Consider the following 72,089-nt stretch of genomic DNA (forward strand, 5'->3'; position numbering starts at 1 on the left):
ATTCTATTAGGCAACTTTTTAATGGAAGATTTAGCACAGCCTGTCCTTGCAGGCTCAATATGCATTTCCACAAGCAGTTTTCGCGCCTGACTTTTCTGTCTTTGTCAACTGTACCTCCATAAGGGAAAGCACGGAGACCTCTTTGCTTTGACCATTTCCCCATTTCCCCGGTTAGTCCTTAAATCCAGTGCCCTTCAGAAGCTCTCACCTGCAGTAATCCCAGAGCTCTGCCTACCTCTAGTCTAGGTTATCATTTTAGGCAATCTCTTGCTCTTTTTTGACTTAATTGCAGACAATCACACTCTTCCATGCATGGCACACTGTAGTCATGGTTTGTCTTTTTTGCACAATGAAGGAAATACTATATACATTCTTTTCCCATTTCCCTTTTACACAAAAGCTTGCCTGTTTTCTCAGATCTTTTCCCATTAACTAAGGGACTGGCTTTTGTGTTAAGGAATCCATTGATTTCCATTTTATTACTATTATTTTAAAATCAGGAATGGGTGGTGAATTTGTCAAATGACTTTCAGCTTCTGTGGTAATTAATGGTCAGTATTTTTCTCCTTAGAAAAAATTAATATCATTAGCACTTTAAAAAATGTTTTCATTGATTTTTGTTCTGTTTTTTTAGAGAGAGAGGAAGGCTGAGGGAGAGAAAGAGATCAAAACACCCATGTGAGAGAGCAACATGGATCAGTTGCCTCCTGCATGCACCCTGACCAGGGGTCAGACCCACAACCTGGGTATGTGCCCTGATCGGGGAATCTAACTGGTGACCTTCTGGTGCACAGGACAATGCTCCAACCAACTGAGCCACACCAGCCAGGGCAATATCATTAGCACTTTAAATGATCAAACATGACAATTTATCTGGACTTTGGTTGATGTTCTATCCTGTTTGATATTTCTTATATAACATGTTTCAGAAATTCATGAATATACTGACTTTCAAAACCGACTTTTTCAAAAAATAGACTTTGCACCAATTTGTTTGCTTGAAATTCTAGCTTTCAAGATTATCTGCTTTCTTACCATTGCATTTCAGTAATTCAGGTACCAAGTAAAAATGCTTAAAGAAGTCCTTCCTTTTTATATATTCACCTCCGCACAGTGATGTTCCTATTTGGGATTCCAAAGTAAGGTGGAAAATGACAGACCATTTCTGGTGTTGTTTGGGGGACTACACGTGATTACCATGGTTAAATCAGGCTTCTCTGCAGGCCTCTAAGCATGTGAAGGTTGTTTGGGTCAAAGGTTGTTTGGGCATTTCCTTTCATTATTCTCAATGATTTAGAATTTGGAATTTAGTAACTATAAATTCAAAACTGAGCCACCAAAGCCAAGCCTGTGGGCAGGTTGTTTCTCTATCGAATGACATAAAGTCGTTTCCAAATCTTTCACCACCAGCCTCTCGCATTCATCAATCCTTTCTCACTCTGCTGCAGAGGAAAAGTCTTTAACGTTATTTGCAAATAAGACTTAATTTCAACATATTAATGCAAAGACTAGGGCATAATACAAAGTAACAATGAACTATGCTTCACACGAGTGTTTCCTTTCTCCTCCTTTCAGTTTATTTTTATTCACTGATTTCTATCTCTTTTGAAATCAAAGTTCTCCCTCTGGTTGTTAAAAAACTTCTCTAGCAGTCTCTTCCATCTCTATTTGTGCAGTTGCTGTGCTGATCTTCCGTATGGTTATGGCAATATTGCGGTGGTTGTATTTTGTGTGCTCCAAAAGGCTTAGGTGATGTGCTCCACATAAATTTTTGAGAGGTTTCCCTTATCGTCTTAAAAATATTTTCAGAGCAATTATTTCAAAGTGGGTACATATCCGCTTCTACTTTTACAGAAAATTCTGGAAGGGAATCTGGGAGAAATCGTGATTAGGTTAGTAGAGTTGGAAGGCAGTGAGAATTACCTAACCCAACTCTCTGACATGTGAGAAAATCCAGGCACAGAGTGGCTGAGTGGCTTGTCAAATAACAGAAAGGGAAAGGAAGCACGCGCAGGAAGGATAAATGAAAGGCTAAGGGCCTGCATGAAGTGTACTGACCTGGATTAGTGGCAAGGAGTAGACTCAGGTCTTATTTTCAGTTCATGGCTATTTTGACCACAAGAGAAAATCTGGTCAGCCTAAATTGGATGGTCAATGGAGAGTTTTGACAAAGAGAAAGTTTTGTCCACAAGACATAACTCACTGTCTAGCCCACTGGAAAAAAATACAGGACACCTATTTCTACTATTCTCACCCTTATTGCTTGACTTCTCACCTCAAGGCTTAACCACACCACTGTGTCTTGGCTTCTCTCTCACCCATCATTTGCCATTTCTGAGCATCAGTTGCCCAATGCTCTGCGGACCTTTTCTGCTCCCTGTAGGCCGAATTACTTCTTTTATTGTTACTCTTTTATTAATTCATTGGCAGAATGTTTTTTTCCACATTTTTATAAGAACTTTGCCTCTAAAAGAAGTATTTATTATACATGTACTTTAACCCCAAAGGAAACCAGAAAAAAGTAAACTGGAACAAGAAATTAATTTTCAATTTACAGGGACATTAAGAGATGAAGTATGGTTAGAAAAAATTTCCTGAAGTAAATAACCACACTGCCATTCAATCCTTGCCATTAATGTGGTTTGTCATAATACCAAATTAAATTCATTTTTTGAAAATATTCTGTGTTCTTTTAAATAAATATTTTTCCTAAATTTAAGCAAAACTAAAAAGTCCATTGGAGGTAATAAATATTAGAGTGCTTACTATTTGTGAGGCGCTGTGGGAGGCCCTGAATAGGATAATAAAATGAACAAGTCCCTGCCCTTTTGAAAAGTTTGCCCAGACAGAAGCCTGGGTCTGGGAGGGAATCTCACAAATTCCCACGCTCTTGCCCTCATCACACCATCGGGTCATGAGTCACTTGATACCCTTAAAATCACAAAATCCCTGACCTCAAGGAATTTTTATTCTAGGGTCATGGTAGGGGAAACAGATAATCAAATAAATAAAATATGTAAGTGTTATGGAGAATAACAAAGCAGAGAAGGGGGTTAGGGAGTTCTTGCTGCAATTTCAAATGCACTTGCTGGGGAAGGTCTCAGCAGAAAGGTGCCTGAAGTAATGAGCTGAGTGAAATAAAGGTGTTAGCCAGGGAGATACGTGGGGCAGAGCATCCCAAGCAGAGGGAACAGCAAGTACCAAGGCCCTCAGTTGGGACTGTCCCCGGGCTGTCCAAAGATGAACTAGGAACTAGGCCAGTGTGGCTGGAACTGGCCACCTCGGGACAATGCACTAGAACATTTAGAGAGCTAAGAAGTGGAGAGACTTTGGGTTTTACTCTGATGAGAAACCACTGGCGGATTTTGTTGAGCAGAGGAGGGACACCCGATTTACAGTTTAGGTGGATAATGGCTGAAGCTGGTCATGGCCAGAAGCGGAAACACAAGAAGCCACCACAATATGCAGCTAAAGAAACAGCTGTGGTGGAGGAAGTGCTGAGAAACGGTCGCATTCTGCATATGTTTTGCTGGTGGAGCCATCAGGATTTGCTGAAGGAGCAAAGGTGTGACGGGAAAGAACTAGGCCACGTGGCTCTCAGCATCGCCTTTGCAAAAGGTGGAGATTTGTAAATGTCCTGGTTCTTCTACCTTTTCATCTCAGACTAATCAGAATCTCCAGCATCGTGGCCCTGGAAACAATACTTTTAAAATGCTTCGTAACGATTTTTCTGTGGCTCGGTTTGACTTGAGCTAATGAAACTGGCTCAGGCCTCCCCTGAATTACATGGAAGAGGCCACACCGTCAGGAGACAAATTAGGAGCACAGCACTGTGCAAAGAATGAGGGTCGGTAGGCTCCTGGATGCAGAGATTAATCCCACTCTGATCCCTCTCGCAGAAGGCAGGAACACTGTGAGAAGCCTGAAGCGGGTCGAGCTAAGCATGGAAGGCTTCCTGGAGGAGACGCAGGATTTCTCAGGCCTTTATCAGGAGGGAAGGGAGGAAGATCAATGTAAAAGGATGATGGGGCGTGTGGCTGTGAGGTGGCAACCAGCCCACGCCAGTCCTCTGGTCAGCGCCCTCTCGGACCCGGACGCTGCCCTTCAGCAACCGCGCTGCGGACGCGACTCCACGACCTCCACGCCCCGCCCAGACAACCACCGGCCCGTTTCCGCACGCGCCGCGGCTCGGGCTTCCGGAGGGGCCTGATTTCTGAGCGGACCAACCCGGACGGAGGTCGCGCGCCCTCTTCCGCCCGGGTTCGGGTTCACCGACACCCGGCGCGGAGCCGGCGCGCCGTCCCGTGCGCAGGCGCGGTGTGCGGCCCCCGCGGCGCTATGCCGGGCGCGCACGTCGCCCGCGTGCGGGCCTTGTACCGGCGCATCCTGCTGCTGCACCGCTTTCTGCCCCCGGACCTCAAAGCCCTCGGCGACCAGTACGTGAAGGACGAATTTAGGAGACATAAGACGGTTGGTTCGGACGAGGCCCGACGTTTCTTGGAGGAATGGGAGGCAAGTGACTGTCCCCCTGTCTTCGCCCAACACCCTTGGGGTCCCTCAGAGGTGTCCCGGTTCGTCCCCGCGAGAGACCGCCTGTGCCGGCCGGTCCCACGCAGGGGCAGCCTGTTCCGTTTGAATTGAGCAGCGCAAAAGTTTTCCAAAGTTATTCCCAGAGTTACCTCCGGAGCCCGTCTCTCCCCCACGGTTCCTCCTGGGCCCGAACCCCTTCCAGCGGCGTCTCCCCTTCATTTCAACCGTTTTAGGTGCCAGGCGCCGGAGGGGTGAGGACGGGAGGTGACAGAATTGAATAAATCCCCGCCGGGTGCTCAGAGAGCTGAAGGGCACCCTCCTGTGCCTTGCCCGGAGCAAGCGCCTATTAATTAAGTAATGGTTTTCTCATTACCTCTGAGTTTTCAAACTTAGAGGCTTGTTTCCATAGTTACTACTTTTTAAACCTCAGGGCGCTTTGTGGAGTCTTAACGTTCTCGGTTGACTGATACAGAAATCAGGTGAGCCTGGGGGTCTACAAGCCTGGAAGGAGGAAAACGCTGGTCAGTTGAGTCAGGTGAAGGCGGTTTCTCCTGAGCCTCGAGTCACGTGACTTTGTTACGCAGCCCTGCGTCCTTGCGCTAAACTTAAGGCGGACACGTGCATCAGGGATGAGCCCTTTGACTCCTCCCCCCCACACGCCTTTTTTGAGTGAAGGAAGAAGATATTCAGAGTATTTTGTGGGGTTGGGGACCCTGCAGGATTGCCCCTGGTTCTGATTTGCAAATATTAAGAAGTGAATGGAATTGGAGGTTAGAGGGACATCTCAGCTATTGGAAAGCATGAAGCAGTGTTTGTATAAGAAGAGAGGTAAGTGATTCTTCAGCCTAAAAGGTTGATAGCTGAAGAGATGACTGAAGTCTGTTTTTAAAAAATGGTGAAGGTTAGGGTGAACACAGAACCTGGTCACTGAATCCCAGAATTCTTCATTGTAGAACCATTGAAGCTTGCAAGAGGGACATTTAGGACAGGGGTGAAATTTAGAACTTTCCTAAATATCATGTGTCTCGGGTGTAATTAGCCTGTTTGGAGCCAGGGAAGTTGAATATTTTTCAATGCAGACTGATATTTGTTAATACGGTAACTTGGTTTTGGAGTCAGAAGAACTGGATTCAGATTCAGGTTCTGACATTTATTAAATGTCAGACACTTAATTTTTCTTATTACCTGTGAAATAATAACTAGTTACAATACGCACCTACAAATTTTTGTATGTAAATGTGTTTAAAAGCACTTTGCAAATTGTTAATTGCAATGACACTCTAAGATATTAAGGTATATAAGGGACATCTTTTAAGCCAGGTCAGTTTGTGACAGGATAGGAAGGATAGTCTAGCCCTGTGGTGGTAAGAAGTAAGGGCACTTTGCCAGGCTGGGCATGGCTCAGCGGTTTAGCATCGACCTAGTATCCAGGAGATTGCAGTTAAATTCCCGGTCAAGGCACATGCCTGGCATGTGGGCTCTATCCCCAGTCGGAGGCCTGCAGGAAGCAGCTGATCAATGATGACTCTCATCATTGATGTTTCTATCTCTCTCCCTCTCCCTTCCTCTCTCTGAAATCAATAAAGATATATAGAAAGAAAGAAAGGGGGGGAGAGGGAGAGATACTTTGAGAGGTCTTAAAGTATAAGAACAAGTATAAGAACTTGGAAGCTCTTTAGGGAAAGAATAGGAACTCAGTATAAATTGATAGTAGGCTGGAGGAGAGAGTCATTAAAAAAACTGGGTAAATAAAAAATGTGTTGCTCAACCTAGGAGGCTTGGTATCAGGAATTCAGCTTTTTGGGTGTTTTTTTCTTAAATCTCTCGAAATAATTTTAGACTTACAGAAGTTACAAAGACAGTGCAGAGTTCCCATACATCCTACACTTAGCTTCCCCTTATGTTAATGTTTTATAGAACCAGTAATCAAAACTAAGAAATTAACATTGCTACAGTACAAATCAACTACAGCCTTTGTTCACATTTTGCCCATTTCCACTAATGTTCTTAATGTGTTCCAGGATCCTGTCCAGGATCCTATATTGTATTGAGTCAGCCGGTCTCCTTAATTTCCTCTAGTCTATGACAGTTCCTCAAACCTCTTATCTTTCATGCCCTTGACACTTTTTTGAAAGGTATTGGTCAGCTATTTTGTAGAATGCCTCTTAGTTTGGGTTTGTCTGATGTGTTCTCTTGATTAGATTGGTGTTATGCATTATTGGAAGGGATACCACAAGGGTGATGTGCCCTTCTCAATACATCATGTCGGAGGGCACACGGTATCAATGACTTATTATTACTGGTGAGGTTAACCGTGATCATTTGATTAAGGTGATATCTGCCAGGTTTCTCCACTATAAAGTTACTTTTTTCCTTTTTGAAATTAATACGTATTTTGGGGAAAATACTCTAAGGCTATGTAGATATCCTGTTTCTCCTTAAACTTTGCAAACAAACTAATTTTAGAATTCATTGATGGATCTTGCAATTTTGTCCCAACAGTGACTTTGTTTCCCTCATTCCTTCTGAATTTATTAAATGGAAATGTTTCTGTAGGGAAGCATTGTCTGTTCTTCCCTGTTACTACTGATCTAGCATTTTTACTTATTTTTTGGAATGTACAAAAGTGTGTTCCATGAGACTAGGATGTTGTAGTTAATGAGTTGGCAGTTGGGTAAAGAGAAATTTAAACCTAATGATCTATTTTGATAAAATAATAATTCTCACAGTTGCAAGGCAGGTCAGTCTAAGCTTGGCAGTTAGAAGAAGTACCGTGGATTCTACCAAGAGAGACGGTTTTTTTTTTTTTTCCAAGGATGAGGGCTAGAGAAGACTCCAAATGACTTGGAGGGGAGAAAAACCTGGCCAGGATAGTGATACTGGAGAGTGATACCCCTTGTTTGGCCTTCTACGTCGTTCTCCCCCATGTATTCTTCAAAACACTGAATTTATGGTTGGTATACTTGATGCTACTAGCTGTAGCATGGACTTCTATTGTTTTTGGTAAACGATGATTACAAGTTTGGTACACATTATCTCAGTTTTATTACAAGCTTGATACTTGTGTTTATATTAAGCTGATTGACAGTGACACAGTTAATGATTACAGAGTTGGTACAGGTTACCTGAGTTACATAAGCTTGGTGCTTATGTTTATATCATGCTAGTTGGGAGTGACACAGTTGTGGGCTTACTGTGCTACATGGAGTTTGATCTCTGGGATTCTCTCACACTTCTAACACTGCTTATTAATTGATTCGGAATTTGTTTTACTTAATGGGCAAAGTTGGGTACCACTGGAGAGAAGAAAGGGGGAAGGATTGGGAATGTTAGAGGCCTCAGTATTAGGAGGAGAGTTTTCTATTCCCTTTGTGACCACAGACAACTGTAGCCAATATTAGAGGGAATTGAGCTGGGAAAGTTTCTGTTCGAGGACCAATGGGCTAGGTAGGAGGAAAGTATTTCATTTTATCTTTAGGAAAAAAAAGTAAATGCATATTTACAGAGTAAACAGTGATTTTATATAATTCCTACCATAAGAGAAAGATTGTAAATTCAGATGAGATGTTGGGAGTCTGTTAGGGAGAATGTTTGATAACTGGTTGGTAAAATATCCATTGCAGTCTCACTCTCAGGTCTTTTAGGAGGCAACTATTAGAAGTGGAATTGGGGCTGGGTAGCTCAGGGGTTTTATTCATTATGACATTTTTAAAAGTTTATGCTCAGTTGTGAAGTATAGCTGATTTTGGTAATCCTTTCAATTTTTCATTCTGTGAAATTGTGGAGAGAAGAAACTTCTCACTGCTTACTTTCCGGGAGATCAGAGTAAGCATTGAAAATTAAATAGCAAGTAAAACATATTTGTGATAGAATGTGAGACAGAGTAGAAAATAGTGAGCTCCCAGGAGCTTCTCTGAAGAGACTCTGTGTGTTTAATTTTTTCCCCATTTGTTTATATCTATTGCTTTCTTCACTGGTTTCTGTTATTTTTAAGTAGCTGCTTTGTTCTCTGTTGGGAGATGTTTATAGTGGAAGTTCTGTTTCTGGAAAAAGCAAAAAGGCATAAATGGTCTGTAGGTAGTTGTTGATCACTTATTATTGCCAGGCAAAGTGCTCCATATGTGGGACACAAAAAGGAATAATATTTTATTTTCATTCAAAATTTAGTAGAATATAATCCACAATTATAAAATAGTATGAAAGGATATCTGTTAGTTGCTATGGGAGCAAGAAGGGAATGGATAAAGTTGAAGGCCACAAGTTGAGCCTGAGCAAGTGAAAGTTACTTGAAAGTGTCAAGAAAAAGACTTTCTAGAAAGAGGGAATAACATGCAGAGGTATTGAGGTAAGAAGACATATGATTTTTTTCCAGGATGTGCAGTGATGTGTTTGAAACTTAGTGTGTTATATGAGAGATTAGGAAGAGATAAAGCTAAAGAGGTAGCAAGAAGCAGAATATTCTGCTAAGGATTCCGTTTTTATTTTGGATTGTTGAAAGATTTTAAGCAGTGGTGAAAATGATTTAGATTATGTTCTAGAAAGATTACTTTAGCAGCAATAGAAAGGAATGATTGAAGAATTAGCCAGACTGAAGGTAGGGAGAACTTTTAGGAGAGATGTAATGTTCCAAAATATATTTGTGCCTGAACCAAGATAGAGGTGTTGAGAATGGAGAGTATGGATTTAGGGGTTGACCTTTTTAAGGTAGAATAGGACTTGGTGACTGATAAAGGATTAGTGGGGGAAGGGGGATAGAATAACTCCCAGGTTTCAGAACATGATACCAATAGCCAGAATAGGGCCTGGCCGGGCGTGGCTCAGCGGTTGAGTGGGGGTCTAGGATTCAGGTGATCGGGGTTCGATTCCTGTTCAGGGCACATGGAGAGATTGTGGGCTCCATTCCTGGTGCAGGAGGCAGCTGATCAATGACTCATCATTGATGTTTCTCTCTCTCTCTCTCCCCCCCCTCCCCCTCCCCCCTCCCCCTTTCCCCTCTCTGAAATCAATAAAGATATATTAAAAACAAAACAAAACACAAAAAACCCAGAATAGGTATGTAGGAGGAGCAGGTGGGGAATGAATTCAGGGTATTACATTTTATGTTAAAGATTCTGGTAGAGCATTCAAGTGGAGATGTTCTGAGATATACATTGGTCCGATACTCTGGAGACAGATTGTGGCTGGAGATAGAAATTTGGAATTTATTATCTGTAGTTGGTTCAGAGGTGAGGATGAAAGTGCCCAGGTTGGGTATATCATAGGGCAAGGTGGTCAGAGGTAGACCACTACCATTTAGGAGTTAAGGGAATGCAGGTAGTATAATGCTGGAACTGTTCTGTTCTCTTCTGTACATAGTTGTCCTAACTGCTTCTGCAAAGGAGCATACTTTTTTCCTTCTTGATTATGTTTAAAGAGATTCGTGTGATAGTTTAGATCTCATAACAGTTGCTTTTTTGTTTTATTTTGTGGTATTTGTTTTAGAGAGGAGGAAGTGCTTCAAATTTAATGTAACCATCCATTTGTAATTCACATGGGGCATCTTTTTCTTATTTATGACTTTGAAGTGGATCATCAGATAAAAAAATGTATGATTAAGTTGCATGTCACCTATATTTAGAGTTTTTTTAAACTTAGTATAATTAGGGTTGGATGGGTATTTAGCAGTTTTTATAATTGTACGCCTCTCTTAACTAATTTGGGAACCTCATTTTGTTGCTTTTGAACATCCTGATTTGTAGTTTGTGTTTAGCTTGGGGGAGAAAAGGAATGAATTACCTCTCTGTTCAGTCGATGGATCATGTGTGGGGGGACATATCTACCAAGCATGAGCCAGTCATTTGGGGACCTCTCAGTTGTACTGTTTATTCTGGATGTTATTCAGTGTAGTGCTTTTGTGATGGTTTATTGAATGGTGATGTGTCACACATGTATATTTTCTACACTAAGCTTTACCTTTTAAAAAAATTTAGCCATATTGGTGGTAACCAATGGTTGGAAAGGGATAGAAGAGAGGATGTGAAACAGTGTATTCTTGGAACATAAAATGTTTCTTTTTTTCCCCACTTCTGAAGCATTTGGATTTTTAGTGAAGCTTTTAAGATGTTCTTGTTTAGGAACATTTAACTTTTATTGGTGTCATGAGATGTGTAATAATAATGCTTATGTATAAAGTAACTAAAGGTGTTTTTAAAAAAATCATCAATATTTGATCAATGTTGCATATATTATCAACTTTATGTCATGTTATTGGAACATAGAGGTATGTTCCTTTTGTTTAAATGATTAAAAATTTGGTGGGGTTTACAGATTTAAAATAATGGTAATAACATGACAACATCAATATGCTAGTGATTAAGGTTCTAAAACAGATCTCTGTGTGTGTTGTGTGTGTGTGTGTGTACATAACATGTAGTCTTAAAATTTTGAAGTAAATTTTTGCACAGAATTTAAGGTAAAGGATTATATGTGTATAACATGAATTTTACTGGTTTTACTTAGTATTTTATGAAATAAATATATTTTATGGTTGCATAATAAGAATAAATGTCTGAAATTTTACATAGGGAGTATTAGAATTGACTGAAAGGCAGTTTCACATTGCTTTAGTAAACTCATACTTTTTTCAGTTAATTCACTTAAACTTTAAAAAAAATCAGTGTAATGTGTACATGTAGTTAAAAAATTAATTAGTATAGTGGGCTTATATTAAAGAGCAATATATTCTTTATTTCTTTATCTCTTCTTCTGGGGACATTTAAAATTGTATTTTGGTCTCTTTCATGTTTTCAGATATCTTGTGAATTTGGTTATCTGTCTGTGTTTGCAAGTCAAACAATAAGAACTGACTGAGAGCTCTGCATATAAGTGGTCTTTTTGATTGGAAAATTTCAGTGTTACAGAGTTTCAATTAATTTCCCTTGGATTTGATTTTCACATCTGATTTCCTTACCTACCTGGTATTTCTGTTCAGTTGGTCCTGGCAGTTTGGCCTTATATTCTCTGTTTTGTATTCTAAACTGTGGCTTCCTTTATCTGAGCTGTTTAGTTTCATTCCTCTTTACATCTTGAAAAATTTGTTGTACTTTCTTGGCTGCTAATGGCTCCATTTTGTTCCCCTAGTCATGGATTACTCATTTAACAAATATTTTTGGTATTGATTCAGTGAGGTTTTGGTAGGGAGAGGAAGTAAGTTTCTGTGATTTCTCCAGTTTGCCATCTTGGGCCGGAAGTATGCGTTTGTTTCATTTTAAGGAAGAAACTAAGGCCTATAAAAATAAAATGACTTGTTTAGTATCACACTGCTAGAGAAACAAAAATCTTGTGCTCTTACCTCATGAAAGTCTAGTTAAGGTTTTGGAAATTAAGTTTCCAAAAGCTATTAAGTTTTTTCAGTGTAAAATGAGTATATATATATATTAAATTATGCTTGTTTGCTTGCTACAGTTTATTTGTATATTTGATTTTTCTTCTTCATTTTTTGTCTTTTTCCTAAGGGAAAGGAAAGCTTCTTAATCAAGTTTTTATCTTTTATACCTTTAGCATTATAAATGTTTAAGTTATGATTTTTTTTAATGTTTTTTAGCCCACGATGCTAATTGCCACACATTTCTCTCTCAAAGATTTTTTTTTTTCAATAATGAAATAAGAATTAAAGTTGCTGTGATATTACTGTTAAACTCTTGTACTAGTCAGGCATATATGTTCTCTGTGTAATTTTGGGGAGGTTTATTTGAGCCTCAGTTGTTGCAGTAGGGGAAATAGTATTTTACCCTTGAAATCAGGGATAGACCAAAATGTTCTCTTTTACCTCCAAGATATAATTTTATTAGGAGATGAATTAAAACTACTATATCAAATAGCTTAACCAACTTTACACTTTTCGTTAGCACCACTGATTTTTCTCTTTAATCTTTTCTGTTAGTTTTAGGCTTATGTGCTACTACAGTAAAAGAATGGGTAATAAAAATACAGCACATTTTATTTGTCTTTATAATAGTTATAATTAACATAAAATTTATGCCTTCTGAATTAAAAAATAAAAAATAGTTAAAACAAAAAGGCAAAGAGTATATTTGGGATTAATGTAACATGTGATTGATAGCTTTAATATAAAAAGAGCTTATTTTGCTTGGGTAGGGAAAACACTAACAGCTTTAATAAAAGAATGGGCAAAATGACCTCTTATAAGAGGTCATTCTGTGATTCATATGCAAAGATGTTAATTTCTGTGCTTCATGTATATGGTAATAGTGAAAAATTTAAAGCAGTGTAGATAGATATCCAATGATGGAAGAAGAATGAAATTATAATATAGCCATCTGATGGGTGGGTTAGTATGCAGCTATTAGAAATGGTGTTTTAGAAGAATTCATAATGTGGAAAACTTCTGATGATACAATGAAATGTAAACAGTGTTTATCTTTGGGTAATACGATTAAGGATGCCATTTTTTTCCTTGTACTTCAAATTTTTCAGATTTTCTGCAAAGATCATGTGTTCCTTTAGTAATTATAAGAAAGCCAATAGATGTTATTTTAAAAAATATACCACTTAGTAGTTTTGCTACTAGTTTTGTGTCACAAAACACTTAAGGCAGATATATTCAGTGAGTCAAATACTATACTAGAACCTTATATTTCTTAATTTTGCCCTTTAACTTTTGTAGGTTAAACTTAGACTTCTTCATGTTAAATAAATGATACCAATTATATATTTTATATGATTTCTTGCTGAGTTTTATAAATGAAATGAAAAAAAGTCAAAATGTGTAGACTTCTATTCAACATTGTAAATGGCCACTGAAATAAGACAAGAAAAGCAATAAAAAACGTCCAGATTGGAAAGAGAGAAATAAAACTATCTTTATTCACAGCCAATATGATTATCTATGTAGAAAATCTGATGAAATCTATAAAAATAGATAATTAACAAGTCAGTTTAGCAAGGTTGTATGATATATGATTAATATACAAAAATTATCTATATTTGTATACTCAAAGTGAAAACTTGGAAATTAAAATTTAAAAATACCACTTACCATAAAAAACTATGAAATACTTAAGGGAGAATTCAGACAAAGGATGTATGAAACTGTACATTGAAAACTATAAAATATTGCTGAAAAAAAATGTGTAGACTCAAAATTAAACTTTAGTTACTCTTTTTTACCTAACCACTAGAAGATATATTTAAAATCTTCAGGGCTCTAAACTGAGATCAGAAAAGAACCATCTGATATAGTATTCTTTTTAAGTAACATGAAAAATCTTCTCATGTTTAATTTCTTAGAGGTCATACTTAAATGCTATTCATTGATTCTCCAGTAACTTAATACGAGCAAAATTAAGTTGCTATTTAATAACTTAAAAATCTCTTGTATTTTAACTTTTCACCTTTTTCTAAGTATTGTAGAAGATTGCATGAAGGCTAACAGGGAGGTTGGATTGGGATGGGAGGTTGGTTAACTGTTGGTTTGTCTTCTGACAGGTCACTCAGATAGAATGGAAGACTGGTAAACGGGTTTACTTGGTGGCTTAGAAACTGTAGGCTTAGGAAAGAAATTCTAGGTAGGTATGTGCCACTTGGGATAGTGATTGTAAGTCCTGGTAATTGATCTTGTAGGTCTGGAATTAGACTTTACCAATACCCAGAGAAAATCAGTTACTGGCATCAGATTCACACTAAATTTATTTATTATTAAAATATAAATTGGAATACCGATTTACTCATTTCTGTGGGTGGGGCTGGAGAATGGGGCTTTCATTTTCCAAGAGTCAGAATATATCCAGGGATCCTCATTCATATGTCTCAAAATTCGGAACTTTTAGATTTTAGAAAGGTAATAAAGCATATTACTGCAGTTTAAGAAACACCCAGTGGAATCTGGGGTGGTATACCCTGTAATAAAATACATTAATATTTCTGCAGCAAAACATTTGACTTCATATTAAGTATAGTAAATAAAGGCTTCATGTCTATTTTAGGTCAAGATTTGCTGTCAGATAAGTTCTAAAGGAGTTTTTGTTTTTTTGAAACTTCTTTGACTTCAAAATTGCAAGTAAGGAATTGTGGACTACTATTAAGCTTTTTGGGAAACTGAATTAGTGTTTAGAAGGTTGCCTGGTAAACATGAACTAAAATAACAGGAAATGGGTAGGCATGAGAGAGTTTTCATCAGGCCCCACTGTGTCTACATTGGAAAACATCATGGGTCCTCCTGCTTCACTGCTCTTTTTTCCTGGACAGTGCTGAACACATATTAGCAACTTTGCCTGTTTGTACTACTATATTTTTTATTTTAAGTACCTTCTTTCTGTCAAAGTATCATTATTATTATTATTATTATTATTATTATTAGTGTGTCAATTGATTAAGCTACCCAATTTGACTTCTGGGCCTGAGAGAACTCAGATACTTCCCATTGTGTATTGATTTAACTAGCTTAATTCCCAAGGGAGGATTATATTTATCTTATTTACAAGTTTTTGCTCTTTATCCTAAATCACTAGAACTGGAAGCATTTGTAAAACTTACATTTTGATTTCTAAGCTCTCAAACACTAAAATATTTATACTTTATTGAATAGATCTTAAATATATATAAATAAATGGTTCATTTTCTTTCAAAAAAGCATTTCCCATCACTATAAACATACAATATGCAACATTCTACTATTTCTTTGTATTTTTAGTAGCAAAGGTTTTTGGACTTCGATGTGGTGACTCTACTTTTCTGAAGATGAAGAGGTCTATAGTTTTTTAAAAACTATTCTATTGAATACAATCTATACACATCTCACAAGAACTTCCTCCCTTCTAAACCAAGAATGGCAGCAGATGGCATGGTAAATACGTATGTATACGAAACCACTGCAACAGCATCAGCATGCAGCATCAATGGGTCTGACTTCACAGCGCTTAGTCTAAACTACACCCTTCCAAAGGCATCTTGTTCACTGCCTCACACTTACCAGGTTGGGCCTTGATAGTTTGTCTATTACCTGTTAATTTTATAAGCTGTAGATATGTGCAATTGATAATTCAGGATTTCTAATTGATAATCATAGTTAACACCACTTTAAAAAATTGCCATGAACGTCTTTAAATGCCTTTACAAGGCCAAGAGCAAGATGCACAGAGTGAGAAACAAATGTTTGGAAATATGTGTAAGTTCTGTATGGTTTCAGGGTGCTTGCACCTTGGCTACTTCATGTAAATCACTTCAAATTTCTCAGGTGCTTTTGGAAACTGCAATATGATTTTATTCTAATTTTGTAATTAAATCTAATGAAGTCAGAGAGACCCCAAAGCGGTATGTTACGGTGCTTCCCCTCTGGAATCCCTGTGGAGGTGGTTTGTTTCCTTCCCTCCTTTCCCTCCTGCCTGTCAGCCTCTTCCCCTTCCTCCTGGTCCTGTTTTCAGGCAACACACTTGTCTCCTTTGCATCATGGGATTTTCCTGAGTTAGCGCAATCCTTTTCATCTGTCTCCTTCGTCCTCACCACCTCATATGGTGAGGCTGCATTTTTGCTATCAGATGACTCCACATCTATTTGGTCTTCAGTGGAGACACCAGGGTTTGTGAATTTGGTCTTTTGTGGAACTCTGAACAGAACAGGAAGATGTCCCCCGGTAATGGCCACCTGGGGCCATTAGGATCCTTCCTGCTTCCCTTAGTTGGTCCAAAATGCTCCAGTTCTGGATCTTCAAATTTGGATTTCTTTTTTCCAGACATTGCTTTCTACATCTTAGAGCACTTAGAAAACTGCAGAAGAAAAACAACTGCAACACTGATGGGGATCTCTGGAATTTTCTTGTTTTGTGCTGCTTGTCTCCACAAAGGAGGCAAAGCAGACTCTGTTCTTTGGTTCTTGAGTTTCATGACTATTAGGATAGTTATAAAAGTATTTATTTAAGAACAGTTATACATATTTTTAAAAATTGATTTCAGAGAGAGGCGGGGGGAGAGAGAGCGAGAAAAAACATCGATGCGAGAGAGAAACATCGATTGGTTGCCACCCACACTCACCCTGACTAGGGATGGAACCTGAAACCAGTGTATGTGCCCTGATGGGAATCGAACGTGGAACCTTTTGGTGCATGGGATGATACACTAATCAACACACTACACCAACCAGGACTATAATATACATTTATATGCCATTTTCAACTATTGTATTTAATCTGTGAGTTTCACCTTCTAGATTTGTCAAGCTATTGGGACAAAGATTGTAATAGTAGAAGCTTTTGAAGCTTGGTAGTTTTGTAACTACTTTTATACTGAGTATATTTCAGAAAAGTTGTTTATAAATTTTAAAAATTTAACAGTATTTTAAGTATACTAGCAAGCTTACTACTTAAAGAAATTTTTTAGTGAATTCTTTTGTAAAGGGAATATTCAGCCCATAATTTGTTTCTTTGTGTAAACCTGCATTTGCATACATCAAATTTGTTTTAAATAGGGTTTATTTACAAATGTCAGTGTGTCGTCTGGAAAAAAAAGAATATTTAATCCCTGTTTGATATGAAGAACAAATTCAGATTTGGCATTTTTGATAGACGAGATAAGCTAGATTATTTTAGTTCTATTCTTTTCAACTAAATGCAATCAAAATACGCTCTACACCCTAAATTAAGGGGTGGCAAGAGTTCGCATGTTAAGGCTGAACTACAGTCTCTTTTTAAACTATATTTTCTTAAATAGTAACAGGGCTAGTGTGAACTTATACAAAGTTTAAACAGTTACTTAGTAAGTTTTATCTTTTCTTTCCTGAAAGCATAACTGGAATCCCAAATCTTAATGCTTTGTGTGTTTTTTGGTTTTTGTTTTGTGTGTGTTTTTAAAAATTTTTACTTGATCTTAGTTTGTAGTTATAGAAGTAGATGTATATGTTACTTTTCATTATGTGTTTTGTTATTTTTCTACTTATTGTACTTTGATGATACCCACCAGTTTACTAATCTGTTTAATACTGGGAAAAGACTAATGATGATAATTCACCTTCCTTTCAGTTTGGATACTGAAATATTGTTACTAGAATTAACCATAAACAGGTATTTAGTTCATAATATAGCATAAATATGGTACACTTATAATGAAAAAATATTGTCGTATAATATTTTAATTGCACTGTGGTTAGATAGACTTTTTCCTGCAGGGCTGTCTGGAAGCTAATTACTATTTGTTATATTGTTTCTCTGGGAAAGTACAGTATATACAAATTAAAGCTGACAGCATTGGGAACTTGATCCTTTCTCTCAGATCCTCTGCACAGCCTCTTGGATAGTCAGTCAAAGGAGAACCCTCATGATTTAACATGGGTACTGTTAGGTTCCATGGAAACAAGCCTTTCCTTGCTGAGGAAGAAGTCACTGAGTAAGAGAACCCTTGGAAATGTACTAGGATCCAGGAGAAACACCTCTTTTAATATAGAGTGTCCCAAAAAATGTGTATACACACTTTGAATAATTGTAAAGGCAGTGTTTATTAGAATACATTTCATTTTCAAAATTGAGCTATCAGCTTTTACAGTGTGTATACATTTTGGGGGGACACCCTGTATATATTTAGCACCAGCCATTTTTTCATGGCCTTAACAAGTTGAGTGTCAGGAATAATCCAAAGGACATTACTAAAGTCAAAAATTAGAAAGGAAGCAAAGAATCAGGAGCAGAAGTTTCAGCAACAAGTTCAAGGTGGGACATGGAGGTATTGTTCCAAATGTAGGCCTTGACCTGTGTGAGGATATTGGTCACACTGTTCCAGGTAGGACTAGACAGAGGCAGCCCAACTGAGTTTATTCAGTCATTCATTTAGTGCCTACTGTTTTTCAGGGGATGCAGAAATGAATACATGGTCAGTTTATAAGTGAGTATACATGGTGAGTTTATAAGTGGGCTACAAGTCTGTATAAGATAGAATGAGACTCGTACCCTAAAGAGTAATAATTGAGAATGTTGGTCTTTTTTGGCAGTGGGGCAAATGATGAGTAGTATGAGTCCAGGAGGAATACTTCTCCTTCTGTTAGCCATTGAATTTATGATTAGGCAGTTCTCTACCTAATATGTCTATCCTGTCACTTGCCATTCCGTTTGAGGATCTTTTTGAGCTTCTTTTTAACATATAATTATCCCTGTGAAAGATTCCATTTTAAACTATTATCAGCTAACACGTTAATAATGATCTGACATTGGTTAATATCCAGCCACTTACTATGTGATGTTGAGTAATTTGATTAACCACTCCAAGCCTCAGTTCCCTCATCAGTAAAATGGGAATGAATACCAACAATACTTACTTCTAAGGTTAAGGATTAAATAAGATAATAGATGCATAATAGTTGCCTTGCACATAGTAAATTCTCAATAAATGTTAGCTGTTTTAGCTCTAGCGTGGGAGAGAAGGGAGATTGATAGGAAGGAGACAAGATTTCTTGGACAGAGCTTTGAGGGTGCTGAAAACAAATTTAGTAATTTCATTATTCTTAATTCTTCCTTCACTTAATTCCATATCCAAATAGTTGCTAAATCCTATTGTTTCCTTTAACCATATCAGACTTGTGACTTATTGTCTCCATTTTTCATTACCTTTGGATGTTTGTAGTAATTTCATAAATAATCTTGCCTTTAGTCTCTTAACTGTCAGCTTATAAAACACAGTTTTGATCATGTTCTTATTGTCCTGTCAAAACCCATGATTGGTTTCCCATTAGCTTGTCTTTACTCTGGAGTTCAAAATTGTGCAAAATATGACTAGAGTATATTTTGCCTACCCTACATCTCAACATTCTCTGCCATGTATTCTGTGTTCCAGTCATATTCAGCTGAGCCTTACTCTCTGAATGTGGCCTTGAATTGTTTTGACTCTCACTGTTTATTTGGCCTAAATGTTTTCCTGTCTTTTTCTGTATGGCCAAATCCTAAAATGTCTTTCAAAACAGCTCTAATCCTTTACTGTCAGTTCTTTCTTGATTACGTCTTACAGTAAAAAGCAGAACTCTATGTCTTCTAATTTCCTAAAACATTATTTTTGTGTGTTTGTACTTAATGCTTTCTACATTGTATTACGGTTATTTGTGTACTTCCTTTGTGGCACTAGTATATGGGAAGTTCCTTGAGGACAAAAACTATTTTACCTATCTTTGTGTACTTTGAAGCTCCTAGGACAGTAGTTTGCTTATTGTAAGTGCTCAGTAAATCGTGTGGGAGGGTTTCCTAAAAAAAAATAAATTGAGTGATTTTTCAGGTGAAAACCAAATAAAAAAATTAACCAATCAAATGTGTGAATTATAGTCTTTATAAAGATGAATAGGTTAGCAAAAGCTTTAGTTTGATTATGGGAATTCTTAAATTGTATTTCATAAATATATGAGAATTCAGTATATTTTATAGGGTACGAGGCTTATTTCAAGCACTTTAAATTCATCTTTTTATCTAGATATACTGTCAAGTTACTAGGCATATGAATGTGTGAATAGCTGTTTCAGTTTATTGTTGTTATGCTGTGTAGCTATTAATAAGCTTTTGGTTTTTATAAAATTTTTATCAGGCATTTTGTGGTCCTAATTATTCAGGACTAAAGTTGCTTAATATCATTGCTTCTTTTTCCATTTAATAGTGCCTAAGGTGGGGGAGAGATAAGGAAAGAGTGTTTAAGGAATTTAAGATCATGAATTGGTAGAGATCCAGAATAGTCATAATTGCTGTCTTGAAAACAAAAAAGTAAAAGAGTGTCATGCTGTTTCTGCTATAATGAACACTATTTTCCTCTTACGAAGGAGAGAGAAGCTAGGAGCAGGTGTTCATGGTCATTTTTCCACTAAATTCTTCTAAGAATATTTACCTTGTTTACAACTGGATTCATTCTTTCTAATGTTGGGAAACAATCACTAGTCAGGTAATTTTTTGTGTAAGTGTAATTTCAAAAATTTCCACATGATGGCAGAAGATCCTTGTATCTGGAAAGATGAAAAAACTATATTTCAGTTTTATCTGAAATAGAATTTGTCTTTTCATATTTCAACTAGTAATCTTCATGTTTGTATTGTCTGATATAGATATGTTATTGCCATTTTAAATATTTTAAATGCTTTCATTAATTTTAAAATGAAATATATTTTTCTATTTCTTGTGTATAATTTTAACCCATTTTTGATGGTTTTATGTATTTTCCCTGAATAGTGTTTTAAATAATTGTTTTGGTGAATGTATTTTTTCTTAATAAGTCAGTTTCAGGGAAATTGAATGCAGTTATTCATTATTTATAGGTAAATGTATGAAACCCAAAATGTGGACTTTTTTTTTACTTTATTTTAGAAATTAAGGTATTGATTCAACATACATTCTTTTGTATTAATTTGCCTAGAGTTTTGAATGGCCATCTCATGTTCTCTTGACTGTTTTGTTAGTTGCCTGCTTTATCACTGTCTGGTCTTCTCTGAAATTTTCCATCTTAATTTAAATTCATTCATTCTGTACATATTTATTAAATGCTTACCACATTTCATATATCATCCTAGACACTGAAAATTTATAGTGGTAAAAAAATTCACAAGATATAACCTTTGTTTTTCAGAGTTCACAATCTTGCAAGGCAGATTGCAAATACATTATTATGTTTGAGTTAATGTTTGTGGTTCTTATTAAAACAAATATACTTTTCATAAAATTTTCAAGAGTATGGAGCTTTTACATAGGTACAGTAGATTAATTGTGAAAATAGTTGAATTATATGAGTGATGACCTGAAAAAGATCAAAATAAAGATTTGGAAATTTTGTGAAAACTTAAATAGTTCAAGGGTTTCTTTTGTTTGTTTTTTGTTTTTGCTTTTAACACTACATGTTAGATTAGCTAGTGAAAAAAAGAGAGGGGGGGAGTAAGATGGCATTTTAAACTTTTAACTAGTGACATTTGGCCTTTTCCCATGTGCCCATGTTTTTTCTTATAAATTGTTAGTTTGTATAATTTATTGTCAAAACTGGGACACTTGGAAGTAAAGAAGCACTAAAAGAAAATCATATAGTGTGTACACATATGTACTTGAAATGTATATTTATTGACATAAATTTGGTTTATTGTTAGAAGTATAAAATAGTTTTTTATGAAAATGGTCTTCAAAAATAAGTTTAAAAAAATTAAAATTACGTATGTCTGTTACTTTAAGGCAACCCCCCCCCCCTTTATAGTGATTATGTGAACATTATGAAGAGAAAAGAAACAGAATAATTGCTCTTGGGATCTATTAATGTGTACTTTCTTTTTAGCTGTTTCTATCTATGATACTCTTTTTTTTCTGAAGAATGTAGTTTTTACAATACGGTTTGTTATTTAAAATTTTTTCTTAAAATTGCCTGTAAGCTTTTTTGAAGGTACATTTAATGGTTAATAGGGTTGAATTGCTGAGTTCTTTAACTGAGAAAACCTTCTTTTCTAGTTAGTGTTTTTGATTTCTTTGGATAAATACCAGAAGTGGAATTGCTGGGTCATAGGGTAGTTCTATATTTAAGTCATAGTTTTACATTTTACATTTAAGCTCTGGGTCTATTTTGTATTACTGTGAGGTTTAGTTTGTTTCATTTTTATTTATTTTTTGACCTATAGGTGTCACACCATTTGCTTCACCATTTGTTGAAAAGGCTGTTTCTCTTCCATTTTATTGCTTTTGCACCTTACTGGAAAATCAATTAGGCATGTTTGTGTGAGTCTGTTTTTGGGTTCTCTGTTCTGTCCCATTGGTCTGTGTGTCTGTCACTCCACCACACTGTCTCGTTTTCTGTAGCCATATGTCCTAACATCAGGAAGAGTGATTCTTCTGAAACTTGGGGAGATCAGCTTCCGGAAAAATGACATCTTAATTATGCTGAACTGCTTCAGTTTTTCAATTTCAAATTCAATTTAAATAAAATGGAAAATTCAGGTTCTGCAGTAATTATATTTCAAGTGCTCAAGTCACATTGACTTGTGACTACTCTATTGGATAATGTAGCTCTAGACTATCGTACATGCTGGTCGCCGTGTCTAGAACACCTCCCTCCTGTTTAGCTTAACCAACTTCTTACCCTTTAAGACGCCGCTCAGGTAGCACCTTGCCCTAGATAACGTCTCTGCCCCATGTCTCATTTCTCAGCCCAAGTGCTGCCATGGAACTCTGTGTTCATTTCTATTTATGGCAGTTATTTTGCACTCCCTCTCCTTCACTATTACATTGTGTGCTAATTACCCTTTTACTTGTCTGCTTCATCACTAAATTATAAGCTGCTTTGAATCAGAAATTGTGTTATGTGTGTGTCTCTAGCACTTGACATTTAGTGTGTGCTCAATAAGTAATTGGTGATGTATGAACAGTGTATCACCTCTAGTTAATTTACTTTTCATTTTCTAGAATTGCGGTATCTAGGCTTTTGGTGCATATTTCATATTTTTGGTGATATATATTTTATGAACTCTGAACATGTCTTATCATTAGCTAATATTTGAAGCATAATATATACACAGGGTGGAGTTTTCATCATCAACAATGGATGTAAGTTTGTATTTCAGGTAGTCAGTCTTGATACTTTAAAAAATTGGGGGCTAAATTTTTTTAAACCTGATTATATTGCCTTTTTTTTTTTTTTTTTTTTTTAAATATGGTACATTTGTCACAACTGATGAACCAATATTGCTAGACTATTACTAACTGAACTCCATTCTTTATTCATATTTGCTTGGTTTTTGCCTGATGACCTTTTTTCATCTAGGATCCCATCAAGGAGACCCCATTATATTTATTGTCTTGCTGTTTGAGTCTCCTCTAGAATTTGATAGTTTCTCAGACTGTCCCTGTTTTGATAATCTTAACAGTTTTGAGGAATACAGGTCAGATATTTTGTAGACTGTCCTCCAGTTGGGATTTATCTGATGTTTTCCTCATGAACAAACGGGGGTTATGGGTTTGGGGAAGAAAGTCCACAGAAGTAAATGCCATTGTCATCATATCATATCAAGGGCACATTATTGCCATTGTTTTGATCTCATGTGTCTGATGATGTTGAGCTTGTAGTAGTAGTTGAAAAATCATCTGTTCACTAGTATCTTCTTTGCTTGTGCTTGCATTATTTTCAACCAGGAGATTCTTTTGAAGCATCTTTTAAAGTCTGTCCAGTTTTGATAAGAGTTTAATTAGACTAGATAGCATAAATTGTAAATCCACTTAACTGGCTTATCCAACTACAGCATATCCAGATTGGGGTTGTAGGGAGAGGTCTCTCAGTTCGGTGGCTTGGGGAACTGGAGAACTAACTTTATATTACTTATTGCCTGAATCCTACATCACTTTCACTATGTTACACAGTTATGAGGATGGTGGTGACACCTGCGATTTAAATATCAGTAAAACAAAAGTTCCCTTATTTTTTAAATAAAAAAACCTAAACAGAAATTCTGATATTTTTCTGCCTTGCTCCAGTGGATTGCCTTGCTGTAATTCCTGTATCCCCAAGGTGCTCACATCTGACTTTGGGGACTAATGGTCTAGAGAACTAAAAGAACTTCAAAGATCATTTTCCTGCCTCCCTAAATTGATTCTTTTCTATAGTCTCCAGACTTCTTCAAGTGGTTATTCCTTTGTGCACGGTATCCTTATGATAGTTCCCCTTTATTTCTTGATAACAAGACTGGATGTATACTGGTTCCTACATCCAGTTAGTAAGAACCTGGGAATCCATATAGAAATCCAAGCCATTGCTAGATTACTTGTCTTAAAACTTTTCTTTTAGGGCTAATTAGGAGAGTACTTTTAGGAGGCTGACATTTATATTCTCTTGGAATATAGAATTTGAATGCTTTCACTCTTTGTCTTTAAAACTGTTCTTTTCATCTTATAAACACCTTTCTGGTTTCCTTATATTTGTAATTCTTTGAAATAGGAGGATACATGTGCTGTAATGCTACAAAGAAATAATCAGAAAATAATATAGACCAGGATTATTTTAAGGAAAACCAGTGTACAGAATATGAGCCTAAACTGTGATTAATTAGGACTGGTTATTCTATTTCCAAATGGAATTTTAAACATTAACAAAGTTTTTAGGAATAAACCCTTTCATTCTATTTATTATAATTCAATGTATAAATATTTGATTTGTGCAACTTTTTAAATGTTTGTTATAAAGTGAGTGTATATATTTCTTTGGGCATTTTTGATAGGTTCCTATTGTTAAGAGATTCTATTTAATAGATTCTGTATAAAGTAATACTTGAACAATCTATTCTACTATATGTTATTCAAATGTAATAGTAAATGTTACATGTTTTGTTGTGGGGGTTTGGGTAGGTATCTATAATCCTTTTAAAGAAAACATGTACCTTATGCATTTAGGCTATAATATATTCTATTTTACTTTATATAATATATATACACATATGTTACATTTATACATGTTATATATTTCTATGTTACTTTTACTTATTTCAGCATTTTTGGACTATAAATCAGAAAACTTGATGTATATTAAATAATGGTAAATGCTAAGTCTTTAAGAGTGGTAAATTGCAAAACTTAGTAGCAGGCATTTTGATGTTACTGTGAGGAGAAAAAATTCATAATACTTTTTAAAAAAAATATATATCTTTATTGATTTCAGGGAGAGGAAGGAAGAGGGAGAGAGAGAGAGAGAAACATCAATGATGAGAGAGTCGTCATTGATCGGTTGCCTCCTGCATGTCCCCAACTGGGGATCGAGCCTGCAACCTGGGCATGTGCCCTAACTGCAAATCGAACCGTGATCTCCTGGATCCTAGGTCTATGCTCAACCACTGAGCCACGCCTGGCCGAGCAATTCATAATGTTTTTAAGTATAGCATATGGCAACATGTTCAAGGAAGTTAATATTTTATGTCTGACATTTTTTGAGATGCTACCTCCTGAATTCTTCTTTGGCTGTATATGTTTTAGCTCATTCTGTGAAACTGTTGTTAATTTTTTTTGTTTAAAAATATGTATTGAAGATGAATTCAGGTTTAGGGCTTTGGTTATTCCAGGTAAACGTAACAATTGCATGTTTTTCCATTTGTTACTTTGCCTTCCCATTGTTTCAAATGATTCTGCTTTTATTATTCAGATCTATTCTCTTGTCATAGATTCCTCATCTGCAGCACTGTAATTCAGGAGAATAACTGCATGGTGTGTGAATACAATTTCAATAGATTGCTATTGATTATGTTACTCTTCATTTTTAGCTTAAAAATAGTCCATAGTTATTTTCAGTTACTGCTCCCAGATTTTGACTTGGGTGAAATTCTCCTTATAAAATAGATGTATTCTAGCAAAGTTAAATTTGAGTCTATGTAATTCCACTTACCTAATGATCTGTATGATGAAATTTAAGATTTAGTGGGGGCCAACATGCACTGCTCTAAATAACTTACTGAAATATATTTATATACACATACATATACAGGCTGTATTTGTGTTTTTCTTTTTAATGTTTTTGTTAGTGACTTAATAATATAAAGAAAATATATTTGCGGAGGGTCTAATTGAACAGAACTTGATATAAAGAGTCATTTTTTTCTTTAAATAAGTTCTTTATAGAAAAGGTATTTTAATGTCTTGTAGGTTCCTTAGATTCTAGGTCTATATTATTCATATAATTAATGCCAACTTCAGTAACAGTCCCAAAGCATCAGTGGCTTAATGTATGAATTTATGTCTTGCTCGTGAAATGTGTGTGTAGATGTTCCTGTTCAGGCAGTGACACCAGAATCAACATTGTAGATATGCGCCTGTGTGTGTGACCTTGTAAATTCCCAGAAATATGTAGTGCTTTTCAAAGCTCTTAACTCCCCAAAGTATCCATTCACCAGCCTTTCCTTCCAAGTTTTTTGGGATGTCTGTTGTTTGCCTCAACTGTTATCCATTGTCCTGTGTATCAGTGACTGGTATATTGGCCTTATGTGGTTTTGACAAGGATTTCAGGTGGCCCCTCCAGCACTGGGAGAGCTCCTGGTGGATGAGGTAAAGCCAAGCCCTTTGAGCTACTCCTCCAGAAGTCATCAAACAGGGCACACACAGAAATCTTAATTCTTTGAGAATAAGATCTGTTCTACTTCTGATACTGGGTACCTGTACTGGAAATGTGAGCTGTTGTCTTTAAAACCACTGCCCATCTTGCCGGGCCGGCATGGCTCAGTGGTTGAGCATCAACCCGTGGACCTGGAGGTCATGGTTCAATTCCTGGTCAGGACACATGCCTGGGTTTTGGGCTCGATCCCCAGTGGGAGGCTTGCAGAGGCAGCCGATCGATGACTCTGAGATCAATAAAAACGTATTTGAAACATAGGGAGGAGAGAGGGACGAAGGGACTAACACTGCCCATCTGGAGAGCATGGGACAGGACCAGAGAATTAAAATACCATAGAACTCTCTGAAATCAGCTATTTTTTAAAAATATATCTTTATTGATTTCAGAGAGATGAAAGGAGAGAGAGAGAGAGAAACATCAGTGATGGGAGAGTCATTGGCTGCCTCCTGCATGCCCCCGGCTGGGGACTGAGCCTGCAGCCCAGGCATGTGCCCTGACCAGGAATCAAACCCCCATCGCCAGGATCCCAGGTTGATGCTCAACCACTGAGCCACGCCCAGCCTGGCTCAGCTTTTTTTTCTTGACTAAATGTTTACCTGGTTGCTGCAAGCTTTCCGTTGGTTTCCAGAGTTCTGAAAAAGTTGGATTTGACAATTTTTGCCAGTGTATTTGTTGCTTTTATGAGGAGTTGAACCATTGGAGTTCCCTACTTCACTATTTTTGCTGACATCTGGTTCTAAGATTTTTAATGTTTGAGAATGATTTTTATCCCGAGGACACTGGGAAAAGAGAGATGATATGACAAGGACACATTACCCCCTGGATACTAATGGGAGAGTATCCAGATGGGGGTGCACTGTAGGCAGTTGAAAATATGGGAGTGTAGTGAACAGCAGAGGTGTCAGGGTTTGATCCAGGCTTTGGATTTGGTAATGTTGAATCTCTGGAATTTGGAAGTGAATTTCTAGAAAGAATAGCAAAGGGCTGCTGACACCTTAGGTTTGAAGAATAGTTTACAATCATTGTATAAAAGGAAGCTGTGAAACTAGTGCGGTAGAACTTCTCCTTTTTCAAATGGGAAAATTATTTTTGGAGTTTGGTGTAAAGTAACATCTACTTATGCCAATTTCTTTGTCAGCTCTTAAAAAAATACTGTATAGTCTGTGGGACTCTACTTCACAATTAACTGCTATTCGTTGGTATTGGAAGAAGGAATGATTACAATAGCAGTATTTCTCCATTTACTTTTTATCAGAGAATCACTAATTTGTACTGAAAAAAATTAAGACCTGAATACTCAGTGTTTTCTTTATTTTCTGTTACCTTTTTTTCACTTTGCCAATTTCTTTCTTCTCCCCAAACTCAGGTAGCTTATTTCTGGTTTCCATTAAACTAGAGCCAGTGATTTTCAACCTTGTCCATCTCATGGCACACATAAACTAATTACTAAAATCCTGCAGCACACCCAAAATTATATTTTTTACCAATCTGACAAAAAATAGGTATAATTTTGATTTATTCACACCAGATGACTATTGTTGTGTTGGCCATTGTCATTTTTTTTATTTAACAATCTAAGGGAAAAGAGTTTAGTGACCCTGACAAAGTAGTTATTGTGTTATAAAAATTCTTGCAAGCACACCAGTGTGCCACACTGGTTGAAGATGGCTGAGTAGAGCTTTAATCTCTGCTGAATCAGCCTGAACAACAATTTCTTCTCATTCTCCTTTCCCTTTCAGTCTTTACTTCTCTCATATTTACCACTGTTCATTACAGGCCCGCTGGCATTTATGAAAAGGCAACGAAATGAAATTTATCAAAAATTCCAAAGTACCTTGCCAATTTTCAGGATGGAATACTAGAGGCTTTAATTATTTGCGATTGCAAAAAAATCCCATTAAATTCAAAAAATGTAGCTTATAAATATAATATAGACTGAATCATAACCCTTGGGAATTTCAAAATAATTTCTCTCTGGTGACTTACAAGTTATTTGTCTTTTAAAAATCAATCGATAATTAGACTGGAAAAGAAAGGATATGATCATGAAAGTTTTAATTGCTCCCTAAGTGTATTTTACCAAAGTGATAACATTTTTTTTAGTTGGAAAAGGAGCGCACTGTACTATAGGCTGTGCTATTGAAAGTAGAAACACCAAAAGCATTTCCCCCAGCATATTGGTTTAGATCATGTTAACAATTTGTCTGTCTACCAATGAAGTATAGAGATTTTGAGGAAATTCTATTTAGAATTGAATATTCAATTTTGTAAATATGTATTCTTTAAAACATTCTTTTTCTATTATTGTATGAGGATATAGTATAAAACTTGTATCTATATGCTCTGGAGGTTATGTACACACCTTGAAAACTGGTCTCATTATAAGGCCAGGGCCTGACTCAGTGAAATTGAGAAACTTGTTAAGGGATATGAGAGCATGAATCCTATGGAGTGCAGCATCCACACTTCTCTGCATTTCCTTAATGTCTTAATATAACCTTATACAACTGGGAAGTGAGAAAAGTGAGAATTAAGGTGAGCATGCTGGTAGAGTTCCTCTTTACTCAGCAGGCAGCATTAGCGATAGGTCCAGCCTACATAGTCACTGTCTCATTCTTCGATCTGTAGTGACTTAAGATTTTTAGTAGGTACAATGGTTCTGATCTCAGCTTGCTTAAACCTGTAGTCTATTCAGTCAGGCTACCTTTGGAAAAAGATCCTGGGGCCCAGTTCAGCTGAGTGGAGTATACATCAAATTTAACCCTGTGTGGCCTGTATGTCTCTTCATTATTACGAGAATTGAGAGTTGTTTGTTATGGAAATTAATGATTTTTACATTTTGAGATTTTATAATTGTTATATTTATGATCCCTTTAAAGATAGGTTCCTAAATCTGTTTGAGAAGTTACTTTATTTAGAAAGAAAATAATACTGTATATGAAGTGGCAGATTTGTTTGTAAAAGGGAATTATTTTCAAGCTGATTTTGCTACAGTGTAATGTTTATGAGAAATAACTCAGAGCTTACAGTTGAGCTTAAGACCTGCTATATAGGCATCTACATTATAAATGATCAGAAATGAAATTTTCATAGTTTTTATTTTTAGTTGTTTTAGAGATTGGTCATCGTGGATATGTGTCCAGTTTTTATTTTCATTAAAGTCTAGAATTTTTACTTATAATAGTAAAATTATTTGCTATGTGTAACATACTATGCACCTTTTTGTTTCTAGTAAATCTAGGCTCACATGTTTATGTCCATAAATTTCCCAGAAACTTGACTGTACTAAATATGATATATATATATATATATAAAACTGTATAGTATAGAATAATTTCCATAACCAACAGTTCTCAATTATCATAATAATGAAGAGACATACAGGCCACACACATGGTTAAAGTTGATGTATATGCCACTCAGCTGAACTGGACATTGAATACATTAAATTTCCATTTTAACATAACTAGTAAAGGTTTTATTGAGGAAAGTATCCCTCCTCCAAGCTTTTATACCATCTGAATATGTTAATATTTTTAAAAGTTTTTTGAAATTTAAGATATACCAAAGTTGAATAAAATTACATAAAATCTTGCAAAGACACTAATCTTTATAGTCATTTTAATTTTATACTGATAATTTTTTAGAAAATGTAACTATAAATTATGATTACTCTATTGAAATTCACTTTGGTTCTAAGCTAAGCTCCATTTAACTATATTGCTTTCTTCTCCAACAGACATTCATTTGATTTCAGTAATATTCCAGGGTCCTTGTTAGCTTTTTATCTTTAGAATGGGATTTGATTTTTGCAAATATTTACTGGTGTAAAGTATTTAACACGCATTATATGTGACATTAAGAAATTATTTTTTATTTGAATCCTTTATTAAATATTAAGCTATCTTTCTGGGCTATTACAAAGTTATTTAATCTTAAATTAAAAATCTTTAGAAGGTTTGGTTTATTGGCATTTATGGCATTTATGGACATGTGCTACAGAAGACATTCTATGGGTTTTTTTGGTTTTTTTTTGGTTGTAAGAGTTGAGAGAGGATGAGACAAAGCAGTCAAAAGTAAGTGATGTTGTCAATACACCCAGTTCTTTATGTTGTAGTAGTTGCTCTTTGTCACTTACAGTAAAGAAAGATACTTTTATTTGGTGAAAAGGTCTCCAGGCATTCCTTCCATACTATTTCTTTTCATTAAACACAAAATATTTCAAATTTATTATTAAACACCTCTCAGTTCCTGGGTATTAGAGGGCAGAATAAAGAGCGGTATTCAGAATAATTGGCCCCTTCTCCCCAGGTAGTTATGTTAAGCAGAACTGATCTGCATGGGCTGTGTATTTACATATATGTTTGTCTGGAAATTGGCAGGACACACCCTTTGTGAAGAAGGAAGGAGTTGGGAAAAGAGAATGCTGAACCCGTATAGTAGTGGTTCTCAAACTTCAGGGTATGTAAGAATCATCTGGAGACTTCTTAAAACAGATTACTGGGTCCCACTTGAAGTTTCTGAGAATTTGCATAATAAGTTCCCAAGTATTGCTGCTATTTTCTGTTTTAGAGACTTAAAACAGAGTTAAGGCTGACAGGAAGATCAGAAGGAAGACTTCACTTTAGGAAGTAAAGGCAGATTAGAAATCTAAGAAGCAATTAGGGAATAAGGGCTAGTTCAGGAACACCTGCTCCGCCTGCCAGAGACAATCATTAAACATACTTTCTAATTTTTTCAGTTTTAAGTTTGCATGGTTTCAAAAGTCAAGTAATACCAAAACATCATATTCTTCCTCATTTCTGCATTTGTGTTTTCCAGAGGCAGTCACTTTTAATTCTTCAGTCTTAAGTCACATGATCAGATGTTCAGTTGATAGATCTTTCTTACACAAAATGCCTTTTTAGTAGATGCATATTACCTATAACAAAGCAAAATAAATTTGTAAGCATCTGGTTGAAGTACAGAAAAGGGAAAGCGTAAAAATTTCTAATATGCAGGAACATAAAGTTAAATAAATTATTTTGATATATTTGTAAAATATAATTTATATTGCCCTTACTTAATTTGCTGTCTAGTATTGTTGGTTTTTTTAAAATGTGAATCTCAAAATATAAAGGGTTTTTATAGCTGCAGTTTCGATCTTTGTCTCCCTATCTTCCCTATAAAGCTTTAGATTGGTAAACAACAACAACAAAAAAGGGCATTTAGGGTGGGGAGAATAGCTGGAGTAGACTATAAAGCTTTAGATTGGTAAACAACAACAACAAAAAAGGGCATTTAGGGTGGGGAGAATAGCTGGAGTAGAAGTTTAGAGTCCAGATAGAGCAGATATAGAGATGGATCTAATGAGAAAGGGGATTTATTATTTAGTCACTTCCTTCATCGATTGTTCATTGTATATTATGTGACTAAAACATTTTCCCTGCCACATAGGAGCTTTAATCTAGTGGCTGTGATAAATACATAAGTAAAAAATTAATAAAACTGTTAAATGTCAGAGTAGGGTCAGTTATATATATGTGAAGTAGGAAATACATATTACATTTAAATAGAAAATAATTTTGGACTACCTGGGGCTGGTTGATAGAATTTAAATTTGATCCAGTGGGAAACAGTACACTATTGTGGTTTCTAACATAAGAGAATGACTGAATAATGTCATTGTTTCTGGTATAGTAGCAAGGTAATAATTATCTGCAGACTAAGTTAAAGGTGTGTTGGTTCATGGTTTGTTTATAAAGCGGTGACAGTTATACCACTAATCCCCTGGACAATTTGTTTGAGTGTTCACAGTGAGTAACTCAGTAAGTTTAGGAGTGAAACCAGTCTACAAATTTGGGGATGGAGGAAGGACAGACCTACATAATTTTTGCTTCATCTATAGAAACAGTTATACAGTGAACTTAAACTATAGGAAGATGATACAATAAATATATTAGTGAATAGAGTTTAAAATGATGTATCATGCATGACTGTGAGGAAACTAAGGGAAAACAATAGCTTGGAATTCTTTGATCAGTGATGGAGTGACCCACTTTTTAAAAGATTAAACTATAACTGGCTGAAAAGCCAAGACAATGTCTCCATGAAAATTATCCTCTGAAAACCATGGTTTTTGTTAAGTAGTATTTAGATTTACCATCATTTGAGAAAGTAGTACGCATGTAAAACAGCTGCATTTTATTCTTTAAATAGAAATAAAAGCTAAAGGAAATTGACCTGGTCAGTTTTACTACAGAGACGATTAGTTTTAGTGATGCAGGTTTTATACGTATACAGAGGAAGGAAAAAAGGCAGGCATAGACAACCTTAGAGCTGCTTTTAGGTTGAAATTTTAAGAGCCTAGATTAAACTTGTATTTATATTCTGGCCAACTGCATTTCTTGACTTTACATGAGGATATCTAAAAAATTTTCCTGCTTTTGTTTGTTTTCATTTTAGTTACCATTTAGTATGTTTATATTCTCACAGAATATCCTCATTTTATAGGAATAAATCAGGATCTGAATCCTGATGTTTAGATTTGCAAGCTCATCCATTCAAATTTGTCAAGTTCTGTGTGCTTTTGTTAAACATGAGAGGTAATATACAGGCTAAATTGGCAATTTCCCTTGTGAGACAAAATTTGTCAGGTAAACATGGGTTTTGGTTGGCCAGCACATTGTACATGATGCATTTTATTCCCTTTCCCCTCAATATATATAAAAGCTTGGTAATACTAGATTCTGAAGACATGTGTCTAGGCATGTTCTTTGCCTTCAAAATATAACAAATAACCTGCTGTAAGATGTGTGCTATAAGAAATGTGTACACTGCCAGAGGGAGCACCGGAAGCAAACTTGGGGCAGGGGGACAGGTGTCATGGAGAAGAAAGTGCCATTGGAGCTGATCCTTGACGTCTTAGGCCATGAAGTGAATAAGGACATTCTCAGTATTGGGAATCTACACCTGTTGATGCATGAACAACTGTGGGATGTATTTGGGAACTGTAGGTAGTTTGTAACGAGGTTGGTGACATAGTAGGGGCCAGATGATGAAGGATAGTAGAAATTGTAGTTGCCATCCTTGCAATTTGAAGAACTGAATGCATGTCTAAAAGTTATTTGTTACAAAGCATACTCAGGGCAATGTATAAGGGCTTTTATGACTAAGCTTTTGTAGCAATGTACCTTTCTCCACTATAAGGTCATGCTTAGGGGGTCAAAATAAGTGTAAGGAGCGTTTGTGAGCCAGATCTTGTCCACATTTCCTTACTACTTCCCTAACCAAGAATCTTCCATGTTCTTGTTTTTTATTCCCCCACCCCCCTTTTTCCTTGCCTTGCTGTAAACAGCAGCTAACACTTTCCTCATCCCTGCAGTCACTGGTGAGTCCTGAGTCTGGCTTACTGTGCTGGGCAGAGAAGCCTGGGGAACTTGATTCCAGAGAGGCCCAGCTTCATGGCCACCTGGGAAATACACTTATTGGTGACACTAGTGCTACTTTGTTTTCTGTGAATCAGTGTGATGCATTGTAAGTGTCTGGGGCTAAGAAATAGCATAGGTTATTTTTTATGATATTTTTGTGCTATGAAAATGGATTGTCTATCACCAGTGACTTGAAAAATCATAAAATTTGTTCAAAGAGAACCAAAAAATCAAATTTATCATTATTGCCAGTATAGATTCTTTTCTGTAATATAAAGTATTCTGTATTAGTGACTTGAGCAACTGTACTTCAGATTCCCAAGGTGTCTTTAAATTTAGTTTTGTAATTCCAATGACTTTCAGGTATTTATGAAGGGGGGTGTTTTTGTTGTTTTGGTTCCTTGAGGAGGCACCTAGCATTTTTAATCGGTTCTCTGGGGAAAGCTTGATTAAGTGCTCCAAACTTAAGTTTGCTGGTTCAGCGTTGCTAATAAAATCTTACAATAATTGAATAATTGTGGCAGAAAGGTAACTTTTTTCTTCTAGATCTTGCAGTTGTTCTCTCTTTAGGAGTTTATAGTGAAGGAGTACAGATTTTAATTTGCCAAAATTGAGGAATTACTGTCATTTTAGTTTTCTAGTTTAAAAGAAGGAGGCTTCTTAAACCATTTAGGAACCTATGATAATTGCTTCACAAAAGGATATTCATATTTAGAAAAACATTTATCTATTTACAGAGTTTGACAGTTTAGATTTTCATATGATTTCTCACAGAATCAAAAATGTTTCTGACTGTACTATTTAGTTGCAGTTTTGTTTTAAAGAACAAAGAAGGTCAAATAGTATATATGTGATTAAACAAAGTAATGAGAATTTGCATTTTCTTTGGTAAATCTTTACGGGCAAATTGATTTGGTCCCTGCTGGTAGATATATCATAAAAAACCAGACCTATAACTTTTCTCCATTCCAAAATTTCTCCTTATAAGTGTCTCTCCTCCTTGCTTTCTTTCCTTCCCATTTAATTACTTAAATATTAATTATTTAAATATTTATTGTGAGATCAAAACAGTACAGAGGTGAGATGTTCAGAACAAAATATTCTATTACAGAAGATACATTTGTACATGTTTTAAAAACATACAAATAGTGATATAATCTGCAAGTTGCTTTTTCCACTTATCTTGGGGAATTTCTGTCAGTCCATGTTTGACTTTAACTGTTGCATACTAATCTATAGTGAAAGTGTACATAGTTAATTTGAACAATTCTTCTCTATATACATGTAATTATCTAAGATATGAATGGATTCAGTAGCTTTTCTGCCCTAACATTCCTGTTACTCACATTTATAGTCTGAAGTCTCTGAAATTCATAGATCTATTTTCTTGATTCTTGGCTATCTGTGACTATCACCAGCCATGTTCAAATCCTATTCTCTTCACTTCTTGACAACTCTGCTCCTTACTGCCATGTTAAAAAATTGTAGCCCAGATTTGTTCATAAGCACCAATCAGTCTCAATTTTTATATGCAGGTGTATAAGGAATTTTATTCCACTTTGATGCATGTGGGGCAAGTAGCACAAATCCTACTATTCATTCTATCAGTACAAATGGTACAGGAAGTGAACTTTATCAGAGTTCACAAGCATGTGCTTAAGTATCAATTCCAAATCCTGTGCTTTTGATTAGACTTTTAAAACGTGTTTGGCTTAAAAACATTTCTTAAATACCTTCACATTATTAAAGAATAAAAACTGCTAGTAAATTCAGGCTTTTTTCATTAAAGGACTTTATTGTGTTCTCAAATGAACACTTACCAGAGAGGAAGGAGAAACTTAAAGAAATAGTTCATTGGCAGCTCGAGACAATGAGGATTAGTTAACAACAACTGAACAGGACTAAACTTTGTTACCCTTGTAATCACTATGACCTTATTGAAAATAAAGGTCTCAGGATTGAGAAAAGATACCCTTAATGCTAACTAGTTGTCTTCTTTGAACCCTGATAAATACACAAGAAAATAACTGCAAGGATATTTTAGACATTGAGATGGCAAAGAACAGGTAATATTTGAATCTGAATAAAATATCTAAGAATCTACTGTCAAAACCAAGGTCCTGAAGATTTACTATCGTTTTATGGTTTTAGCTCTTAAGTTTAGGTCTTTTCATCCATTTAGTGTTGATTTTGTATGTGGTGAAAGGTAGGGATACAATGTCACTCTTTGCATGTGGAAATTCAGTTTTCCCAGCACTACCTGTTGGAGATGATCTTTACATCATCAAGTTGACTTGACACCCTTGACAAAAATCAGTTGGTAAATATGCAGGGATTTATTTCTGGACTCTCAGTTCTGTTCCATTGGTGTATATGTCTCTCCTAAAGCCAGTATCACACTAGCTTTGTGGTAAGTTTTGAAATTAGGAACTGTGCATGTTCCAACTTTGTTCTTTTTCAAGATTGTTTTGACTATTTAGGGCCTCTCGAGATATTTCAATATGAATGTATTGATTTTTTCATTTCTACAAACAATGACCTTTTTGGCTTCTATTTGCTTTGGAGATTTATCCATGTTCATGCACAGACATTTAGTTCATTTACTATAATGGATTATAAAAAAGTATCTGAATAAACCTCAGTGTAACTGTCCTCCTATTGAAGTACAATTAGATAGTTTCCAAAATTTTGCTTTAACAAGCAATGCCACAATAAACATTCTTGTGCATGCTACTTGTTTACATGTTTGAAAGTTTCTTTAGGACAATAGTTTTCAACCTGAGACAATTTTGCCTGACAGGGATCGTTTAGCAATGTTTGGAGACATTTTTGATTATCAAGACTGAGGGGAAGGGTGCTACTGGCATCTAGTGGATAGAGACCAGAGATACTGTTAAACATCCTGTAATGCAAAAATGGGTACCTACCCACTCCACTACAAAGTATTATCCAAATTATCAGTAGTGTCAAGGTTGAGAAACTCTGCTCTGGGGCATACATTTAGAAGTGGGATTCATAAAGCTTAAGGTATGTGCAGTTTTTGTGTGTTTTTATTATATGATTATATGAAATGGATTTTTGTAAACATCAAGAAAATATTATTTCTAATACAAGTAAAGGTTTGGAATATAGCCAAAGAAACCCAAAACACTATTTTGAAAGAACATATGGACCCCTATGTTCATTGCAGCATTATTTATAGTAGCCAAGATTTGGAAGCAGCCCAATTGCCCATCAGTAGATAAAAAAAGCTGTGGTATATTTACATAATAGAATACTATTCAGCCGTAAATAAAGAAGGAAATCTTACCTTTTGTGACAGCATGGATGGACCTGGAGAGTATTATGCTAAGTAAAATAAGCCAGACAGGGAAAGACAAGTACCCTATGATTTCACTTACAATGTGCACATAAACTAACAAAGTAGAGAGACCGACTCATGGATACAGACAACAATATGGTGATTGCCAGAGGGAAGGGGGAATAAATGGTGCTAGAAGGAGATTTGATTTGGGGTGTAAACACAGATGATGTATTGTAGTACTGTATACCTGAAACCTATATAATTTTATTACCCAGTGTACCCCAATAAATTCAATAAAAAAATAAATGTAAAAAAAAACAAAACACCACCAGTCATGGAGTTAGGTGAAATTGTTAACTTTCCCTTTTCCATGCTTGGATTAAGTATGCATTGCTGAAAAGTGGGCATTTCGGGATAAGAGTGGTTTTCCTTCTATGTTTAAAGTCACTTTAGTGTAGTATGTTGATGAAATAAAAACCAGTTACAACTTCCAAAAAAAAGAGAAATGTCTGGAATTAAAGTTTCTTTGGTGATGCTGGCAGTTATAAGCAATTTCATTATCTTAAACCTGACAGAGTAGTAACATTATCTAGAGTTAACTACTTCATTCACTTAGCCATGTAATCTTTAACTTCATGAACTGAAATACAGTAGTACTTCTCGCCTGATTAAATTATTCTTACTCTATAATCAATCTATCTGTTCAAAAAAGTGTCACTTGTGTAAGACAACAGTAGTTGGAATGTTGGGCTGAAGATGTTGACTGAATGAGAGAAAAATTACGGCATGAAAAATGTAGAATTTTTTCCTGACAAAAATGGTTGTTAAATATTGAAGGCTTAAAGGTCTGAATTTTTTTTTTTCTAGTGTGATTTATTAAGTTCATCCCCATCTTTAATTTAAATTTTGAGACCCATTTTTAAACCGATTAAGATTGATGGTTTATGCCTTTGAAAATCTAATGAAAGTATGGCTCCAGAACAGTGCCATGTGTGTACATGCACATGATTTTTGAGTGGTTTATACACATTTCTGAAGCCCCTCCATCGGCCTCCCACCCCACAGCTTTCCAGGTGAAGAATTTTGCTAAGATACTTGAAATTATCACTGAATAGTAAAGACACAGCTATAGTATCTTTTGTATCTTTTTCATCAAAGGCAGAAGACTCAGTGATGGAGAAAAGCAAGTACTTGGAAGTCTTCATTTCCTCCAACATTAATGTATGACTACTGATCTTATTTTTTCTCTTTTTACTAGGCGTATGCAGCAGTGCTATGGCAACAAGCTAACGAAAACAGCCAAAATTCGACTGAAAAAGCATGCTTTGGAACAGCCCTACCAGAAGAAAAACTTAATGACTTTCGTGATGAACAAATAGGACAGCTGCAGGAGCTGATGCAAGAAGCCACTAAACCCAATAGGCAATTTAGTATCACTGAGTCTAGGAAACCAAAATGTTAGTCTATACAGTAAAGCTTAACAAGCATTTACAGTTCAAAACCCCTTATTTTAACTCTCATTGGTTTTAAAAATTTGAGCTTTTAGGCTTTGAAGAGTGCCTGGTGTAATGAAATATATATTTTTTGTTGGGGGATGTTATGAATGCTCACTGAAGTGTATGGATCAGGTCACCAGTGGACGGAACTTTACATGATAGAGGAGTAACAGTACTTGCCAGATGGGATTCAATTATTGGACTAAATAAGGAAGAACAGCTCTAAACAGGACAAACTTCTGGAATTTTGCAAAAAAAATTTATGTATAAATTTGTTTTTAATGCTATTCTTGTTTGAGCATTAGCCTCATGGTTTTAGTTTCATCAGATAAGTACATCATGATAATACGGATGTAGAATTTCAGCCAGATTATTTAATTAAATACATTGTCATCTTAAAAGTTTCATCATTCCTACTTTCATAATACGTGTGATTATTCTTTTAAATGCCCCTTCTCCCTGGGTCATTGTTCATTTACAATGAAAGGTTAAAAAGAAGCTTTAAGACTCAGTATTAATCTATCATACAAATGATAGTATAATACATTTCTACAGTGTTTGTTAACAACTGATGACCTGTAAAATAATTTGTAGTTATCTTGAGAATCTCATTTATTGTCTAATGGTTGGGGAGTTAAAAACACTTTTATAAATTTTCTTATACTTAAGGTCATTAAGTGAAAAAAATCAAATGGTAATCCCATTCAAATCTTAAAATGTTTGTGAATTTTAAAAAATATTACAAACTAAAACAACTTGTATTTTTATTTCATGTTTACCCTGAGATCTCTGAAGTGGTCATTTTTCAGGTGCAATTGCATTTATATCAGGCGCCCCCCCCCCCATTGTATTGAAAAATAATTGACATCACTGTAGAAGTTTAAGTTGTGCAGCATATGTCAGCTCTTTAAAAATTAATTTGTATTTGCTCCTGTGAGACTTGATAGTATTAACTATTATTTACTGCTTTTAAAGCACTCCTACCTGGTTTGTGTACTGCCTAACTCTTCTTTGAAAAAATAATGATGTGCTCTGGGACTTTATCTCTAGGAATCCTACTTTACACATCATTGCTTCAAATATTAGTTGCACTCTTAAATACATAACGTAAACCTCATTTCTGAACTTCAGATCTCTGTCTGAAATTCTATTTGGATTTTTCTCACTCATTTAAAATTAAGTGTACTCTTCTTCCCTTTTCAGTGAGTGCAAGATATTAACTTATACCCAGTTCACCAGTTCAGAATTCTCTAATTCAGTCTAGATTTCACTATTTTCCTAGAGTCTACCGCCTCAATATTCAGCAATCCTGACACCACCACCTGGCGGATTGCAAAATGGCCATAGTCCTCTGCCACTCCTGGTACCCATGCCCTTTGCAGCTCTTCTCATCAAGACCTCTATATATTTTCCAATTCTTCAAACCCAGACTGACTTGTTTCTTGATTTGTTCAAAAGAATGTGGGTAGCAACATTATGCAAACTGAACGCAGAACTTTGGAAACTTCCCAGCTGCCACTGAACAACTTTGGAGAATGCTAGGGTCACAGATAATTGCCTAGGAAGTGAAGGACTCACATTTAAATAAACCTCAAGGAAGACCAGCACCGTGAGTGAGGCAGCCAGGACCACCAGAAAACAACTGGGATTAGCATGTGTGTAGTATAAATCATCTGTGTTTAAAATTTGAAAATATCTACAGGAAACAAGGCATTATAAAAATGGACAGCATATTTGAAAAATAACCAAATAGAAGTGTAGAAATGGAAAACAGAATAACTAAAATTAAAAATAGATCAATGGGCAGGTTTCACAGAAGATTAGATGGACCTGGAAAGAGAATTAATGACTGCAAAATGGGGGCAGCAGGAATCACCCAAGGTGCATGTAGCAAAAGGAGCTGGGAAACTGGAGGACGAGGAGGAGGGGGAGGAGGGTGAGGTAGGGGGCCTCATGTGTAGCCAGGCATGGTTTCAGGTAGATGGTAGGGCAGAAGCAGTGTCTGAAGCAATTATTGCTGAGAATTTTTCAAATTGGTGAAAAATCCCAGTCCCCAAGTTTATCCCAGCAGGATAAATGGGAAACCTTCACTTAGGTAAAGCACAATGAAACGGTTGAATGTGAAAGACAAAAACTTGTAAAAGCAGCCAAAACAAAGCAGAAGTCACAGGTAACTTTCAAAGCAGCATCATGTACACTCTTTAGCTGGCTTTTCAACAGCAGTAATGAAAGCCAGAAACCAGCTGAATGACTATCGCTAATGTGTGAGCAAAAATAACTTCCAACTTAAATTCTGTACTCGCCAAACATCTTTCAAGAATGATGGTGTTACCTGAAACAGAAGTAAGCGTGAGGCTCCGTCTCAGGAACCTCAAGTGTTTCCTCTGTAGGAAGCTTCTAATCTCTAGTCGAGGTCTCCTGTACAGTAAGGTTTTCCTGAGATCGCTCCTTTTTTGTTAATTGATAACTTTGATAAAGGTCACTTAAGGGTGTGAGTTTTTACGGAGTCCCCAAGTCAAACAGCCATGTCCAGGATGATGGACTGCATATACCAGTCTCCTGTGCTAAATTACCATGTCATGTGCTATTTTAGTGTTTTGGGAAAATGAAAAATAAAATCTGTTCTCTAAAAAAAAACAAAAAAGAAAAAAAGAATGATGGTGGAATAAAGACAGTTTCAGACAACAAACACGAGCAGGGTTGCCACCTGCAGATTCTTACTGAAGGAAATTCTAGAGGGTGTGCTGGATATAGTTAGGAAGGTGATGAAAGAACCAAGATGCTTGTAAATATCAATTAATTTAAAGGGGCATTTACGATATAGAACAATAATGGCTTTTCATGGGGTTAAACAAATGGGGGATTTTAAAATACGCATGAATATATATGTTTGTAGGATAGTGACTAGAGTAAGTGCTTTAAGTGTGGATGGTCTGAGGAGAGAATGAAGAAACTGATTAAGTATAAATGTGATTTCTAGTGTATAACTCATTTCTGTGTAACAGCCGCTAAAATGGTTGTTATATAAAAATGACTAACTTCCAAGCTAGTAGAGGGGGAAAATGAAATAGGTAATAACAGGGGAAGGATAAATAGAAAAAAAAATGAGGTAATAGATATAACCTGATTATGTCAGAAGTTACATTTAATGTAAATGAACTAAGTTATCTAGTTAAAGACAGATTGTTAAAATGGTTGAAAAATGAAAGCAATTATATGCTGCTGTAAGAGTCCACACCTAAAGCATAAATTACAAAGCTTTAAAGTGAAATGATGGCAAAAGTTATACCAACCAAAAGTGAGCTGATGTAGATATAGTACTACCTGAAAAAAATTGTTAAGGCAGAAACACTGCTAGAGATAAAGAAAGTAACTTCATATAATGAAAGTTCAGTTCACTAGGATGTTCATTTTAAATTGTTATTGTGGAAGGAAGTGATTGAGCAGCCCCACATTTTAGGAAGTTAACACAGTTTCCTTGAATCAATCATGAAATCCTAATAGATCCTAGAATATAAGTAGAACTGAATACTATTGAAATGCTTAATAAAATTGATAGCCTTAAATGTGTCTAGAAGAAAGGCTGAAGATTAACGAGAAAAGCATCTATCTTAATATATTCGAAACACAGCACAAAACAATCTCAAAGGAAACTGAAGGAATAAAGGTTAGGGCAGAGCCCTGGCCGGTTTGGCTCGGCGGTTAGAGCATTTGCCCTCTGACCGAAGGGTCTCGGGTTTGATTCTGGCCAAGGGCACGTGCTTCAGTTGCAGGCTTGATCCCTGGCCAGGGTGCTTGCCAGGGGCAACCAACTGATGTCTCTCACATCGATGTTTCTCTCTCTCTCTCCCTGAAAGGCAATGGAAAAAATATCCTCCAGTGAGGATTAAAACAAGATTAGAGCAGAAAGTAATGAAAAAACCAAAAGTTTATTCTTGGGAAAATACTTAGCAGTGATAGACTTCTGGCAAAGTTAACTAAGAAAAAAAAGAGCAGGTACACATTAACTAATGTCAGGAGTGAAAAACAATATTTCTGTTGTGACATTAGATATGCTATTATGAACGACTTAAAGCCAATAAATTTGTAGCATGTACAAGAAATGGACACATTTTTAGAAACATAGAGCTTACCAAAATAGACAAAGATTGATTCTATAGCCATTAAATTAATTGAGTCAATACTCCGGAGAAAGAAAATTCCACGCCTAAACAACTTTGGTGATTACTGCCAAATATTCAAGAATAAATAAATCCAAATTTAATTCCAGTGAATAGAAAAAGGGATACTTCCTAACTCATTTTATGAGACCAGTGAATAAATACCTGATACCAAATGATGATATGAGAAAGGAAAATGACAGTCCAATTGCACTTAGGAGCATAGATGCAAAATCCTAAGTTAAGTAATTAGTAAGACAAATCCAGCAAAGGATGATTCTTCATGACCTCAGCAAGTTTATGCCAGGAATCCAAAGTTGTTTTTACATTAGAAAAAACTAGGATCCATCTCATAATCATCTCATTAGATGTAGAAAAAAGCATTTGCTAAACATTCAATCTATTCATGATAAAACACTTAAACTAGGTATAAAGAGCACTTCATAAATCTAATTAAAGGGTTTCTACCAAACATCTGCAGCAAACAGTGATGCATCCTTGAGAGCTTTCTCTTTGAGACTGGGAATGAGACAGGAATGTCTGTCATCACTGCTTTTCAAGTCAAAACTGTTAGCCTCAGATATTACTGAATATGTAGAAAATCTAAGAGAATCTACAAATTATTAGCATGAATAAAAGAATTTAACAGTTTGTTAGATGCAAAAATTGCTATACAAGAATCAATTGCATTTCTGTATAGCAGCAACAAACATGAAAATTTAAAGTAATATCAACAAACACTAAATACTTAGAAAGCAATTTCACAAAAGATGTTCAAAATTCTGGAGAAAATTAGGAAATTTTGAAGACACTAAAGAAGACTTAAAGTGGTATTCCGTGCTCAAAGATTGGAAAATTTAATGAAAGTATCTTAATTATCCCCAAATGATTTGTAATTTCAATGCAAATCTTCATTACAACTTGTGATTGACATATTTTAAAGTTTATATGGAAGTGCAAAGGACCAAGAATAGCCAAGGCATGCTCTAAGAAGAATGATGTAATAGGACTTACCCTGCCTGCCACGTATCAAAATACAGCTATAGTTTTTGAGGTAGTGTAGCATTTTATTATATGGAGGCCGGTTTATGACAAAAGTGGAACTGCCCTACAGTGGAGAAAAGACTGCTTTTTAAATGGTTCTAAGACAGTTGGGTTTTTTGGTACCTGAAACCTAGAACTTTTTGTAGGTTTCTTAAAGATGGACATGTTAAAGGGAAAATGGTAACAATACAATATATAAGAACAATATAGAGAATAGCTTCAAAATATTGGGGTAGGGAGAGGATTTTTTCAATAAGACAGCTAGCTCTGACATCAAAGGAAAAAAAGTGAATAATCTGAACACATGAACATGTTATTTTTTCCATCAAAAGCAGTGAAGTGTGCAAATGCAGCCTTAGAGTGAAGAGAGAGAACCACATATAGTGGCCAAAGAAACAGTACAGTCTCCCCTCAGTATCTCTGGGAATCGTCTCCAGAACCCCTGTGGATACCAAAATCCATGGGTACTCAAGTCCCGTATATGAAATGGCTTAGTGCTTGCATATAATCTATACACATCCTCCTACATACTTTAAAGCATCTCTAGATTACTTATACCTAATAAAATGTAAATATTGCTGTATTGTTTAGATAATAACAAGGAAAAAAGTCTGTACATGTTCAGTACAGACACAACCATTGCAGGCCTAACTACATGGTACACATCAGCAGTAACATAACTTTTTTCCTCTAATATTTTTGATCCACGGTTGAATCTGCAGATTTGGGACACACGGGTGTGAAGGGCTAACTATATTCGGAACATCTAAAGAACTATATGTCAGTGAGAAAGAAGTAAAATCTAATAGGAAACAGGCAACAAAACTTGAACAAGAAATTTACAAATAAGGAAATTCACATGGCCAGTAAACATAAAAAAATCCTTTGCCTCATTTGCAGTAAACACAAATACAAATCACAGTGAGATTGCATTACACAACTTCCAGATTGACTAAAATAAGGTGACAATAAGAACTGTTGGTAAAGATAGAAAGTAATGGAAACTAATCCTGCTGTGAGAGTATAAAGTAGTACAACCTCTGGAAAACAGCTTGACATTCTCTATGTGAAGATGTTTATAAGTACTATTGCATTATGATGTGGTAGTTGAGCACAGATTCTGCTGCTAACTGCCTATCACTTAATGTCACTAATAAGTTCTGTGACTTTAAGCAAAACAATGTACAATGAAACCCACTTTCCCATACATTAGTCAATATAAACAACAGTTAAGTTTCTATGGCACGAAACAACATTGAATTAAACAATGTTATCTGTGGACCTGCTGTACAAGGATTTGAATCCCATCTTTTTAGTTCTGTGACCTTGAGCATGTGACTTTATACATAAAAAAGTAAGACTTACTGCCCCCCCCCCCAAGAACCAATTTTTGCCCTCATAGGATTTTTGTGAGGAATAAATGAGTTAATCTATGTGAAATGCTCAGGACCCGGGAACATAATAAACACTGTAAAGTGTATGTTGTTGTTAATATTCACAACCCACAAAATTACTCCTACATATGTACACTAGATGATCTTGTGTACTTGTGGAGGATTCGGATACAAGGATGTTCATGTAAGAATTCTTTTAGCAGCCCCAAACCAGAAACATGCTAACGTTCCTCCCCAGAATAGGTAAAAAGTTATGGTATAGTCCTGCAGCAATGAAGCTGAATGAGCAGCTTCTCTCAACTATAATACTGATCGAAAGGAGTCAAATACAGTATGAACCCACTTGTACAAAGTTCAAAAACAGGCACAATAAGACAGTATTGTAAGGGATGCAGATTTTGGTGGTAAAACCACACAGAAAAACACAGAAATACCAGTCACAAGAATTAGGAGGATGGTTACCTCCCAGGGAATGAATAGGTTGTGACTGGGAATGGACCCTTGGGGGTCTTCTGGGGTCCTGGGTGGCAATGTTTTCTATTGACTGGGTGATATTTATATGAATGTTTATCATTATTCTTGACACTCCCCTCCACGACATATTGGGCCTTATTAGAGAAGAGCATTTCACTATTATGATGTTGGATTTTAAAAAATACACATTACTGAGTACCCACCCTGAATATCCAATAAAGTAAGAAAATAATTATTTTATTCCATTTAAGGATTCAACCACAGCTTTTCTTTCATTGAGCATAATTAGCTTCTCTTCTTGTAGCACAATCCAATGCTCCACAATTTCTGTCTACTTATACATAACATTTCATAGACTTGTTCCATAAAACATAAGAACATACCTGTTTGAGAGGGAAAATAAAGATAATGGTTACCTTGGTGTTTGCACTTCTTGCTTTATTTTATTACACCATATATAACACTTTTTTCTTTAGTCCCTGGCACCATTTTATGTTGATACGTTTCAAAGAAAATTGGTTTTGCAGTGAATGCCACTGAGGGTGGTTTGCGCTTTCTCTCTGGCCTCTAGTTTATTCTTTTGGTGAGATACCTGATAGAGGAGACTAGAGGACCTTTGAAATGTCAATCAGATTCCTACAGAATTATCGATTTAGAAGAGACTGGTAAATGGATCTAATCTAACTACATTTTCCATCCTTTTCAGAATTTATTTGATCAAGAAATGCTTCTTGACCCTCAAGATTAGTGAATTTGGAACACACATGTATTTACTTAACTAATTTTGTGTTCTGCGTATCTCCAAGTCTGACAGAAACATACAGAAATGCTGGGCTCAGCTGGCAATTATGGGCTTAAGTAAAGGTATTATTGTTATACAAATGTAAGATTAACTTGTGCTATTTTAGCAAAGAAATAATAGAGTTCAATGCTAGGTACCTGAAATAGTACACCCCCTTCAGGGTTTCAAATCATCTCAGTGCAAAAACTGACAAGAGCTGAATGTTGAATAATTGTTGCTAAGCAACGTTAAAAGAATTAACTATCTGCACAGTAATAACACATCTAGTGACTATTGCCACTCACACTGGATGACTGAAAGGAGACCCAAGCACCAGGGTAGAATAGTAAAATTCTAAATCCAGAGCTCACTGGGGACGGTGAGGTTGCAGTCTGGGGACAGCGGAGGTGTTGGCTGCGTTGCCCAGACTAGAGCTTGTATTTGCTGGGCCAGCAGACACTGCCCTGTGGGGGGTGCACTGAGACTGGCAGGCAGCCTTGCAGAGGAAGGTGGGGTATTGGGGTCCTGCTCATCTGTAGGGCAGTGTGCATGTGTAGAGGGCCTCGGGAGACAACTTAGGGAGTGCAGGCAGGCTGGGGTTGGTGGCAAGCACACACAGTGAAGGCATCGGAAACCCACGTGTCTGTGTGCCATGGGGCCTGGGATCTCAGTGTCCACGTTGGGAGGGCCATGTCCAGTGATCATCAGTCCAGGCTACAAGCTTTTGACAAGAGTCTATACATCCTGGGCTTGCTGGGGAGAGCCCCACTGGATATCCTAACACGTGCACCGTTGACAGCCACGCGCAGGAACAGACAGCAAAAATAGCAAGAAATCCCTCCCCTGTAACAACCTTGCAATGACAAAGCTTATCACTGCACTCACTGCACAGGAGAGGTGTCTAAACCTCCATTATGACACAGCTGGTAATGCGGGGGACTTAGGAGACGCAAAAACTGGTCTCCAGCACCTATAGCTAACAACGCCCACTATACGCTAGGCACTGGGATTTACATGGGTTCTCTCATTTAAACTTCAACTTCCCTATGATTTGGGATGCTCGTATTTTCTCCATTTTACAGATGAATAATCTGAAACTTAGAGAAATTAAAATTTCCTTGAGGTCAAAGAGCTGACGTGCAAAAGCTGGGATGACCATTTTTTGTTTACCCAGCGCCTGTGCCTTAACCACTGCACCATTATATTTCCTCCCAAAGGAGATAAATTAGTGAAGGCGATAGATGGATCCCCTGTTGGATCAGCACCAACTGGTCCTGTGCTCATCAAGTGGCCCTTTAGACACTTGCTTTCCAGTGGTCTTACCCTCTCAGGGGGCCTCTTGTTGCTCACGGGGTTCTCAGCATGCCTCTGTGTCAGCCCAGAGATGAGCACCCCACACTGGTCACCTGGTAGTCATGCCGACCAATGGGGCCATCCCCACTCTAGTGCCCTGTGCAGGGAGACACTGAGGTGTGGCAGCGATCACTAGATGATAGAAACTCTCCCCAAAGGAGGAGACTGTGGCAAATTTCCTGAGGTTCTGAGGTCACACAAGTGGGCCTCAAATCTGAAAACTCATAGTACCAGGCAATCACCTGTCTGCCACAAACATGGATGCATCCAGCCAGACACACGGACCTCTTCTTGTACAATGTGTGTAATTAGTAATTATTATTATTGGGTACTTAGTGCTTATTAAATAAATGAGCAAATGAATAGAAATGTTCTTAAATACACTTTCTTCATTGAGGGTTTAGGGCCTGTGCTTGTGTATCTGGAGCCACTCAATGTGAGTCCTAAGTACAGAGACACACTGGAGGCAGCAGCAGTGAATAGAAGGCTTACACCTGCTGCCCTGTTGCCTTTCTCCATGTGAGGACAGGAGCCATCGTGGAACTCAAGCTTTAGGACTCTGTTCCAGCCCCTTCCCTGTATCTCCAACAGAACATTTTTCTGCTTTGTCCATGTAATCGTTTCCCTTAAAGCAAGTACGTCCGCTCACGGGCAGTTCCCTCTCCATTCCCATTTCCTCTCGACTTTGTTCAGTCCATTTCTTCCCAGCTAGAAAGTGTGCTTCCTTTCTCTTCTCTCAAATGATGCCTCTTTAGAGACTCTCGCCCTCAGGGTCCCTGCCTTCCCTGGACCCTCCCCTTCCCTCCTCTGGCTCATCAGTCTCCATGCCAGTCTCACCCTCCCTCCTGGATTCCTCTAACAACGCCCAAATGCATCAGAAGAGACTGATTTTTCCTCATACAGAAGTTCCCTGTGAGCAAAAATCATGTCTTTCTCTTTGCAGCTTTCACGATGGCTCAATACCTACTAGATGGCCAATAAACATGTTTGCCAACCGTTGTGTTGACTGTGGAACCCTGGGCATTGCTGCTGTGATGGGTGGTGGTCGACAAAAGTCAGAGTGAAGCACTTCTACCTGGCAGGGTGGGCGGGGGCCACCCCATTGCACCTGTTTTCCTGCCTCCCGTTTCCTGTTGCTCCCCTAGAGCAAAGCAGGTAAAGCATCTTTAAAACAAGATCTTTCAAACCTATCCTTGGCTGTTTGTTTGAAGGTTCATGAGGCCAAAGAGGCCGCCTATGTTATCCCACTCTCATGGCAATGCAACCTGAGCAGAATGAACCACAGGGGCTGTTTCCCTTCCTCCTCAAGTGGCAGGCGGTCCGACTGACTGGAAAACCCAGGTGAGTGGTCAGCAAACCATAACCCAGTCATAGTGGGGCTTCTGAATTTCAGGCAAATGCCTTCAGAAGCAAATCTTGCCCCTTAGAGTCTGCAGGTGTGGTGGCTTTAATTCAGAGTTTCACACAAAAATAAAGCCAAACTGGACTAAAATACTCCGCACAATCCCTTCACTGAAAAAGAAAAAACTTACTCTATTGATCAGGGTTCTTAATGGCAGAAAAATAATCTCTTCTACCTAGTAGAAAGATGCGTGTTAAAGGGTTTGGTTGGCCCACAGAATCTACGCAGCCAGGAGCAGAGAGTCTAGGAACACATTCCATCACACACCAGTTAACGGAAAAGTCCCTGCTGGCGTAGCTTGGTGCTCCCACCTATGATTCTAGAGTCTGAACAATAGAAAGCCAGTGTCACTGCCCTAGACAAACCACATACTTCTGCTGTTGTGCCTTCTAGAAGCTTTGATGGCTTTGCACATGGCCACCTCACCTGGTGCTCACTTCTGCCTCCTGGGACATGCAGGTGGACTGCTTGGCAGAACCTCAGTGCAAGATCACAAGAGTGGGTTTCCCCATTGGATTGTCATTCAGGTTTTCAAGGCGCAATAGTCTCAGCCAGCACAATGTTTACTTAGCCTTAAGGGGACCCAAAAGAGAGAGTATCCAGGGCAAGAGCACACAGAAGCCTTGGATTACAGCTGCTGATGTCCCAATCACATGCCCGGGGTGTGTTTTGGTCGCAAGAAATCAAGTTGAAGAGAATGTGGTCATGTGAGCAGAGGGGAGACCCGGGTTAGGATTCCCAAGCCTAAACACTTTGCTGATCACCTAGCACCCCAAAGGTCATGTGCCGAGCTGCCACTCCTTATTGCAGCCATAGTCCATAAATTACAGGTTACATAACAATCTCAACAACTAGGTACAGCATACTTGGGAACATAAGTGGATCCTTCATTTAACCACATGGATATTTCTAAAAATCTCACGGAAGGTCACACTCTGATTGATACCATATCAAGACAGTGACCCGCTAGAGTTGAAGGTGGACATCCATTCTCTGTCACCCCGTCCATTCAGTTCACAATGGACAGATTTATACCTTGAAAGAATCTTTCTGAGACCACATCGGCCCAAAGCTTCGGATGTGAAACACTGCTCAAATACATTTGAACGAATGCTACGAAAATACTCAGTCATTGCAAGCAATCATTGTAACGCATATGGGCTCAAACCCAGCTTTCAAGAATATTGCCTCGGGATAAATTCTCTGAAATGCTTGAACAAATTAAATACAAAGTTAACATTTGTTTGGAAAAGTGAAAATTTAAAAATGAAAAGAAATAAAGATCTAACTCTGCTCAAGCCTCCCTGAGGCTGGAATAAGACAGACAGTCCCGCAGGTCATTCTTTCCTTTCACCAGGCCACATGTCAAATCCTGGTTGAAAGTGAGCCTAGGAGGTGCAGGGTTTAGCTGCCCAGCATCCACGGTCCAGGAAGCCAAAGAAGAAAAAGGTTGGAACAGATGCTGTGTGGACCAGAACAGTATTACTGCGCTGCCTAATTGCGTAAAGGGAGCCTGGCGACGGGCCTCAAGAACCATCTGCCACAAACTGTGACTTCGGACAAATCACACACTCACTTTGGTTTTCATTTTCCTATCTCCTACAACAGAGATTTAGACTGTATTGCTTCAGCAATTAGTCTAGCTGTAACATTATGTAATTCCATAATTTAGGGGAAATCTATTACAAATTCACTGAGCTTCAGTACCACGGAGGACGCATAAATAAGCAGGCTGAGTGTAACTGATGCCTTTAAATGAAAAATCCATCCCACGTCAGAACTTTAGCTCTTTTGCGTATTTGTACTATTTTCAGATTTGTGAAGTATTTTTCCTGCTCTGAGGCTAAAGGGACTTGTAAAAAAGTCAGTTGACTTTAATTCACATTTATAATATTCAACTTTACAAGCTTAAAATCTCTAAGCATATTTTAAATTATCTGGATACATTTAATTTCTGGAAAAAATAATAACTTTGATAAAGAAAATAGTGCTACATAAAAAAAATATTGTTTCTGGTGGCATTCATCAACTTTTGAGGCGAAAGTGAAACTGGGCCCTCAATGGGACAGAAAGGCCTGGGAAAGGACCGTCAAGTCATTCATTACCTCTAAGTCACATTCCCTAAGGGAACTTTGGTATACAAACAAATCAAAACAAAACAAAATTGATGGTTGACTATTAATGATGTTGACATATAACCATTTATTTTACTACCTTGGGATCTTCCTATCTGGTTTCACTTTCCTCACAAATTTGTTTCTTGATGCTTTAATTAAATTCATTAGAAATAAAAAAAGTCTTCTCCCTGACAGGTGATCTTCGCCTCACCGCAGTGGTCACCAAAAAAAACCCCAAGTTGGTGTAGCATTTTTTTTAACAAACTTAATGGACCGAAACCTAACTGCATCAAATCATTTGGTCCGGATTACAGGGATAACTAAGAAGAGATTAAAATATGAACTTACTTTGGCAAATTCTGGTACTTCTCAGGGGCAGTTTACTTTCTGCTATTGAGGGTGAGACTGATTTTGGAGAATAATCAAGTGCAGCCAATACAGTGAGTGACGGATGTGACAGTACAGGCCTGTCATTCAAACTGGTGCTACACAGACTCATTTCCTGTGCAGCTGAACAGGAGTGGGACCCGGGCTTGCTAAGCTCATACACTGAGATTTCTGCTCTGATTTTTGCTTTCACAGTCCTCTGTGTGCCACCCCTAATTCCCAACCCTCTCAGCTTTGAAACTCATAAACTAGGTCATAAGCCTTGAATTATCTAGTTCTTAAAATGACCTCTAGTTCTCTTGGCTTTTTCCTCTTAGTTTTATAGCAACACCGTGATGGAAGAGACCAGCACGTGCTTCTACCTGAAAAGGTCTGAGAGCCTTTACTGGCTGAGTAATGGAGAGGTCAGAGGATTTGAAACCCCAACCTCTGGGGAAAATAATTACAAGACAAGTCCCTTCATTAGTTGATCTCCATGGCATAAACACAAGTCACCAGATCTTCCTCAGATCTACAGGTCTATTCCTCTTATACCCAGAAAATGCTCACAGATCCCACTGTGATGGCTTCATCAAGTCAAGTAATTCATATTTTATGACTTTGGCTCTAAAACTGTCATAACAAAAAAGATCCTAATATATAAAAGATGGCAAGTTTGTAACTGCATAGTGTCTTGTCTCTGATCAGCTGAAGGAAGGACCGAGAAAGGGTACTTCAAGATTTTGCATAAAATAAAAAGTGCTGGGGTGAGTTGCTGCAAACGAATGGGGCAAAAGAAAGACAGTACATCCTAAAAACAAGAGGCTGTGCCTGGGCAGATGATGGTGCCAAGGAAGGAATCATAGGAAGAACATTCCTTTACCCATTTATTTGTTTAAGGATTGTCCTGATGTTTGCCTTGGTGACGGGAAAGACAGGAAGGAATGAAAATGAGCAGAGAGGTCTATCATTACTCTTATGCCAGAAAAAAGGTGACAGGACATTTTCTATGTCAACTGTGGAGTCAGAGTGAGAACAGGGACACTGACTCAAGAAGCGGGTCCACGTGGGAGGAGCACAGAGCAGGTCCCAGCAAAAATGAGATGCTTGATCTCTGGGGTGACACATGAGCAGCTGGGAAGGTGTCTTAGTGGTGGGGCTGCCAAATTAGTAAGGAAACAACTAAACATACAACAACGAACAAATAAAAACAGTGCACTGGCTTAAATTTAAATTTCAAATAAACAAATCCTGTGCGTGTAGTGCTTTTAGTCTTCGTGGACATACTAAATGAATACAATGAATGTACTCAATTCAAATTTAACTGGCTATCCTGTATTTTATACCAACAAAAATCAAGACAGTCCCTAGGAGATGGCTGGTCCGTGTGGGAGGAACCTGACACTGCGGTGCTATTTTTGGCAGGGTGGGAAGGGGACAGGAAGAGGCCTGGGTGCCCTCGGGAAGTGCTAGGTGCCCTGCAGTGCTAGAGTGCTCTGCTCTCCTTGTTTTCATCAGCCGTCCTACCCGGCTGGAGGCATAGAGACAAAGCTGCAGGAGGAAGGAGTTCTGTATCGAGCATCTCAAACTCAAAAAATAATTGGGACAGGGAAGTTAACAAAGGCAAGGAGAGCTACGGACTGCTTTCATCTGCTTTTCTGGAAACACGAAGCGTTTTCTGGTCTTTCATTTTCTCATTTTCAATAGAGACATGAGTAGCAAAATATATTTTTCTTTCATAAGAAAAACAACAGAGCATGCATGTGATAATTGGCAGCTGTTGGGGGAGACAGAAGGATACGGTGAGGACAACGGGGACCTCCAGCATGTGGGCCCTGTCAGGGGGCAGGGTCAAAATCTGCGGAATGTGCGACAGAAAGAGTGAACCCTGATGTAAACAGCCCTGCTCATCAATTCAACACACGCCCCACACTAATGCAAGATACTCACAACAGGGGAAACTGTGTGTGTGGCGAGAAGGTACACATCGAACTCTCTATACTTTCTGGGATAATTTTCCTTAAAAATGGAAACTGTTCTAAAATGTAAAGTGTACAAATTTTAAGACTGTGTTTTGCTGCTCTAAAACCTTTACAATTCACTGTTTTGTGTTTGTTTTTTCATTTTGGTGAGACTAGAAACTACCTGAAGATTTTAAACTGAACATGTAATTTCACATTTATTTTGACTCTTTGCATTCGGAGGTAAGGAATTCTCCCTTTCCTGAAAGAGCAGATCACAATGCCAGTAAGGGGCCAAGGCTGGCTACTCGAATGGGGTGCCCTGACCAGCTGGACGGCGCGGAACCCGGGTCTGCCTCTTAACCAGCTCCCCCCGTGGCTCCCAGGCGCGTGAAGTTTAAGACGCACTAGGACAGTGATGAGAAATACGGGTTATGCCATCAGATGGGCTTGGATTTGAGTCCTGTCTGTCCTACTCTTTCTTCCCACTGGGCTCCTGTGGGCAAGTTACCTAACGTCTTGGAGCCCCGTTTTCTTATTTTCAACATGACGGGATTGAGAATTATTAGGAAGATGAAGTGAGGTCATGCTTGTAAAGCTCTTAGCATGGTACTTGGCAAATAGAAGTATCAATACAGGTCAAAGCTTGCTGTCCCTCACAACACTGGGTCTAGCAAACACCGAGGAAGAATTTGAACTTCTTATGTTAGAGTTTTGCCCTTTTAACTTCCAAGATCCTTTTCTTTCTTTCCCTAAGGAAGGAAGGAAGGAAAGAAGGAAGAGAGGAGGGAAATGGAGGAAAGAAAGAAGAAAGGTCTTAGGCCTTGAGTGAATGCGCATGCTAAAGTCACTCCTCCAATCCCCGGATCATTCCTTTTTATTTGTGGCAAAAACTGGCCTTGCTCTCCTGGAGCTCCGCATAAAACCCAGGTGAATCAATCTGCTGCAGAGTGACACCACGTAAATGGGCCCATTTAGCTCTCATTTAGTCCAAACGACTTAGTTAGCGATTCAGTATCTGACTCCTTTCACACGGAAAGAAATACAAGGCTCTTTCTTCATTGAGTCCTATTAGCAGCAGAGTCCCAGTGTTTCAGCAATGGAACCTGTCACCTGTCACTGGCGAGGTTTGGATCCTACTGTTTCTAGAACACATTTCATGCTAAAATAATTTCTTTTAGGAAACAGAATTGCACCTTATCTAAACTGGACTCAATGATGAGAAAGGTGCTTGTATTAATCATGCCTTTTTTATTTTCTGTATTTCTCCTGCTTTGACATCTTGAGACCTTGCTCACTCAGGAGAGTCTGTCTCTCCCAGGGCTCAGCCAATTCCTGCAGACAGGAAACAGTAAACCCAGGAGTGTGCCTTTCACATGCAACTAACCAAACCAGAGGCCCCCAACCCTTACCCGCAGACCCTTATCTCCTCTGTGTGGCTCTCACACTTTGGACCCCTACCACCCCAGGGCCAGGTACCAGAACACTAGGGACAGCGCCTACACCCCAGGCCCACTCTGAAATTATTCAGCTAGCCAATCCTAAACCTGTTTACCTTGCCTTGCCTGTTCCTTCCCACAGAAACCCCAACAGAGGTCTTCGTGGATGTTTTTCTCCTGCTCCCTCAGCCTTCTGACCAAGCCTGGCGCCTCCCCATGTGGCCCCCATGGTGTGGTGTGCCCGCTCCTCGAGGGAAATGTAACTAACCATGCATATAGTGGCAACCATCTCCTGATCTGTTGGCCTCGCCACACCTGAATAATAATAATGCCTACATTTTAAAAGTGTTTTTAAAGGTGTTTTACAAATGACTGTTTAACAAAGCAGTAATCTGTTCGGAGCAGACAAATAAATGGGTGCCTTAGAGTTAACTCCCTGTGATATCAGAAGTCAGGGGGAAGGCTTTTTAAAATTCACGGACTACAAGATGAGATCTATCAGAGAGAATAAGGACCCGCGAGGGTCATGGAACTCAGCATAGACTGTGGTAGAGCTTCCTGTGACACTAACATCAAGCCAGGACCAAAGGAAGGTCATGTGTCCCCTGGAACTCCGGTGAGGGAGGCGCACAGCTCTGCCCAAAGAACAGCGCGGTGCCGATGGGTGACAGAAGCTCTGCTCTGAAAATTCTACTACAGTTCTGTCCCAGTCTCTGAAAACTGGGATTCTTACCTCTTTAAAATTTCTATAATCATATAATGTGTAAAAAAGGGAAAATTTAGTTCTCTTGAACATGAAATGAGGCTTATCGTTTTTGTGTGTGTTTTTTTTTTCTCCTAACATTTCTAAAATACATAAAATAGACCAACTCCTAGACCCTGAGATAAGAATTTATTTGGGAAGTGATGGGAGGAAGCATGTGAGGGGTAAGCAGTGAGATGGGGAAGGACAGAGGGGCTACTGCTGTGGGCAGCTGGACTGTGCTGCGGGTAGAGAACTGTCTCTCTGAGGGTTGAAGGAGCAGGAGTATTTTCCCACTAACACCCTTCTTTCATTGTTTAACAGCACCTCGGGGTCCTTTCAGGCACAGTCATCCTGTCCAGGCTGAAGACTATATTTTGCCACCAGAAAAAGTCCTCAGTTGGACTAAAAGAAGACATCAGGAACTATCTGAAGGTCACTTCCCAAATGGCCTGGGTGGGTGGGGCCAATTTGTTGGGGGAAAATAGACTCAAGATTCATCTTTAAAATGTAAATTAATGGCCCAGCCAGGCGTGGCTCAGCGGTTGAGCGTCGACCTAGGATCCAGGAGATGGAGGTTCGATTCCTGGGAGGGCACATGGCCGGGTTGCGGGCTCGATCCCCAGCAGGAGGTCTGCAGGAGGCAGCCAATCAATGACCCTCTCATCACTGGTGTTTCTATCTCTCTCTCTCTCCCTCTCCCTTCCTCTCTCTGAAATCAATAAAGATATATTTAAAATAAATAAATAAATAATTGTAAATTAATGTACAATTACAGTTTTGAATAATTGTGGTACTCCATCTTTATATTAGAATATAAATATTCATTACATATATATTTACACACACAATATTATATATCTTCATATTTTTTTAAACCTGATGTGTTGCCTATTGTAGACTCAAAAAGCATTGAAAACCATTGACCTGAAGACTAGCAACCAAACACCTCGCATGATACTAAAGTCCCTCATGATCTACCCCCAGCTTTGTCTTTTCCTAATGTCTGGTCCATCGTGTGCATTATGACCCAACATGACAAAATCCTTATAGTGTGGCTTCATGCTCCAGGCCTTGTGACACGCTGGCTCCTCTCTCTACACTATTCTTTTCTGCTTTATTGGCTTCATCCTCAAAGCCCAACTCAGCCACCTTGTCTTCTGTGTAGTCTTCCCTGGCTGTCTGCCTCCCAACAGTTACTTTACTCCCTACTGTGCTCCACTACTACATCTTGAACTCATTCTTTGGGAGGGTGTATATCTCATTGTTCTAAAACTACTGATTTATATATGCTTCCCCACGAGACTGCATGACTTATATCACCCTCATCTACCATGAACTTGCACATGAGAGTTAATGAATATTATTTAACTAAATTGAACTATATTTCATGGATCTCTACTGCCACAGAGTTGGACAGGTAAATTCATTTGAGCTTATAAAGCCTAGGTCAAAAGAAATAAGAAAGGCAAGCAGATCTTTTTTCCCCCCAGTGTGGTAGAGTTTAGCTTTTATTCTAAAAGCAAAGGAAAGCCCTGGAAGGGATTTAAACAGAGGAGTCACATGATTCAATTTGCATGTTAACTACTTCACTCTGGTGTGAGTTCATTGTCACGTTAAAGAAAGCTTTGTTCGTGGGCACTGAACCATTTATACCACACACATTATGCAAAAACAAGTCCACATTATTGAAATATTCAAGGAAAATGAAGAGAGCGATTCATACGTGGCAAGTCAGACAAAGGGATGATCCTGCCACCTTCCTCTCCACTTTCCTCTTTTCCCATATGTGAATTTTCTATATGGAACTCATAACCCTCCCAAAATAATATTTCAGCTAAAACACAGAAGGCTGTCCTTTAAGTCTTGGGCAGAAAGAAAACCTAATGGCAGATGACAAGGTAAAAAGTCTACAATGTCCTAATGATAGACCTGTTGGAAATTTAAAAAATGGTGAGGTTCTTTTTATTGTGTGTCCTCACCAGGGCCCCTGGCGGGCTCTACCAGGTGAGGAGCTAAACGGTGGGCTGAAGGCCTGATCCAAACTTCCCATCCTCAGGAAGGTGAACCTCCATGGTGTTCCTAAAGCCAGGTAGAACCTCTGGACCCTCCATGTCTAACATCACCCGTCTAACATTCCCCACTCTGTGACCATCTCTGAGTGGACACCTCTCTAAGCCTCTAGCAGTTACCTGGGAGTAGACACTCCTACTACAACTATGCCTGAAACACATGAGATTTTAGAATGCAAACCATTCTTCAAGGAAAACTGAACATAAGTTGTGAAACTTTAATACATTTTCCTGCATTATCCACGTGGAAGTATTTCCCTGATTTCAGGTGTTTTGTTGGGTAGTAATCTGGAAGAAGAATGAGAGAGAGGGCCGGGAATCAGGCAGATCTGCTGCTGTGCGATATTGGTCATGTTTAATTCTCTGACTCCACATTGGTCATTTATAACATGACAGTAAGATTATCAGGAAGCTAGAGATGGTGTATATACAGTGTGTGGCACATAATAGATGCTAAACTAATGACAGCTTTTATGGCCATTCTATTTGCTGATTGTGCCTCTCCATCAAGTTAATCATATCTCTGTAATTATGAATGGATAAGTTAGAGTTGCAACGTCTTTTTTTCTCTCTGTGGTTTATTCTATCATCCACCTCGTTTACACTACGTTTTTCCTTTTCCCAGAACCTGTCATCCCTCCTCAAGGGAGATGTCAGAACTGAAGCTCCAAGCTTTCCTTGCAGCTCGGGTGTATACAATTAGGACACTGCAAATAGGGCCTCCAATTTTGCTGGTACAGATGACAGGAGCAGCAGTGGTGAGGATTTTCCAGCTTTTGCAAGGTTGAGTTTCTGAAGCCAAAGCAGCCCCGGTGATAGAGCCACCAGTGGTTAAAGTCACTTTCCTGGTATTAGTGAAATTTCATGGTGTGATTTGAGACTTTGTTCCTTAGTCTTAAGACCCTGTGACCTAACATCCTGTAATAAGCTCACCTTTCTGCTGTATCTAGCCAGAGTAGATTCTAGTGGATTCTGTTTTTTGTTTTTGCTTTCAAATAACCTTTTATTTGGAATAATTGTGGATTTTCTGAAAAGTTGCAAGCCAAATTACAAAGTTAGGAAACAGTTCACAAAATCACCTTCACTCCTTACACCAGTTACAAGTTCAGAGGTCCAAGATAATTCACTGGAAGGACTCACAGGACTCACTGAATTCTATGATACGGCTACAGTTTGTTATAGCAAAAGGATACAGATGAAAGTCGGCCAAGGGAAGAGATGCAAGAAGCAGAGTCCAGGAAAGTTCAAACCACGGAGCTTCCAGTTGCCCTCTCCTGGAGTCTCAGACAGCATTACCGCAACTTGCAACAACGTGTGGTAACACACCTGGAGTATTGCCAACCAGGGAAGCTCCTCTGAGCCTTGGTGTCCAGAGGTTTTACTGGTTACATGGGCCTGGTTAGCTGTCCACATGGCTGACATCAGTCTCCAGCTCCTCTGGAGGCTGAGCTAATATTGTGTGATCCAAAGCCTCCACCCTAAATCACATTGTTAGACTATCTGTGTGTCCCAAAGCCCCAGGTAAACAAACACTTATTAGGCAGGACACCCTGCAGACCTCTTTGGGCAAGGTTAACTTCTTTACAACACACAAATCTAAATAAAAGTTTATTCCCCATATCAGTAGTGACACGAAGCTGCTCTTTGGTTGCAGTAGCTACCATTTAAGTATCTTATATATTCCAGGCCATTCACAAGCATTACTTCCAATGTTGCAGCAATATTCTAAAGTGGCTGGTGGAATATTTTACAGGTGAAGTAGCTGGGATATTTCACAGTAAAGAAGTATTACATATGCCAAAGTCATCAAGACAGTAAGGCAAAGAGTCATATTTCAGAACCAGCCCGGATGCCAAAGACCATCCTCTTTTCATTCCCCACCTGGACCCCTACAGGCTCTTGTCTTCCTGTGTGGTGGAAGCATTTACCCTGACTCTGCAAAGTATTGACAGGCCTATTGCAATTCCAATAAACTCTAATTAGATATGCACATTTTTTGGATCAGTCTGCAAATTTGTATTTTCTACATGCATATGAGCATTTTTTTTTTCCAAAAGAAAAAGTAGCTGGCATGGTAATATAAATAGCATTAGTACATTGCAAAGTTCCTACCCCTGTTATTTTTGCTACAATTTTTCTTAGGCTTATTTGTATCTCCTGCCTTTCTCCCTTCATAGACTTAAGTGCTTGCTGTTAGTATTTAAACTGTTTTATGCTCATCTTTTGTCCATAATTAAATTGGATTTTCCGCCTCCTTGGGGAAAAAACCTCAACTTTCCAATGTGCTTGTTTGGGATTTGTGTGAGTTCAGAGTTCATTTTTAATTCCCATTTTGTTTTAGAGGAAACAAAAGGTTGGCTCCCTCTGCCTCAGGAGCCAGAAGCATAATCTAAGCCACTCACACTATGCAGGCAATTGTCTCCTGGCAGACAACTGGTGCCAGGAAAGCCAGGCTCCAGGGGTGGTGTATCAGTGTCAGGTGGGTTAATTAATCAGTGCTGAGCACTGGGCACTGCAGGGAGCCATTAACGGGATGAAACAAATACCAGTTCAGACAACAAGAACTATATGTTCTCAACAGTTAAAATGGATTTAAATAAGCCTAACCCAGGAAGGCTGACAGAAAAATCTACATGCCCACATTTCTAAGGAGATAGCAATTAAATGAACTCCCGCCCACTGCATTTCAAGATCAGAAAACAGAAGCATTGATGGTGTTAGGGAGCAATATTTCCACCATGGCAAACAGTAGGGAGGTTCGTCAAAAACATTAAAAATAGATCTACCATATAACCCAGCAATTCCAGTTCTGGGTGCATATCCCAAAAAAATGAAAATAGGATCTCAAAGAGATATTTGCACTCCTTGCAGCATTATTCATAATGCACAAAGTATGTAAATAACCTATATGTCTGTCAATGGATAAAGAAGATGTGGAAATCACACACACACACACACACACACACACACACACACACACACACACACTTGAATATTCATTATTCAGCCATGAGAAAGAGGGAAATCCTGCCATTTGTGGCAACATGGGTAGACCTTGAGGGCATTATGCTAAGTGAGAAGTCAGAAAGAGAAAGACAAACACTATATGATATCACTTACATGTGGAACCTGTCATGGAAAGAGGGTTTGACCATGAGGTTCAAGTTTGATAAGAAACTCATAGCGCACAATAGAGTCATAAGAAGAATTCATCTTTCCACTGTTATAACTTGGTAGAAACCAGTATGCCTCATGTCTGACGGTTACATTGCCTTAATGTTGCATTAGGAAGAGCTAGGTTGTCAGAAGAGTTGGGACAACCAGTAATCTCCATAGAAACCTTCTTATGTGGGACCAGTAGGGAGAAAGTAGACTTTCCTGGCTCTTCAGCCGAACCTTCCATCTTCCATCATTTGTGTTCTGCCAATCCTGTGCCCCCAGAAATAACAAAATACAACAAATCTTGAACTTCCCTAAGCAAATAAACACCGTCAGACTGATTTTCCTCCCCCCTCCCCTATCCTCCCCCTTCCTCTCCCCCTCCTTCTCCCTCACCCCTCCAGCTCTGCCCTTAAGAGCCTCAGATTGTTCTGGTTCAGGTTTAGCAGGTATAAGAGAGACTGGGAGTGAAAAGTGAGGTTTATAAGAGAATAATTTACCAATAAAGCTATCATCCTACACACCCCTATCCTCAACCTCCTGAAGCGTAAATAAGAGAGAAATATGTCCTCAGGTCACACATTTTTAAAAAATAAAATGAATCATCTGGAAAAATAAAAAGTCTTAGGGTTCCGATAAGACTATACCACAGGAGATTTCATCACTGTGGCATGTGGGGCTCAAACTTAACAATGGGCTTCTCACACAAGAGCAGTTATATTAATATCAGAAAAAGCGATGCATCATAACAAGTACAACTTATGAAGTGATTTCATAGTGATGACTCATGTGCACCAAATGATAAAGCAGCTAAGTGTGCCGAAGCACAAGTCACAATCCACAAGGGGGGCTACCTCAAACTAAAAAGCTTCTGCACAGCAAAAGAAACATTAAAAAATGAAAAGACAATCCACAGAATGAGAAAAAATATTTGCAAACCATATATCAAGTAAGGTATTAATGTTCAAAATATATGAAGAACTCATACAACTCAATAACAAAAAACAACAATCCTATTTAAAAATCCACGGAGAAACTAAATAGACACTTTTTTAAAAGAAAACATCCAAATGGCCAACAGGTACTTAAAAAGATGCTCAACATTACTAATCATCAGGGAAATGCAAATCAAAACCACAGGGAGATAACCCCTCATATCCCTTAGAATGACTATCATCCAGAAGACAAGAGAAAAGGAAACATTGTGCTGTGTTGGTGGGATTGAAAAATTGGTGGGGCCACCATGGAAAACAGTATGGAGGTTCATCAAAAAAATTAAAAATAGCTCTACCATATAATCCAGCAATTCCAGTTCTGGGTGTATATCCAAAGGATAGCAAAGAGATACTTGCTCTCCCCCTTGTTCACTACAGCATTATTCATAATAGACAAGGTATGTAAATAACCTAAGTGTCTGTCAATGGATAAAGAAGATGTGGAGATCACACACACACACACACACACACACACACACACACACACACACACACACACACACTTGAATATGCATTATTCAGCCATGAGAAAAGGAAGCCTTACCATTTGTGACAACATGGATGGACCTTGAGGGCATATGTTGAGCTCAGACAGGGAAAGACAAATACTCTATGACATCCCTTCTATGTGGAACCTCACAAAGCCAAACTTGTAAAAACAAAGAGCAGAATGGTGCTTACCAGGGGCTGAGGAGGGGCGTGGGGGAACGTGGGAGAAGCTGTTAAGGTACGAACTTGAAACCAATAGAGAAATACGTTCTGGGATCTAATCTAACACACAGCATGGTGATTATAGTCAACAATACTGTACGATAAACTTGAAACATTCAATATTATATACTTCAAATATTATAAACTTGCTAAGAGACTAGATCTCAAGTGTTCCCTCCACATAAAAGAAATGGCAATTGTATGATGGTAGAGGTGTTAGCAGAGGCCACAGTGGTAATCATATTGCAATATAAAAATGTATCAAATGAATAGTTGTACAATTTAAACTTACACAATATTTGTCAGTTATATCTCAAGAAAATAAACAAAAAAGACGCAACAAGTCAGAATGCATTTTTATCAAAGGCAGAAGTAGAAACTGTGCTGAAATATACTTTAAAAAGGGACATTTTCTGACACACTAATAGTGATTTGGGGTGGAGGAAGGCAAGGATTTTTTTTCTCAATCTTTGTTTTACCCATACCCCCACCCTGCCAAATATTAACATATTATATTACGTAACCTTTGTAAGAGATTAAAAAGATTCAGAAGTCTAGAATGTAGATAGTAAGCATGTGCCCATAATACAATTCCTTCAGGCTCTGTTCTATTGAATTCTGCAGGCTCTGTTCTATGGCATTTAGTTGCCTTCTCTTGCTAATTGAGAAGCCTGAGACCATTCTGGTTTCGGATACTTTGTGAATACTGAGGATGATGAACATGTTTAAAAGCAACAACACTCCTTGGATGGATGACCATGATTCAGTGTATTTCCTCCTGGGCCTACAACACCCTGCAAGGCCCACTGATAATTTCCTAAATTGTGATGACAGGAAAATAAGGAGAGGTTGGAACCACATGGTCGTTAATTGCAAGCTGGAAAAGAACTGAATTAATGAAGTAAGACCCACAAATAAAATGCTGATTTTTACAAATTCCTTTCTTTATTATCTCTTACACATGTCATTCTATCTTCCAAACCCAGGTCAAATGCTTCCTGTTTGCTGGCTTTTCAGGGCACACCTACCAAGTGCCAAGGTATCTTCCTGGCACAGAAGATTCAACAGAAAGTAGGATATAAGTGGATATAACTTATCTTCTTTTATCTGCATTTCTCTGAAAGCACTCGCTATGTTTGTCATTTGTGAACATTTCATTCTCTTATTAGATAGTGAGTTGTTTGATATTTGCCTCATTTTACAATTTATCAGTGTTTCTCTATGGCACTTATTTTGGTGCCTGACACTATAGTCAATTAACATGCGTTGAATCAACGAATCACTTTCCCCAGCATGCTTTGGTAGAATAATGCAACAAGTTTCTCTCCTACTAAATTGGTAGAAACAATGGTAATTATTATCTCTTGGAGTTATATTAAGAATTTGGTGCCCGAGAAACCAAATTGAAATGGAATGGCAATGCAAAAATCAACCTTACATTTTTTCCCTTGGAATTATAAAACACATTTTATGACTTAATATTAGTGAATTGTGTTTGTGAGAAAAGATAATAAATGCAGAATAATTTATTTATCCTAAAGGCTTAATATCTATTTAGAATACATTATCATGTCCTAGGAAAGAATATCATTTTATAATATTAATGTAGAGAAAGTCTTAAAAATGCTCTAAATATATCTTTATGATTGATAATGCCCAGATGAGGGAATGCTTTGAAATGATCTCTTTCCTTGATTTATTTTATAAAGGGTTTTTTTTTTTTTCATCTTTTGTGGACACAAATTCCAAAGGTAGGTATTTTGAAGAATTAAAATGTATATCCTCAAATTCAGAATTTGCCGATATAATTACTCTGGTATATTTCTCAGAGTTATTAATTTAGAAAGGTTCATTGCTCTTTCCTTTTTCTCTATATAGCTTACTTAGTAACTGCATTTTCATTTTCTCTTTGATCCAAAACTATATTAATTTTGTATAAATTATTTTCATTAATATAGTTAATAAAATATATTAGAAAATATAGAAATGAAAATATATTTCATTTTCATTAATAACTTATACAAAAATAATCTTGAAAATAAACTTTAAGTCACTCAGCAGGTCTACTTAACTGGTTTCCTGGGGTATTTCACTGAACCCTTAATTTTGTCAAATGTTATTTTGTTTCTAAGGGATGGGACCAGGAGAAGAGGCATTTTAACAGTTATACAATTTTCTAGAATTTGAGGGTTGTATCAACCTGTTACCTGTAGAAAAGATACACAGCTCTTCACATACTTAAGTATCCCACTCTTTCTTTCTGGAATTAAAGTGTTTATATTAGAACAAGACAATGGTCAGGTCACAGACACCACTTAGCTGTCAATTTGCTAGACTATTATCTGAAGAAAGCTGAAAATGATGAAATTACCATAAGCTTTATCTTGAATCCAGTAACTCTAAAATTGTTTTTCTATCATGAAATGTACCAAATACAGAAAAAATATGTAAAATTCCTCCATATTACCTGATTTACTCTGCAGCCAGATACCCCAGTGATGGTAAGCCCTGTGTTTTCCATGACTCACCCATGACTTTGCCCACTATTTTATGAACAGCTCCTGCAAACTCTCAAAAAGCTGGAGCTAGACTGTGATAAACCATGACTCTCTTTCCCTGACAGCCTTCATTTAATAGAATCAATAGCTCCCTTTCCTTTCCCAACTAGGTTTGAACTTACTACTCAGTTTTACAAAGCAAAATAACCTAAAAACTGATCTTTATTTCCTGCTTGGAAACTCAGCATGGGCCACTTTGGCACTCAAAGGAAGATCAAAGCAGAAGAAACGAGTTCCCTGTGGGGAACTGGGAAGGGTCTGAGACTTTACCCATAAGCTAACAAGTTAGCCTCATGCAATTTCATGGATGCTGGCAGAAGACATGAGACCCCTGGGTCAGAAACAAAGGACAGTTTTATTACTCATAGCAAGAGCAGTCCCCAGCAACTATCAGCAATTTTTTTTTTTTGTACTAGTTTCCAGAGATTCAGTTCCACCAAGGGATGAAAAGAGGAGCAGATGGCAGCTGCGCATATAGTAGGCTGTGTTATAGGAGAAGAACCCTGAGGTTAGGGAAACCGAATCTTTATTAATGGACAATATGCAAACCTGCTGTTTGCTCCAGGGGGAGACACTATCCTCATACTCTAAGACATTTTACCATATAAACATTCTTTAATAATCTAGAACATAGAACAGTAAGTATCATGCTGGGGAAAATGAGCATAAGCATGAGCAAACCACAGAGAACTGTCTTTCAACATCCCCTTGTTTAGCTGATTTACGCTGATCTGAATGTTCCTGCCCTCTCCCCCCAAAATCTTTTCTTATCCTTTTAAAAATGAGAGGTTTTCTTCACTCTGCACAGTTTTTGTTTCCTCCAAGTTGGTTTCTTTTCTTTTTTTTTTATTATAATGTGTTATTTGTGGTTTCTACTGTGTTGGGAACTTTAATTGTTTTTTTGTTTCTTTTCGTCAGTTATTTGTGTATTCCTGATCAATTGATCCCTGTGTCAATTGTTTGTGTGATGAGTACCTTCCTCCAGATTACAGATTTTCCTGTATTTGCTTTCTGTCTCTGCTGAGCATTTCCTTCAGTTAGTAGTCTGTCCCGATTCCTAGCTTTTTGTGGTATGGTCTTTGGTCAACACTCTGCCCATGTGCGTTCAAGGCCTATTCCCCAGAACCACCTCCATCCCCATCACTCCTCCTAGGCCCTGTGCTCCCAGGTCCACGTGGTCTATCCTTCTTGGTTCCTGTCTTCAAGGATTTTTAAAAATGATCTTCCAAGTTATTCTATTTATTTAAAATAATATTTATTGTTTTCTTATACTTCTGTGTTTTGAGGGCAGAACGCATAGCAATTTCTAGCCTACCTTGTTGTCAGAAGCAGAAGTCTATACTGAATTTATTTTTGTTTGCTTTTCTATACTTTCTACCCATCCTGGTGGAATTTTATAAAAATATATTTCTTCTAGCCAGGAGTTTGAAATGTAAAACTGAGTTTTGGTAAGTTGGTTTTAAATAATTTTCTTTTGGTATAAACAGGAATACCTTAGCTTTGTTCCTGATTTTAAGGGAATCTGTGCCTCTTTTTAGTGTGATTGAGTTAATTAGAGCTGTATCTCTAATGTTTTAGTTGATGGGCAATCTTGATGAATTTGGTGGATAAGTTAATTTTAAGTGAAAATACTTCTATTATAATAATATTTTAACCAACTTTCCTATGATAAATGTTCTTAGCTTCAAAGTTTGAAGTTGACAATCTTTGGAAATATTAAAACAAAACTTTCAATGTTGCAGAGAAGTACTTCATCTTTCTTAGAAAGTAGTTTAAGGCAGAAACTCAAATTTTACTAAATGTTTATGGCAATTGCTATGTACATGTTTCTAACCATTTTCTTATCTAACAAGATACAATAACTGCCTGATGTGTCTTCTCAAAGTGCTGTGTCCAGTTTCTCATTCTTTTAAGAGTCCCTACTATAGTTCTTTGTAGAACACTTGTATTTTCTAGTTAAGGATGAGTTAAAGAATATTAAGCTTATAATTATGTTACTGCAGGGTCAATAGGAATGTTAAAAAATAGTTTAAAGAAATTCCTTCCTGAGGGAAAACCCCCACACACAGGTTATGGAAGCTAGCGGTCAAAAAGCTAAGGTAGCAATAACCCTGAATTAAAAAAGCTGAGACATTACAAGATCAACATCCTTGTTTAAACAAATCTTGCCTTCATTTCTTTCAGAAATTCACCTCAGTGAGTTATTAAAAGCAAAGGATAATGCTATCATCATTCTAAAATTTTATGTACATTAATTACATTTGACAATGGGATGACATTTTCATCCCACAAATCATTTTTCTTTAAATCTGGAAAATTTTACCCTCAACAATGGTCCCCAAGTAAGGTCTCTAGTTTCCTTCAGTTGCCTCTGGGCAACCTAATCCCTACGGGCACACACACAGGTTGCTGTGTGTGTGTCCTTCTACCGCCTCAGACTTCGCACAGTGATAGGTGCTGGTGGTGGAAATAAACTGTGATAGGGCTGAAGGCTACAAAAGACCTACTCTCTTAAGATTGGAAAATTTGCATCCTTGTTGAGGCAGCAATATAAACAAACAATATTACATAGACTGGTAGGTGGTTCTTAAACATTAGTGTGCATATAAATAATCTATCACATACATAAAATGCAGATTCCAAGGCTCCTACCACCAGAGATTGAGTCAATAGACTTGGTTTAAGGCCTGAGAATATGCATTTTAGAAAATGCTCCAGATAATTCACTTCAAGGAACACAACAATTGGAGCTTATAATCAAATACTCAATAAAGGCTATTTTAGGTCCAATATATGCCTGGGAAGACTTCAAGGAAGAGATTGGATGGGCCTTAAAGCATAATATGGGTTTTTTGTCTGGAAAAATAGGTGAGCCTCTCACATTAAAAAATGTCATGAGCCAGGGCCTGGAGGTGGGACCGGGTTTTATGAGAAGGGACAATGAGGAGAGGTTGTCCTGAAGTGCAGAGGTCCTGGTGGGATTCAAGGAAATGAGTGGCAAGGTCGGCGTTCAATAAATACTCATTGGATATAACTTTCTTCCTGGGAAACTCAACACGTAAGTGAAATATTTTACTTCTTCACCCCATTCCCTGTTAAAAGCCATAACCCCTCTCCTAGTCTCTGTGCCTCTTCTATGGACATGTGTACTTTCTACCTGATGTGACTCAGGTGTTCACCTTGTCTTCTCGCATTCTAGATTTTTTGAGGACAGGTCCTTGACATATTTATCTTTCTGGGTTTTTTTGTTGTTGTTTTTTGTATCCTGTCATATAATGCTATGCACCTAGGTGGTCCCCAAAACATTTGTTTAAAAAAAATCAATTGATGGCATTTCACTTTATCCATGAGCATATGTCATGGGCTAGACATTATACTAGGTATTTCGTACTTAACATATTACTTAGTTTTCATAAACCTAGTAAAAGTTAGGCATTGTTACATATTTTAGGGAAGAATACTAAGGCTTGGAAAGTCTATAGTTAAGTACTGTACTATAGACAAGGTACTATAGACAATTAAGGGGAGAGGCAGAAAGAGATGTAGGACTGGAAAGTGACTCAGAAGATGTACTCTTTCACTGCTGGCTGGAAGGAAGGAAGGAAGGAAGGGTAAAGGTAAGTAATTCATCTTAAGTGAGAGAGAATAAAGGCGATCTTAATCATTTATTACTCTTATTAAATAAGATCTTAATTGCATGCATTGCAATCTGCTTATTCTAGAAGTGGAAGGAAGGTTGGCAAGAGACTCTTCTGTCCAGCTCTGAGCTCTTTGGAAGTCTACTGGCAGGAGGTGCCAGAGCACAGACTGTGCAGTTAGAAGGTGCATGGAATTCAGGGTGGGGCCGGCTGGATATGCTATACCTGAGTTGATAAGAAGGTAGATCCAACTGTTGACACAGCAGTACTGAGTGACAATGTCACAGAGGAAGAAAACAATTCTTTTGTGATGGGAGTTGGTTTTAGATAAACAATCACCTGAGTGATTGGTAAAAAACAATACCAATGACCAGGTCCCATCCCCAGAGCTTCTGATTACATTGGTCTGGGATGATTCCCGGACATTTAAAATGTAGTGTTGCACCCCAGGCTGAGGAATCACTGTCCACGGATTTCACTTCAGTTTCTGAACAATAGAATTTGGTATCACTGATTCCACAGCTTTTTCTTCCACAGGTGCCCGTCAGGGTAATAAATCATGACTCTGAGGTCACTGGTCTCCTGAAGTGGAATAAAACAATATGATTATTGCCAGTGAACTGCTTTGTTCTAATTAGGCAGAAGCCATCTTTTCCTGAGCATTCCAAGTGATTTTGCTTCTGGGACCAAATTATGCAGTCACTGGCAACGGACCTGCTTAGCAAAATTAATGAAAACATAATTAAGCAAGTCTCCCTCTGCTGTGCCATTTGAAGGGTGACTATAATTTTTTAAATAACAAAATAGTAGGATATCACATTAAGAAAATGATTGTTTAAATTACAAATTAGGCTTTTCAATTAAGCTCAAATTATACCTCTAATGAAGTGGATCATTAGCGATGGTTCCAAACTATAAAGCAAGACTTAAGGGATGAAGCATGGGCTTTGACGCTGGAGAACACGCTCCAAATCCTGACTTTGCAGAAGGAGATGGACAACCTTGCAGAGGGCATGTAACTTGCCTGAGCCTAACTTTCCCAATTTATAAAATTGGGACAGTAACCAATGCAATGGTGTGCTGGCAACTGTACAACTGGCTCTCTGGAGGTGAGACTAATTTGTGGCATTTGCCAATTTCTGACTTGTAAATACTCCCATCATGGCAGATTCAAATTACCGACAGAACTGACTCACAAATTTCCTGAAAATGTAACAATGGGCTCTGGTGAGCACCACTGTATACTGAGATATCATCACAGGGACAACATGAGGTACTGTAGTTGGCCTAGACTTGCACAATATGCAGAACGTTCCCTAATTCTATGGTTTCCAAAAATTTCAAATGTTTACTCTATTGAAGATACAATTGCCAGCCATTTGAAAAACAAGGTATTTTATTCATGGCAAAAAAAAAAAAAGTGCAATATTGTTTTGGAAACCTAAGTCTGAAATAGATTTATGTCCTTCCAAGCTGGGTTAGTCCCCCATTCACTGTCTCCCATTATGAGTCTTGGAAAATCTACATTTACATATTTAAGAATTATTAGATCTGTGTGGAGATTTGATTCACAAATCTTTATTAAGCACATTTTGAGTTCTCAGCACTATGCTATGACTTGCGTTTATTGAGTACTCACTCTGAGCCAGGCATTGCCCTATGTGCTGACCTGAAATCAGTTGCCTAATTCTCAAAACAAACCTTTGGGGTATTAATCCTGATTTACAGATGGGAAAACTGAAGCCTTAGTTCAAATTCCTCATCTGAGGTCACACAAGTCCAATGTGGCAGGGTAGGGTTTAAACAGCAGTGGCCTAGTGGGGACTTTTTTCTTAAAGGGCAGAGTTCTGAGCATGGTCAAACATGCCATCTAAAGGGACAGAGAGTGTAGTTCTCCCATGGGGGGCCCAGGAGGAATAGAGATGGAGATGGAATTTGTCTATGCCACAGTTGTAGAAGATAACAGTGAACCCAACCACATGTGGATGTCTCCCCATTGCCATCCATTTGTAAATTAACTTAATTGAAATATACATTCAGAAAACCACTCAGGTCATAAGTGCACAGCTTGACTGATGAACTTTCACAACAAAACAGACCCATGTAACTAGCACCCAGATTCAAAATTGGATGATCACCAGCACCCCCTTGCACCCCTTCTCATTTGTTTACACTGTCTTCCTCAAAGATCACCACCCTGACTTTTCTCACTATAGATTATTTTTTTCTGTTTTGGAATTTATTATAAATGGAAGCATACATTTTTATTCTTTTTTGGTTTGGCTTCTTTTGCTTAGCCTTTGTTTCTGAGATTCATCCATGCTCTTTTATGTAGCAGTAATTCATTTGTGCTTATTGCTTAGTATTCCATTGTTTAATATATACTATGATTTATTTCTAAATATACAATGATTTATTTACCTGTTCTACTGCTGGTGGGTATTTGGGTTGCTTCTGATTATGACTACTATGAATTATGCTTCTGTGAACATTCCTGTACAAGTCTTTTGGTGTCTATACATATGCATTTGGTTGGGTAAAGAGAGAGGAATAGAACTGCTGGGTCATAGGACATGCATATGTTTAGCTTCAGTAGATAATGCCAAATAATTTTTAAAAGTGGTTGTACCAAGTTATACTCCCACCAGAGCTCTAGCTGGTGCATAGCTGTGTTCTAATTCTCTTTCACCTGGTGGGTGTGTTTTGGTATTTCATGATGGTTTTAACTGGCAGTTCCCTCATAAGTAACCATTATTTATTGGCTATTTGAATATCCATTTTTGTGAAGTGGCTGTTTAAGTTTTTTGCCCATTTTAAATTGGATTATCTGTCTTTTCCTGTTGATTTGTAGGAATTTTGAAAATGCATCTCAACAGTCTATTTTGCAAGGATTTAAAAATCTATATATCATTAGTCAAATACA

General features: G+C 37.7%; 1 protein-coding gene across 1 annotated transcript; it reads left to right on the plus strand.

The window, feature by feature from the left end:
• The first annotated feature begins 4,247 nt into the window (after window positions 1-4,247).
• Window positions 4,248-39,225, plus strand: SDHAF3 (succinate dehydrogenase complex assembly factor 3). Its single transcript, XM_081147078.1, has 2 exons — window positions 4,248-4,512; window positions 38,563-39,225. The coding sequence occupies exons 1-2, from the start codon at window positions 4,339-4,341 to the stop codon at window positions 38,764-38,766; spliced, it is 378 nt and encodes a 125-aa protein (XP_081003204.1). The 5' UTR covers window positions 4,248-4,338; the 3' UTR covers window positions 38,767-39,225.
• Window positions 39,226-72,089: the final 32,864 nt, after the last annotated feature.

The sequence above is a fragment of the Miniopterus schreibersii genome (genome assembly GCF_964146895.1).
Source record: "Miniopterus schreibersii genome assembly, chromosome: 9".
Lineage (NCBI taxonomy): Eukaryota > Metazoa > Chordata > Mammalia > Chiroptera > Miniopteridae > Miniopterus > Miniopterus schreibersii.

Bases quoted from the DNA above. Each gene is read 5' to 3' on its own strand.
- SDHAF3 (XM_081147078.1), top strand. From the start codon at position 4,339: ATGCCGGGCGCGCACGTCGCCCGCGTGCGGGCCTTGTACCGGCGCATC. The intron at 4,513-38,562 runs GCAAGTGACTGT...TCTTTTTACTAG, and splicing joins GTTTCTTGGAGGAATGGGAG to GCGTATGCAGCAGTGCTATG.